A 72,089-nucleotide genomic window follows, 5' to 3' on the forward strand; every position below is an offset into this window, starting at 1 on the left:
CAGTGACTTTCCAAGGTACGGATGGAAAGTGTCATTTAACAATAAGCTGCCTACCGTTATCATGTTTGGTAACATTTGCCCATGTATTTATTTTAAGAGTTTCAATGAGTTGTAAAAATGTCTCAGAGAACTCTGCTGAGCTCCCTCAAATGAAGGTCAGCTAACCCAGGCTACTTAACGTTACTAGCTCGGTATTTGAAGTTGCTATATTATCAGTAGTAGCCTATTATCAGGTAAAAGAATATGCTTATTATTCATAATTTCTCAAATATTTATTAGCTAATCATTCAGTTGAATACACTATGCTACAGCCATTGAATCTGTCTTTGAGCGTTTAAGGGACTTTCATGGCTCACTCGGTCCACGACATTATGTTATCATATTTTCAATCTTCAAATACGGGGAAATGTTATTAATCAGTGACTGAAATTTCGCGCTACGCGATATTCACTTCCAGACTTGGAGAGCGCTCAACGCGATATTCACTTCCAGACTTGGAGAGCGCTCAACGCGATATTCACTTCCAGACTTGGAGAGCGCTCAACGCCTTGTAGACGCCCCTCTGAATAACTGGGCGTGGTTTTGGCTTAACTGCGTTGGGGAAAAGAAAGGCGCCCTACGCCTCATCTGTACAGTGTTAGCTTGGCAGCTTGCTAGCACAGAAGCAAAGATGAGCCAAGAAATGAAGCACGAGGCATCCCAACTGAATGGGTAACTTTTATGGTTTCACTTCCCAACTGAATGGGTAACTTTTATGGTTTCACTTTGAAGTTAGCAGCGAATTGTCAGTTGTTTGGGTGCATGCGTTTTACAGTAGTACTAGCTAGCTAGGCTAAGTAGTAATAGCTAGCTAGCTCCTTCAGTTCTCTGATAGCAACACACAACTTCAATAAATAAACATAGTTCGCGTTTGTTGTTAGCAGCATATTCAGAAAGGCATTAGCAATGTAGCTAGCTAGTAAGATAGATAGATAGCTAGCTAAGTTACAGTATATTGAAATAAGGTCATGTGCAAGCTAGGCACTTAGCTATAATGTATACCAACCCGACAGAACTAACTTCATTGGGATCAAGGCATTTAGTGAGAGTTGTGGGAATAACTAAGAGGGAAAAGTGTGTGCGAGACTGGGGAGGGTTGGCAGCTTCAACAGTCTGTGTGTACACCTTAGAAACCACTGTAGCTGTCCTCATTCTCAGGATAAAATAGAATCTATCCTCTTCAGACATGATTTTCACTTAGTTTCCGTGCACTGTGTCTCAGTTTTATATTTAGCATCAGGTAATCTCTTTCCTACTCCCCTTAGTTCCCGATCCCATCTTGGTGAAAGACATGGGGACGGGATGTTTAAGATGTAGAATATGGATCCTGCATAAGCCATGACACACACACACAGAGTTTCTCTTCAGCTGAAAATAGTACGATATGAATCCGTGGCCCTCAAAAAGGGATGATGTGTGTGTGTCGTCGTCCCCCCCCCCCCCCCCGTTCATCCTTATTTGAGGGTGTGCCCATGGAATGTCAGCAGTGTTGGCACAGGGCATAAGCTAACGAGCAGGAGGGCAATGAGGACAAACACACACATCCCACACACACTACTCCCAGTCCCAACCACACTGTCACTCTGACTCTGTGTCAAATGTCAAACACGAGGGGCACTCTAGCTCAACCAGTAACATGCCCTCATCTGTCTCACAGACACCTGGAGGGGTTCCAGTCGCCCAGCAGAGTGCCAGGGGCCCAGAAAGGTTAAGGGGACCTGGGCCGGCCCCTGGCCCTCTTCACCACCCCTTTTAGCTGGCTGAGGGCCCACTTTGGCTGTTTTGATCCCCCAAAATGAGCCGGTGCCTCCCAGGGCCTTTCTACAAGCTCGATAACAGTCTCTTTGCACTGTGATTTCACGCTGTTATGAAGGCTTGAGTTCCGGATGTGGTTGATTGAACTCTGGATGGCATTTTGAGACTGGTTGCATCAGGTTTAGCCTTCATCATAGATATTTTTCAGTGTATGGCCACCGCTGTTCTGTCTATTTTTACTAGTTCAGCCTTTGAAAGTATTCAACTCTCCACCCTGCTTACACTTGTATCACCTTCATTGATGTGAAGAATGCTTTGGCTGAAGGCCTATACCGTTTCCATATTAATCCTCAGCCTGAACTCTTTAGGCTGCCTTCAGAGTAACTGTTGCTTGCCATCGAGTTGACAGTTTGGTCATGTTCTTCTGACCAAGCTCTGCTTTTGCATTCTCATCATTGCTGTGAAGAATGCTGAGGCTGAAGGCTAGGCATATAGGCCGGCGTATTCCATATCAACTCTGAACTGGTTGCAACCATAAATGTCCTATTAAATTCCTAATTCTATGGTAGCAACCATAGGGTGCATGTATGGAGTTGACAGTTTGGTCGCGTACCTCTGACCTTTCCATCCCCACGCAACATGCACGTTGGCAAACTTGGCATTCCGAGGTGCCTTCCTGCCTTCCCTAATATCACTCACTATGTCGACCGTCCCTTTCGGACAGGCATTCTGCACTTTCACTAAACCAGGTAGCCTAATGCCTTAATTTCCCAAACTCTGTTCCCAGATAGAGCCTACGATGTAGGGCCGAGTATAGCCAGGAAAAGTCCTATTTTGACGTGCTGCTTGGAAGCGCGATGATAGCCTAGTCCTCCCGCTCATTAAACCAATAAGGAATGAGCATTTTGGGGAATAATAAACCCCAGAAGGGAGAACGCCCGGGAAGCATTATCCCATGGCATGTTATCTCTTCTCCCAGCAGCTGTACTGTTGAAAATCCTGTTTAGGAAGGCTGGCCACCGTTCTGTAGAGAGTAGGACCTCTGATATGACAATCTGGTGCCTGGGAAAGCCAGAAGAGCCCAGGGGAGCGAACACACTCATCTGCATCTCATTTAAAGGACCAATGTCCTGGAGGGAAGGGTGACTGAGACCACAGCAACAGCTAGCATTGGAGTAGCATAGGAGAACCATAGCATTACAATGAATTGAACTTGAGCGGCATGGGATTGGGCACTGCAATGTCTGACTGTTCTAGTCATTGTAATTCTATGTCAGCATTTGAACATATGGCAGCAGGAAGATTACAGGGTTCTGAAAGACCGTGTGAATACCACCAGGTGTCAGGTCTCAGGTGGGGCGATTATTAAGATTCGAGGTGATGCTTTAATGAATGATGAGAAGGAAGACCCATCTGCACAAATTGACAACAGAAGACATTTAAGCTACCAAAGCTTCCCCGGAGACCAATGCTTAATTAGATGTATCAAGGAAGAGTCAGATGCTCTCCCTAAAAAGCTGGACCAGATTGAAAGTCTGCATTGGAAGATGGAGGCCTACTCATTTACATTTACATTTAAGTCATTTAGCAGACGCTCTTATCCAGAGCGACTTACAAATTGGTGCATTCACCTTATGATATCCAGTGGAACAACCACTTTACAATAGTGCATCTAACTCTTTTAAGGGGGAGGGGGGGGGGGTTAGAAGGATTACTTTATCCTATCCTAGGTATTCCTTAAAGAGGTGGGGTTTCAGGTGTCTCCGGAAGGTGGTGATTGACTCCGCTGACCTGGCGTCGTGAGGGAGTTTGTTCCACCATTGGGGTGCCAGAGCAGCGAACAGTTTTGACTGGGCTGAGCGGGAACTGTACTTCCTCAGAGGTAGGGAGGCGAGCAGGCCAGAGGTGGATGAACGCAGTGCCCTTGTTTGGGTGTAGGGCCTGATCAGAGCCTGAAGGTACGGAGGTGCCGTTCCCCTCACAGCTCCGTAGGCAAGCACCATGGTCTTGTAGCGGATGCGAGCTTCAACTGGAAGCCAGTGGAGAGAGCGGAGGAGCGGGGTGACGTGAGAGAACTTGGGAAGGTTGAACACCAGACGGGCTGCGGCGTTCTGGATGAGTTGTAGGGGTTTAATGGCACAGGCAGGGAGCCCAGCCAACAGCGAGTTGCAGTAATCCAGACGGGAGATGACAAGTGCCTGGATTAGGACCTGCGCCGCTTCCTGTGTGAGGCAGGGTCGTACTCTGCGAATGTTGTAGAGCATGAACCTACAGGAACGGGTCACCGCCTTGATGTGAGTTGAGAACGACAGGGTGTTGTCCAGGATCACGCCAAGGTTCTTAGCGCTCTGGGAGGAGGACACAATGGAGTTGTCAACCGTGATGGCGAGATCATGGAACGGGCAGTCCTTCCCCGGGAGGAAGAGCAGCTCCGTCTTGCCGAGGTTCAGCTTGAGGTGGTGATCTGTCATCCACACTGATATGTCTGCCAGACATGCAGAGATGCGATTCGCCACCTGGTTATCAGAGGGGGGAAAGGAGAAGATTAATTGTGTGTCGTCTGCATAGCAATGATAGGAGAGGCCATGTGAGGATATGACAGAGCCAAGTGACTTGGTGTATAGCGAGAATAGGAGAGGGCCTAGAACAGAGCCCTGGGGGACACCAGTGGTGAGAGCACGTGGTGCGGAGACAGATTCTCGCCACGCCACCTGGTAGGAGCGACCTGTCAGGTAGGACGCAATCCAAGCGTGGGCCGCGCCGGAGATGCCCAACTCGGAGAGGGTGGAGAGGAGGATCTGATGGTTCACAGTATCAAAGGCAGCCGATAGGTCTAGAAGGATGAGAGCAGAGGAGAGAGAGTTAGCTTTAGCAGTGCGGAGCGCCTCCGTGACACAGAGAAGAGCAGTCTCAGTTGAATGACTAGTCTTGAAACCTGACTGATTTGGATCAAGAAGGTCATTCTGAGAGAGATAGCAGGAGAGCTGGCCAAGGACGGCACGTTCAAGAGTTTTGGAGAGAAAAGAAAGAAGGGATACTGGTCTGTAGTTGTTGACATCGGAGGGATCGAGTGTAGGTTTTTTCAGAAGGGGTGCAACTCTCGCTCTCTTGAAGACGGAAGGGACGTAGCCAGCGGTCAAGGATGAGTTGATGAGCGAGGTGAGGTAAGGGAGAAGGTCTCCGGAAATGGTCTGGAGAAGAGAGGAGGGGATAGGGTCAAGCGGGCAGGTTGTTGGGCGGCCGGCCGTCACAAGACGCGAGATTTCATCTGGAGAGAGAGGGGAGAAAGAGGTCAAAGCACAGGGTAGGGCAGTGTGAGCAGAACCAGCGGTGTGTCGTTTGACTTAGCAAACGAGGATCGGATGTCGTCGACCTTCTTTTCAAAATGGTTGACGAAGTCATCCGCAGAGAGGGAGGAGGGGGAGGAGGGGGAGGAGGATTCAGGAGGGAGGAGAAGGTGGCAAAGAGCTTCCTAGGGTTAGAGGCAGATGCTTGGAATTTAGAGTGGTAGAAAGTGGCTTTAGCAGCAGAGACAGAAGAGGAGAAAGTAGAGAGGAGGGAGTGAAAGGATGCCAGGTCCGCAGGGAGGCGAGTTTTCCTCCATTTCCGCTCGGCTGCCCGGAGCCCTGTTCTGTGAGCTCGCAGTGAGTCGTCGAGCCACGGAGCAGGAGGGGAGGACCGAGCCGGCCTGGAGGATAGGGGACATAGAGAGTCAAAGGATGCAGAAAGGGAGGAGAGGAGGGTTGAGGAGGCAGAATCAGGAGATAGGTTGGAGAAGGTTTGAGCAGAGGGAAGAGATGATAGGATGGAAGAGGAGAGAGTAGCGGGGGAGAGAGAGCGAAGGTTGGGACGGCGCGATACCATCCGAGTAGGGGCAGTGTGGGAAGTGTTAGATGAGAGCGAGAGGGAAAAGGATACAAGGTAGTGGTCGGAGACTTGGAGGGGAGTTGCAGTGAGATTAGTGGAAGAACAGCATCTTGTAAAGATGAGGTCAAGCGTATTGCCTGCCTTGTGAGTAGGGGGGGAAGGTGAGAGGGTGAGGTCAAAAGAGGAGAGGAGTGGAAAGAAGGAGGCAGAGAGGAATGAGTCAAAGGTAGACGTGGGGAGGTTAAAGTCACCCAGAACTGTGAGAGGTGAGCCATCCTCAGGAAAGGAACTTATCAGGGCGTCAAGCTCATTGATGAACTCTCCAAGGGAACCTGGAGGGCGATAAATGATAAGGATGTTAAGCTTGAAAGGGCTGGTAACTGTGACAGCATGGAATTCAAAGGAGGCGATAGACAGATGGGTCAGGGGAGAAAGAGAGAATGTCCACTTGGGAGAGATGAGGATCCCAGTGCCACCGCCCCGCTGACCAGAAGCTCTCGGGGTGTGCGAGAACACGTGGGCAGACGAGGCGAGAGCAGTAGGAGTAGCAGTGTTGTCAGTGGTAATCCATGTTTCCGTCAGTGCCAAGAAGTCGAGGGACTGGAGGGACGCATAGGCTGAGATGAACTCTGCCTTGTTGGCCGCAGATCGGCAGTTCCAGAGGCTGCCGGAGACCTGGAACTCCACGTGGGTCGTGCGCGCTGGAACCACCAGGTTAGAATGGCGGCGGCCACGCGGTGTGAAGCGTTTGTATGGTCTGTGCAGAGAGGAGAGAAGAGGGATAGACAGACACATAGTTGACAGGCTACAGAAGAGGCTACGCTAATGCAAAGGAGATTAGAATGACAAGTGGACTACACGTCTCGAATGTTCAGGAAGTTAAGCTTACGTTGCAAAAATAAAATAAAATCTTATTGACTGAAATCTTATTGACTAAAATGATATAGTACTGCTGGCGGTGAAGTAGGCTGGCTAGCAGTGGCTGCGTTGTTGACTTTGTTTGAACGTGTAGCTGGCTAGGTAACCTCGACAATTACTCAAAAACTACACAATTATCTTGGATACAAAGACAGCAAAGACAACTATGTAGCTAGCTAACACTACGCTAATCAAGTCGTTCCGTTGTAATGTAAGTTGTAGTGTGAGTTTCTACAGTGCTGCTATTCGGTAGAAGTTGGCTAACTAGCAGTGTTAGCTAGCAGTGTTGACTAGGTAGGAGACGGCAGCGCAGTGGCCGAATATAGCTGGCTAGATAACCGAATAATTACTCTAACCAACTCTAAGCTACACAATTATCTTAGATACAAAGATAGCAAAGACAACTATGTAGCCAGCTAACACTACACTAATCAAGTCGTTCCGTTGTAATGTAATCGTTTCTCCAGAGCTGCTATGCTGCTATTCGGTGGCTAGCTGGCTAGCTAGCAGTGTTGACTACGTTACGTTACGAAAATAGCTGGCTAGTTAACCGAATAATTACTCTAACCAACTCTAAGCTACACGATTATCTTAGATACAAAGATAGCAAAGAGAACTGTGTAGCCAGCTAACACTACACTAATCAAGTCGTTCCGTTGTAATGTAATCGTTTCTCCAGTGCTGCTATGCTGCTGTGCTGCTATTCGGTGGCTAGCTGGCTAGCTAGCAGTATTGACTACGTTGTTACGTTCGGACGAGAATAGCTGGCTAGCGAACCTCAATAACCTCAATAACTACACAATTATCTTTGATACAAAGACGGCTATGTAGCTAACTAAGATCAAACAAATCAAACCGTTGTACTGTAATGAAAATGAATGAAAATGGTAAAACTACCTGTGGAGCGAGGCGGAATTGCGACTGCACGCTCCAAACCGGAAACATGTACCAAAAAACGTGTACTCAACTGAAAATGTGTTTCGATTCATGTTTTATGATTCATTTCATTTATTATTCCTCTCATCTTGCTTTATTAAACATTTGAACAAATCAAATCGCTACATCAACTGTAAATGATTTTACAACAGCCTCTCTAACTAGATTCACTAGGCCTAATTAAATACAGATGCCACGTCATTTGATCAAGCCGCAATGAAAAGGCATACACAAGTAGTTTCTTTTGTCTTTTGAGCGACGACGGCCCCTCTGCCCTATGATGTACGCCACTTAATGCATCCGCACGCCTGGAAATGTCACTTTAAAGTTTTCCCCGTTTGACAGTCTTGCTCCGCATGCTGGCAACCATTAGCCAATTTGAAATTTAGGGACGAGATCTCCGTCTGAGCTGTAGAGGAGTTCAAAGTGTCCGACTCCGAACGCATCCCTCTTTCTCCCTCCGTCTCTTTCTCTGATCCCTTCTTCATTTCTTTCGAGTCCAGTCGTGTCTGCGGGGGGGTTATAGGCGAAAGACATCACCGATCTTGTCTTTGTAGACAGGCAGATGTGGTGCGTTGCTGGACAGCAATGGGTCTCGATTGGCCCTATTGCCCTAGGTTGGCGCTCTTTTCATTTCTTTGTCGTGTGCCAGCCAGGTGGGTAGGGTTTAATTGCCAGGTCGAAACGCACGGCCGAGAGATCACACTCCAAACTGTGGAGGAGCTCAAAGTATCCCTTCCTCTTCTGCCGTCGCTGTGTCTTTGGATCCACTTTAGAGAGTGCTTTGTAGACAGGCAGACATGGTATCTAGGCCTAGATCTATGCCACGATCCGCCCTAGGTTGGCGATGGGTAGTGTTTAATTGCTGGGTACTGCTGCTTCAGTTTCCAAGGTGCTCCAGCCTGACCCAGTGGGACTTTCTGCGACTGTACCCATAATAGCTCCCGGTTCCTGTGTCTGGATCCGTAATGGCGGGTGAGTGGCCTGGAGCACAGCAGTGAAGAGAGGATATAATTGTTTTCAAAACGCGAAGAAGGTACGCTGGGATAGTGAGGACTCTAGACAGGGGTGTTGTAATTATAAGGAGTGGGTGTCTGTTCTCCATGGGGTTAAGACCCAGGTTTGAAGCCCTTTGAATCGATGTGTGTGAAGTGTCTGTCTGAACTTGTCTGTGTGTGTTTGCGTTCACGCCGGCACACGTGTTCCTTTGTAAAGCAAGAGGATGGAGACCGAGACTACATCATGCTGCCCTCAAGTGATACACGTGACCGATGCCCCTGACTGCTCCTTTTTGACCAACGAGCCTTTTGAAGATTTAATTTGTTTTACTCCATCCCTCCCTAGCTTGTCACTTTCCTTCTATTGTCTTCTCTTATCCTGAAGACTCACCCGCTCTCCTTCCCTCATCCTTCCTCCTTTTGACTTCTCCTCCTTCTCTCTATTTCTCTTCCTCACCTTTCTTTCGCTCATTTTTCTGACCTCCATTTTCTTTTGTCTCCTTGTTTTTGTCTCCCCTTCTATCCCCCCGTTCTGACCTTTTCTCTGTTTTCTTTCTCTCTCTCTATCCATCTCTTTCTCCTTTCTTCCCCTCCATTAGGACCCCGGCCTCTGATTCTGCTCAGACGAAAAAGCGTGAGGACTACCTGGAGTGGCCTGAATATTTCATGGCTGTAGCCTTCCTGTCAGCTCAGAGAAGCAAGGATCCCAGCTCACAGGTAAACGCATACATACACACACACACAGCTCAAAGAAGCTTTCGAGATCCTAGGTAACAACATCACCACCTCCTACCCCACCTCGTCATTGATCCTGACCCCCCCAGCCCTCCAACCCGCTTTCTCTCCCTTTCTCCCTCTACCACGGCTGTGTAAGGCGTCCACACCCCTGCCTGTTATTAAATATTAATCCAGATGCCAGGCCCTTCGCCCTCAATAAAGCCCCCCTGCCTTTCTGATCAGGCCCTGGCACGGACGCCACTCTTTGACACTGGCGGGCAAGACGGCGGCGGGTATTTGATTGAGTTCCCAGAGTTCCCCGGCTGTGGGGCAAGCACCCGGTTTGGGCGGGGGGGGGGGTGTTTCAAGCGGTCGGGGGCATTAGCCCTTGTCTGCCTTAGTCAGGGATTGGATGACTGGTGTAGGCCTGTTAGCTCCAAGTTGGATGTCGGTTTTGATTTGTTTCGACACCTATACCCCCTGTCTGCACTGTGCTGTCTAGTTTGATGATCGACCTAGAGCTTGTTTTGAAATGGATTTCTGACCCACAGAAGTGGATGGAGGGAGAGTGAGGGATATTGGAGAAATGGAGGGGGAAAAATGGCTACAGGGCAGAGATTTTCATTACTTTTTTTTAATGGTTCCTAAAGTATTTGGTCAAAAATAGATGTCGTGTGGGAAATCTGGACTAATTTTTAATTATTCGATACACTTTCATACAGCTGTATGTGCATTTGTGCATGTTAGTGTGTGTGTGAGAACAAAAGTCTCTCGCCCTAGCCCCGCCCCCTGTCACTTGAGCGCGTTTGTTGTTGCTCGACCACGAAACACTTGCGTTCAGTAATATAAATCCACAAGCATTCTATAATTACACTATTAGTTTGTTTCTTACATCTGCAAACAGCTAGTCTGTCTTTTCTTAGCAAGTTGCCACTAAATAGTTATAGCTAGCTAATAAATGTATTGAGTCAGTGCAAACATAGCTAGCTATACAGCCTGATACCAGTGACGGTTTAGGCCTAAATCAGCATGTTGTTTGTGCAACATGCTTCTAAACCAAAGAGTATTAGGCGAAGCATGAGTATGTTAGCTACATGAAGTAGCGAAGAGAAAACAACATTTCATGTAGCCAAAAATATTAGTGTCCCGAAGGGAACACTGACCAACACTTTGGTTCCTACCCTGTCACAATAACTCCTCCCTGGCATTTTCATTTGTTGTCATGTCAAACTATGCCTACTATTCTATTCTAACTATAGAATTAAAATAATAATAATATTTCCATGATTCCAATAGTTCACCCAAGAGTTTTGATCAGCAATTGCAACATTTGGTTGAAAATCGCAATTGCAACATTTGCCAATATTGTGCGACCCTATGTGGCAGTGTGGATATGATCTCAAATTAGTGCAGGAAATGCAGAAATTGATAAATGCTGAACAGTTCTGAGTTGAAGTTGAATTGAACAGTATAAAACAATAAGAATGGGGAGAGAGACCCATTGAAATCACTTAGAATGTATGTGTTGCCATCCTAGGGTCACACACTACTCATAAAGCAAATTTTGAATTTACGTTATTCAAAAACATAAAATAACGTCAAAATAAAGCACAGTTGATGAAGTCACTGCAACCCTTAGAGTTGCAGTCTGTTTTGGAATGGGTGGCCAGTAATTAACTGGTCCTGAACATCTCTAAAACTAAGAGCATTGTATTTGGTACAAATCATCTCCTAAATTCTAGACCTGAATCTGGTAATGAATGGTGTGGCTGTTGAACAAGTTGAGGAGACTAAATTACTTGGTGTTACCTTAGATTGTAAACTGTCATGGTCAGAACATATAGATTCAATGGTTGTAAAGATGGGGAGAGGTTTGTCTGTGATAGAGATGCTCTGCTTTTTTGACACCACACTCCACAGGCTCTAGTTTTGTCAATCTTAATTATTGTCCAGTCACGTGGTCGAGTGCGGCAAGGAAAGACCTAGTTCATCTGCAGCTGGCCCAGAACAGGTCAGCACGCCTTGCTCTTCATTGTAATCAGAGGGCTGATATAAATACTATGCATGCCAGACTCTCTTGGCTAAGAGTTGAGGAGAGACTGACTGAATCACTTCCTCTTCTTTTTAGAAGAAACATTGTTGAAAATCCCAAATTGTTTGCAAAGTCAACTTACACACAGCTCTGACACACACACAGCTCTGACACACACACACACACACACACACACACACACACACACACACACACACACACCCCACCAAACATGCCACCAGGGGTCTTTCCACAGTCCCCAAATCCAGAACAAATTCAAGAAAGTGTACAGTATTATATAGAGCCATTATTGCATGGAACTCTGTTCCATCTCGTATTGCTCAAATTAAGAGCAAACCTGGTTTCAAAAACAGATAAAGCAACACCTCCTGTTAGTTTGTGTGTCTGTATTGATATGTAGGCTACGTGTGCCTTTACAATTTTTTTTTATGTAGTTCTGTCCTTGAACTGTTCTTGTCTATTAATGTTCTGTGTTATGTCGTGATTCATGTTGTATATGGACCCCAGGAAGAGTAGCTGCTGCTTTTGCAACAGCTAATGGGGATCCTAATGAAATACCTTCAAACACGAGAAAAATACCATGATATGCTGGCCATATCGCCCAGCCCTCGACGAGAGCTGGCTCTGCTCCTCTGTGATAAGCTCAACCCCCAGGGGAAGGAATGGGGACGGAGGGGGGAGAGACCAGTGGGGCACAGCAGGGGGTCTATGGATCCAATAATCCTCACTCCATCTCTCTCTATCCAGGTGCCCACTGACTCCACACCTGCTGCTGGGAGTAAGTGCCTTCAGAAAGTATTCACACCCCTTGACTTGTTCCACATGTTATTGTGTTAAAGCCTGAATTCAAACTGGATTTAATTGATTTTTTTTCTCTCATTTATCTACACACTATCCCATAATGACAAAGTGAAAAATTCAATTTATTTTTATCACAAACTCCCTAGTCCTTGCCGATGACAAGCATACCCATAACATGATGCAGCCACCACCATGCTTGAAAATATGAAGTGGTACTCAGAGATATTGAATTTGCCCCAAACATAACGCTTTGTATTTAGGACATAAAGTATATTTATTTGCCACAATGTTGTGGATCCATCTTCAGTTTTCTCCGATCACAGCCATTTAACTCTGTTTTAAAGTCCCCTTGGCTTTGTTCTGTGTGTGCGCGAGTAAGTGCACATGAGGTGCGTGTCTGCGACTGTCTAGAAAACCTCCCTGGTCTTTGTGGTTGAAATTCACTGATTTGACTGCGGGACCTTACAGATAATTGTATGTGTGGGGTACAGAGATGGGGTAGTCATTCAGAAATCATGTTAAACACTATTATTGCACACAGAGTGAGTCCATGCCACTTATTGTGACTTGTTAAGCAAAATTTTACTCCTGAACTTATTTAGGCTTGCCATAACAAAGGGTTTGAATACTTATTGACTCAAGACATTTCAGTTTTTCATTTATGTAAACATGTCTAAAAACAATTCTACGTTGACGTTATGGAGTATTTTGTGTGTGTTTGTAGGCCAGTTACCATGAATCTAAATGTAATAAATTTTAAATTCTGCCTGTAACACAACTAAATGTGGAAAAAGTCAAGAGACCGAGACCGAGAAAGGGAGGAAATTTCAACACAAGCCTTCTCTAATGACCTCTCATTTCTAAGCTAGTTCAGGATGTTGTCTTGTCTCCACCTCAGGAGAGAGAGAGGTGGGGATTAGAAGAACGACAGAAAGAAAAGTTTTTAAGCCAGCCAAGCCTTCCCTGATCAAAACAGTACGAGGATGAAACGGAGGGTTGGAGCTTTAGTCGTCTATCCTTTAGTTTCTCTTCCTTTTTCCCCTCTCGGAAGAAAGGGATATCTGGCGCCGTTTCATGTCTCTCAGCGACGGGTCCTCACGAGGCCTCCGTGTTTACAGACCGCCACGGGGGGGCCGAAGGACGAAGCTTCCTTCCGCCTTTCGCTTTTGCCACATTTCCCCCCGTTGATATCTGACCACCTTAGTTGACGCAGTCCACCCACAAGAAAGGATGGTAGCTTATCCCTCAGTGAGCTCTCTCTCTCTCTCAAGAAGCCACTTTCTTTGTCCCCCCCCCTTTTTAGTTCCCCCCTCTTCTGTCGATGTGGTCGTGTGTACGCTACAGCCTCTGTTTTAAGGCTCAGCTCTCTCTCTAGTCTCTACCCTCGTCAGATGTACCCTTCAAATAGCCCCCCTACATTAATTCAGCAATGCTCTCTAGACAGTCGCATGTGTGCACACAGCACAAAGCCAAGGGGACGCGAGTCGAGACTGAACTTAATTTGATCTGTGATCTGAACAGCAACACTACGTACCATCTTCAAGCTTCGTCTGACTTTGTCTTAGTCGGTCCTATGACACAGAGAAGGACCCTCTATCACTTCGCTCTCTCTCTGACTCGCTCTCTAGTCTTTTTGTCTCTCTGGCTGACTTTGTCTTTCACACATTTCTCTGACACCCTTCTATCATTCTAACATATGAGTGATGGGGCTGGGTGGAGGGTATTGGGGGGGTTGATGTATCGATGGACGGGGTGAGGCTAGGAGAGGGGGGCGAGCGGAGGAAGGTGGTGCGTGGGTCTTTTTAAAGTGATAAGGGGCCTGGCGGAGCGTTTCTAGCCCTGATCAAAGCACAGCGTCCTGGGGAGAGCCATGGCGGGGGGTGGGCTCTCTGGGTCGTTTGATGTGTTGGAGCTATGCCAGTTCATCTGGAGAAAACCAACTAACAGTACAGTGAAGGGCATGCGGAACGGTTCAGCCGCCGCACCCTCATTGGTTGGATGACCGATCGTTATTAGAGAAGAAGTGGTTCGAAAACTTCGATGTTTTTGTGAGTTAGATTAGAATCCCTCCTGATTGCCTGTTCCACTGTGTTAGTTACGGTGGAGTAGAGGTTTTGTGCTTGCATGCGATTCCTGATAAAGTTGATGTCTCTCTCATCTCTCTCGCTCGCTCCATCTCTAATTGGCCTAGCTCTCAGCTGGACATCCCCCTCTCCTCTCTTCCCCAACTCTCTAAACCACTGAACATTGACCTCCTCACTTTTCATTCCAAGTTGCTCTGCCTCTACTTGCATAAATGTTAAACTCTTAGGCCTACATGCTAGGCTAGATTGGGTAGGAAAATATTTTCTCACCCAAATACATAATGTTTTGCCGTTTGTTTTTGAGGGGGGCCAATGGTACTCCTAGTCACATCTTCTAGCCTAGATGCGACACAGTTGAGAAATAATATGTGCACTCTGTCTGAACGTTAAATGAACTCTGTCTCTGTGTGTGTGTGTGTGTGTTAGGTTGGAGCATGTATTGTTAACCGGGAGAATAAGATAGTGGGCATCGGCTACAACGGCATGCCCAACGGCTGTGATGATGACCTGCTGCCCTGGTCCTGCTCTGCCAACGACAGACTGGATACCAAATATCCCTACGGTAGGATCTCCTGAGCAACATCGCCATGGTACCACAGTCCATTACCAATTCTCCTTATGGTAGGATCTCCCTAGCAACATTGCTGTAGTACCACAGTCCACTATCAAGTCTCCTTATGGTAGGATCTACCTGGGGACATCACTATAGTACCACAGTCCATTACCAAGTATCCTTATGGTAGGATCTACCTAGGGACATCACTATAGTACCACAGTCCATTACCAAGTCTCCTTATGGTAGGATCTACCTAGGGACATCACTATAGTACCACAGTCCATTACCAAGTATCCTTATGGTAGAATCTACCTAGGAACATCACTATAGTACCACAGTCCATTACCAAGTATCCTTATGGTAGGATCTACCTAGGGACATCACTATAGTACCACAGTCCATTACCAAGTATCCTTATGGTAGGATCTACCTAGGAACATCGCTATGGTACCACTACCTACTATCCCTGCGGTAAGATTTACTTTAGTAATATCACCACAATGAGGAACCCTAGGTTAATGTGAAAACTCGACTATATACACTGAGTGTACAAAACATTAAGAACACCTTCCTAATATTGAGTTGCACCCCCACTTTTGCAGTCAGAACAGCCTCAATTTGTTGGGGCATGGACTCTACAAGTTTTCGAAAGCGTTCCATAGGGATGCTGGCCCATGTTGACTCCAATGCTTCCCACAATTGTATTAAGTTGTGTGTGGAAAAATCCAACAGCGTTGCAGTTCTTGACACAAACTGGTGCGCCTGGCACCTACGCCGTTCAAAGGTACTTCAATCTTTTTGTCTTGCCCATTCACCCTCTGAATGGCACACATACACAATCCATGTCTCAATTGTCTCAAGGCTTAAAAATCCTTCTTTAACCTGTCTCCTCCCCTTCATCTACACTGATTTGAAGTGGATTTAGCAAGTGACATCAATAAGGGATCATAGCTTTCACCTGATCAGTCTGTCATGGAAAGAGCAGGTGTTCTTAATGTTTTGTACACTCGGTGTATGCTGGTTCCATAACTTGATGTAAGTCGGAACTAGGTTTAAAACAGCATGAGCTTTCCTTGAAATACTAAGCATTCGATTGAGTGCCATATTAGCGGTGTTAGCATTTTTGGGTCTATTCCATTCGTTCCAATGCTCCAAACAAGCTCAATCAATCTTAACTAAAGCATTTGAAGGGAAATGAAGGGTTGAACCCAGGCCTGGGCAACATGCCGGCCACTTCAGCAGCTAGTGAACTGTGAACCCCAACTGACATGCTGCTAGGCCATAATCACACTAGCCACTTGAACAGCACTAGCCAGTCCAACATGTGAAGTGTGTGCGGTGATTGACTCCTGCCTTCTCACCCCCCGATGCCCCCTCTCTCTCGCACTCAAGACAGACGCTAGGCTCCATCTGTCTGGGCCTGCCGAGGCCGTCTTTTTCCTCACAGGACCACATGGTGTGCTTTTTCACACTCATCCTCACTCTCATTCTCTCTCTCACCTCGTAGTTGCCTCTCATTACAGTGCACAGCCTCTTTCAAACCAGACAAGCCCTTAACAATAAGCAGTAGCCAGTCATCTGTTGTTGCTTAAGGCAGTTGTTTTTTTAATGGGCGAAACAACAAGCGTCACACGCTCAGACAACACAGCTGAGGCCAACAAGGAAGAGAGCGACTACTCTGCAGCACAGATGGGGTTTTAATGGAACACCGGCGATGGAGGCCGGTGCTCTTAACCCCAACGAGCGGGAAAGGAGAGAGATGTTTTTGTGCAGTTGTCATGGAAACCAGGTAGTTTGAGGGTGAAATGAGAGCGGATGGCACATGCTGGAAAATAAATGTGTTTCTTCGAAAATGATAGAATAGCTGGATGGAAGATGGAATGCTCTCCTGTCTCCTTCAACTGCTTGCTCGTACTATCTGTTTCTACTTCTGAGAGCGAGCGAGAGAGAGCGTGTCCGAGTGAGAGCTTTTACAGTGAAATGATTCAGTAGCTATACCTCTGTTCTACAAGGACATCTTGATTCTTGTCTCAGCCCCTGGATGTCTGAACTAGAAGAAGTGACACGGTTTCACCTGAAGAGGGCGCTGGAGACTACAACTTCCAGTTAGTGTCCTTGTCCTCTCAAAGCTCACAGAGCGAATGCGCACACACACACACACACACACACACACACACACACACACACACACACACACACACACACACACACACACACACACACACACACACAACCTAGATGGAACGTACTACTAGTGTTTTCTCTCCCAACTTCTGATTTTAATGACGATATTAGCCTCTACTCTGGCAACCATGACTGGCATATTTAAAACGTTTTTAGTTGTTACTGTGAACCAAATTGTCAGTGAATATTTTTTTGTGTGTGTAAACCACATTACTAGTGCAGCAGCAGCTGTGCCTCTTGTACCAGACGCTATTCTAATCAGGTCCTGATCTATTGAGCGTTCTGGTTGGTGTGAAATGTAGAAAAGTTTGATGTGTAAGCCTTGAGAGCGCATGATAGGGTATTAGGACCAGTGGTGGCAGTTAGTTTGTGAAGTGAAACAAGTACATCCCTAGTACATAAGGACTTACTAATCATATGCAATTATAACCTGTTAGAGATACCTAGGGTGACCGGACGTTTCCGCTGACGTTCCCCGGTTTTGGTGGCCTGTCCCCTTAAAATGTCCTAGTTGGACATTTTTTATATGAACGTTTGATCGGTGATGCATTGTAACCATCTCATGAATAACCATGGCCAGAAAGTGTCTCCAACAGCATAGGCCACCAGACTTGGGTAGTTTTTGAATTACTAGATGGGCTAAGATTAAGACCTGGAGGGGTAATCCATTTTGTGTTTTACAATTAAATTATTTGAAAGAACTATAATGAAAATTTATAGTTAAATATAGTTCCAAGGCACTTTTCATTTTTAATAATTTTCGTGCAGCTATACATAAAATAAATAAAATTCCCGCTTTTTAATATCCTAAATCTGGTTACCTTACCAAGGGCCTTTCTTTCAGAGTCATACTTTTTACTGCACTCGCATACAGTATTGAATTGTTTATGTACAGTGTAGGCCACTTTGGGGGAACTCTGGGGGGGGGGGGGGGGTGGAGATAGACTATTCTGAATGCAATGGGGACAGGGCCCACTGGGAGAGAAGGGGGAGGGCACAGTTGGCAGACTGTGGGCAGCAGATGCCAGCGTGGGAGACTATCAACGGTTACCATGGCGAGGGTGTGAAGAGGCAAAGCACCAAGAGCATTTTGTCAATTTCTGGGGGACTGATCTTTTAAACTCTTCCTGACCCTACAAAGTGTGTGTCTCAGATAAATTACTTTCTATCTCTATAATATCACCATATGTTGCATTGTCCCACTTCGTTTAACTAGAGGGAATGTATGATCATACTATAATATACAGAGCAGGACAGTATATTCAACATGATTTAATACTGCGTCCACCCTTTTCTAAAAGCTCATTCAGAAAACCCTCATCCCTTTCTTCCTTAGTAAGCCCAGTAACTATTGTCTCTCTCTGTTCTGTAGATGAAGCATTCTTTAAGTACTGTTATTAAAGAGAATGAGAGGAGAGGTAATCAAACCGCTCCCTTGGCAGTGACTCTCTCTCACAGATACACACACACACACACACACACACACACACACACACACACACACACACACAGCAAAACTATCTAGGAATAATAGAAACTCGGTCCTCTGCCCGTAACTCTGTTCTGCTCCCGACCCGGTTCATTCCTAATGCCTAATTCGTACCCATTCTTTTCCCTACTAACACAAAGGAATAGCCATGTAATTGCTTGAGCCGATGTAGCAAAGTTAACGGCCCTCTATTTGTCTGCTGTGTCGGTCGGCTCTACAGCCTCTCTCCCACTGGCACACTCTAGGCTTTTGTTTTTGCTCTCCCTCTTTCTCTCTCCCTATGCCCTCTCTCCATCTCCCCCTCCCCTCTCTCTAGTCTCCTCAGGGTTGTGGCATCTCTGGCTAGGGGCCAGGCACTCTCTCTGGTGTCCCCTGGCAGCGGAGACATAATCTGTGTTCCAAGTGACACCCTATCCCCTACATATTGCACTACTTTTGACCAGGGCCTATAGGGAATTGGGTGCAATTTGAGATGCAGACAGAATCTAGTGGCGCTTTAGAAGTCACATGACTCGACAAGCCTGTGGGAATCAGGAAAGACGTGTGTCTTAAATCCGGGTGACTGGCTAATAGGCTGTAGTGCCGCAATACTTTGTGCTGCAGTGGTTATATTAGCGCATTTTGTTTTTGTGTGAGTGTATTGACTCTGGGAGAGAGTCCGAATACCCATAGTTGCGTCCTAAATAGTATGCAGAAAAAATGGAAGTATAATAGTATGCAACATTTTGAAAATCGAGTACTTTTATTGTCCGGATGTCATACTCATGTTGGCTTTGACAAAAGCTGATCAATTAGATAAGGGGATGCGCTCCCGAAATCACTGAATAGCGTGAAACGACGCAATGGGGCGTTTTCAGTAGGCGAAAATGTGTTTTATAGTATGTGAGTTTTCGAAAATCGAGATTGTTTAAATGCCAGGATGTTATACTCATCTCAGTTCTTTATCTAGTGGGATTAGATGCACACTTTCCCACAATGCATTGGAAGAGGTGGTCTGCGAGTGACAGGCCCTAGTTCTCTTCAAGTAGCCAAACAACAAAACTAGGCTACTTAATTGGGAAGATGCCGAATAGCGAAGTTTCTGCGGCGGTGTTCAAATGTAGTCGAAGTAGATTTTGTTATCCTTAAAATGATTGAGTATTGCATTATAGGCTACATCTTTGAAAACATATTTTTTTTATAAATAGTTGATTTCAGTTTTCTAATTTGAAAAGCTTTTATTTTTCTCTTGGCCTTCTAAACCATCTTTGGATTTCTGACGATGTCGGCACCGGGGACAAGCCTTAGCAGTCACTCTGATCTCATTCCCAATGACCAGTGCTTTAGTTTACTATGTTGCTGTCCAGCGGTTCTGAATTTGCCATACACCCGATTTGAACAGTTAAAGTTTTGGTGTGTCCTAGGCTATTTGATTTAATTTATTTATGTTACAGCACTTTGGTTTCACTAATAAATATGTTCAAGTGGAAAATATTTACCTACGGTTTAGGTTGAATGTGATTGTCTGCTTATAACCAGCCTGAGTAGGCCTATAACTCCATATTTATTCCATTCAGAGTTAAGAGAAATTAATCGAATTGGAAATGAGCTATTATCAGGCTGCTTAATGTGATGCACGTCTGTTGAATTTTGAAAAATCCACCGGCACTCGGCCCCGCCCCACCTACTCAACCAGTCAGGAGCCGCTACGCCTGTGGCCGTGGCATACTGCATACTTTTTTTACTAAACAGTACGTGCTAAATAGTATGCGACGATGAGTACATGCATTGTATGGAGTTTAAGCATGTAGTACGCTAGTATGGGTATTCGGACATGGTGTGTGTGATTTTTATATTTTTTAAGGTGCATGCAAATACAAGACTCCATGTCGGTTGGCAGGTGGCCAATCTTGACCTCTGACCTCTCAATAGCTTCTCTAATTGGCTACAGTGGTCAGAGAGCACCTAACTGACCATCTGCCAGAACACACACACACACACACACACACACACACACACACACACACACACACACACACACACACACACACACACACACACACACACACACACACACACACACACACACACACAGACTTTGCATGTGTACAGTTTCTTTTACCTAATAGCCAAAGGCCTACTACTACTGATATTACAATTGTAGCCTTATAGAAACTTCTACAGGGCTTTATAAGTTGACAATGTATAGTACTAACCCTTCAGTGCACTCCAGTCTATCCTCTCAATTCCAGACCCCTCCCTCTCTGGCTTCCTACAGAAACCCTATACACTATGCCATTGGGTCACTGGCAGCCCAACATCCACATGTAATTGGCTACAGGTGTTCCAGAATATTCCATTCCAACATTCCCAGACAGACTGTACATTAGACACATCAGTGTTTCATCACAGCTTTTTCTAATGGCCACGGGACCCGGAGAATGTATCTCCAGAGTTCAAGAGAGATGGTTCCACAAAAAATATGGCAAGTCAAACTAACTGCCCAGTTATTAATTTTTGAAGAAGTTCTTTTTGAATTCTTCGAGTTTCACCGGTAATTGAAAGCAGTTTGAGTTGAGACCTGAAGCTTTGTGTGTGTGTGTGTGTGTGTGTGTGTGTGTGTGTGTGTGTGTGTGTGTGTGTGTGTGTGTGTGTGTGTGTGTGTGTGTGTGTGTGTGTGTGTGTGTGTGTGTGTGTGTGTGTGTGTGTGTGTGTGTGTGTGTGTGTGTGTGTTGAGATACCTGAAGCTTTAAGGATGTCTCCAGTTAATATGCAGAGGTTAGGAGGGTTGCTTGGTTTGGAGGACAGAGAGGGAGAGCGAACTGCCGAAAGTAAATGAGTTGGCGAATCTCCAGACAGCCCTTTTTTACATTCAAAGGATGTAGGCCTATTTCTTCCTCCGGTCCACTTCAGAATAATTTCAAGGTTTTAGAGAAACACCCTAGTCTTTCCTGTCTAGTTTCTCCCTACCTCTCTCCAAGCTCTTTCATAAAGATAGGTTTATGTTTTTGCAGATGGGAGTATACTGGGCAACGTATTGTGCATAGCTGTGGCGCAGATATGCCCAAGTCTTCTCGTGCTGTTAGCAAAGCTAGGTGACGAATCACTTATTTCCCCTAATCTATTTCTCTCCCACTCTTTCTGGCCAATGGGTCTCTCTCTCTCCCCTCTTCCTCGCTCTTACGCTCTCTGCTCTGCATCCTCTTCTCGTCAGAAAGAATCTCATTATGTTTTTGTATCTTCAAACACAAGATTTCTTCTTCTCCTCATCCCATCCAGGGGTATCTTAAAAGCCCTCTTAGGGTTTCCACTATCCAGGTCCTTGTGTACATTTGCTGCCCAGGTCGTAGCATGATGCTAGACACAATGTGAAGTTTTTTTTTACACAGCAATTTCTTTGTGAAACTGGGTAAAGGGGGAAAAAGAAGAAAAAAACTCGTAAAAAATGTCTAATCATCTTCAAAGGGAAATAATTGGCCATAATAAAGGCTGTAATATGCAATTACAAGGAACAGCAGTCTTCTTAGCCAAGACCACACACACACACACACACACACTTAACATCCCTCTTGTTCAGAAAGTCTCATGGTTACTGGGGATAATTGCCCTCTACCTGGGAAGGCCATTCTGGTTTCAAGTAACTCTGCAGCTAATTGGGACCACAAAAGGCTTTTGTGAGGTCCACATTATTGGTCAATTTTAGGAGCAGTTTTAAAGGGGGGGGGGCTGGCTGTTGGATCACACTGCGGATCAGTGTTCATTTACGCTATTCACCAGTGATGGTAATGGTAACTACCACTGTTCTAATAGTAACTGGGACCAGTGACTGTAATGGTAACTACCACTGTTCTAATAGTAACTGAGACCAGTGACTGTAATGGTAACTACCACTGTTCTATTAGTAACTGAGACCAGTGACGGTAATGGTAACTACCACTGTTCTAATAGTAACTGAGACCAGTGACTGTAATGGTAACTACCACTGTTCTAATAGTAACTACCACTGTTCTAATAGTAACTGAGACCAGTGACTGTAATGGTAACTACCACTGTTCTAATAGTAACTGAGACCAGTGACTGTAATGGTAACTACCACTGTTCTAATAGTAACTGAGACCAGTGACTGGTAATGGTAACTACCACTGTTCTAATAGTAACTGAGACCAGTGACTGGTAATGGTAACTACCACTGTTCTAATAGTAACTGAGACCAGTGACTGGTAAGGGTAACTACCACTGTTCTAATAGTAACCGAGACCGGTGACTGGTAAGGGTAACTACCACTGTTCTAATAGTAACTGAGACCGGTGACTGGTAATGGTAACTACCACTGTTCTAATAGTAACTGAGACCAGTGACTGGTAATGGTAACTACCACTGTTCTAATAGTAACTGAGACCAGTGACTGGTAATGGTAACTACCACTGTTCTAATAGTAACTGAGACCAGTGACTGGTAATGGTAACTACCACTGTTCTAATAGTAACTGAGACCAGTGACTGGTAATGGTAACTACCACTGTTCTAATAGTAACTGAGACCAGTGACTGTAATGGTAACTACCACTGTTCTAATAGTAACTGAGACCAGTGACGGTAATGGTAACTACCACTGTTCTAATAGTAACTGAGACCAGTGACTGTAATGGTAACTACCACTGTTCTAATAGTAACTACCACTGTTCTAATAGTAACTGAGACCAGTGACTGTAATGGTAACTACCACTGTTCTAATAGTAACTGAGACCAGTGACTGTAATGGTAACTACCACTGTTCTAATAGTAACTACCACTGTTCTAATAGTAACCGAGACCGGTGACTGGTAATGGTAACTACCACTGTTCTAATAGTAACCGAGACCGGTGACTGGTAATGGTAACTACCACTGTTCTAATAGTAACCGAGACCGGTGACTGGTAATGGTAACTACCACTGTTCTAATAGTAACCGAGACCGGTGACTGGTAATGGTAACTACCACTGTTCTAATAGTAACCGAGACCGGTGACTGGTAATGGTAACTACCACTGTTCTAATAGTAACCGAGACCGGTGACTGGTAATGGTAACTACCACTGTTCTAATAGTAACCGAGACCGGTGACTGGTAAGGGTAACTACCACTGTTCTAATAGTAACCGAGACCGGTGACTGGTAAGGGTAACTACCACTGTTCTAATAGTAACCGAGACCGGTGACTGGTAAGGGTAACTACCACTGTTCTAATAGTAACTGAGACCAGTGACTGGTAATGGTAACTACCACTGTTCTAATAGTAACTGAGACCAGTGACTGGTAATGGTAACTACCACTGTTCTAATAGTAACTGAGACCAGTGACTGGTAATGGTAACTACCACTGTTCTAATAGTAACTGAGACCAGTGACTGGTAATGGTAACTACCACTGTTCTAATAGTAACTGAGACCAGTGACTGGTAATGGTAACTACCACTGTTCTAATAGTAACTGAGACCAGTGACTGGTAATGGTAACTACCACTGTTCTAATAGTAACTGAGACCAGTGACTGGTAATGGTAACTACCACTGTTCTAATAGTAACTGAGACCAGTGACTGGTAATGGTAACTACCACTGTTCTAATAGTAACTGAGACCAGTGACTGGTAATGGTAACTACCACTGTTCTAATAGTAACTGAGACCAGTGACTGGTAATGGTAACTACCACTGTTCAAATAGTAACTGAGACCAGTGACTGGTAATGGTAACTACCACTGTTCTAATAGTAACTGAGACCAGTGACTGGTAATGGTAACTACCACTGTTCTAATAGTAACCGAGACCAGTGACTGGTAATGGTAACTACCACTGTTCTAATAGTAACCGAGACCAGTGACTGGTAATGGTAACTACCACTGTTCTAATAGTAACCGAGACCAGTGACTGGTAATGGTAACTACCACTGTTCTAATAGTAACCGAGACCAGTGACTGGTAATGGTAACTACCACTGTTCTAATAGTAACCGAGACCAGTGACTGGTAATGGTAACTACCACTGTTCTAATAGTAACCGAGACCGGTGACTGGTAATGGTAACTACCACTGTTCTAATAGTAACCGAGACCGGTGACTGGTAATGGTAACTACCACTGTTCTAATAGTAACCGAGACCGGTGACTGGTAATGGTAACTACCACTGTTCTAATAGTAACTGAGACCGGTGACTGGTAATGGTAACTACCACTGTTCTAATAGTAACTGAGACCGGTGACTGGTAATGGTAACTACCACTGTTCTAATAGTAACTGAGACCGGTGACTGGTAATGGTAACTACCACTGTTCTAATAGTAACCGAGACCGGTGACTGGTAATGGTAACTACCACTGTTCTAATAGTAACCGAGACCGGTGACTGGTAATGGTAACTACCACTGTTCTAATAGTAACCGAGACCGGTGACTGGTAAGGGTAACTACCACTGTTCTAATAGTAACCGAGACCGGTGACTGGTAAGGGTAACTACCACTGTTCTAATAGTAACCGAGACCGGTGACTGGTAAGGGTAACTACCACTGTTCTAATAGTAACCGAGACCGGTGACTGGTAAGGGTAACTACCACTGTTCTAATAGTAACCGAGACCGGTGACTGGTAAGGGTAACTACCACTGTTCTAATAGTAACCGAGACCGGTGACTGGTAAGGGTAACTACCACTGTTCTAATAGTAACCGAGACCGGTGACTGGTAAGGGTAACTACCACTGTTCTAATAGTAACCGAGACCGGTGACTGGTAAGGGTAACTACCACTGTTCTAATAGTAACCGAGACCGGTGACTGGTAAGGGTAACTACCACTGTTCTAATAGTAACCGAGACCGGTGACTGGTAAGGGTAACTACCACTGTTCTAATAGTAACCGAGACCGGTGACTGGTAAGGGTAACTACCACTGTTCTAATAGTAACCGAGACCGGTGACTGGTAAGGGTAACTACCACTGTTCTAATAGTAACCGAGACCGGTGACTGGTAAGGGTAACTACCACTGTTCTAATAGTAACCGAGACCGGTGACTGGTAAGGGTAACTACCACTGTTCTAATAGTAACCGAGACCGGTGACTGGTAAGGGTAACTACCACTGTTCTAATAGTAACCGAGACCGGTGACTGGTAAGGGTAACTACCACTGTTCTAATAGTAACCGAGACCGGTGACTGGTAAGGGTAACTACCACTGTTCTAATAGTAACCGAGACCGGTGACTGGTAAGGGTAACTACCACTGTTCTAATAGTAACCGAGACCGGTGACTGGTAAGGGTAACTACCACTGTTCTAATAGTAACCGAGACCGGTGACTGGTAAGGGTAACTACCACTGTTCTAATAGTAACCGAGACCGGTGACTGGTAAGGGTAACTACCACTGTTCTAATAGTAACCGAGACCGGTGACTGGTAAGGGTAACTACCACTGTTCTAATAGTAACCGAGACCGGTGACTGGTAAGGGTAACTACCACTGTTCTAATAGTAACCGAGACCGGTGACTGGTAAGGGTAACTACCACTGTTCTAATAGTAACCGAGACCGGTGACTGGTAATGGTAACTACCACTGTTCTAATAGTAACCGAGACCGGTGACGGTAATGGTAACTACCACTGTTCTAATAGTAACCGAGACCGGTGACGGTAATGGTAACTACCACTGTTCTAATAGTAACCGAGACCGGTGGCGGTAATGGTAACTACCACTGTTCTAATAGTAACCGAGACCGGTGGCGGTAATGGTAACTACCACTGTTCTAATAGTAACCGAGACCGGTGACTGTAATGGTAACTACCACTGTTCTAATAGTAACTGAGACCAGTGACTGGTAATGGTAACTACCACTGTTCTAATAGTAACTGAGACCAGTGACTGGTAATGGTAACTACAACTGTTCTAATAGTAACTGAGACCAGTGACTGGTAATGGTAACTACCACTGTTCTAATAGTAACTGAGACCAGTGACTGGTAATGGTAACTACCACTGTTCTAATAGTAACTGAGACCAGTGACTGGTAATGGTAACTACCACTGTTCTAATAGTAACTGAGACCAGTGACTGGTAATGGTAATGTTAACTACCACTGTTCTAATAGTAACTGAGACCAGTGACTGGTAATGTTAACTACCACTGTTCTAATAGTAACTGAGACCAGTGACTGGTAATGGTAACTACCACTGTTCTAATAGTAACTGAGACCAGTGACTGGTAATGGTAACTACCACTGTTCTAATAGTAACTGAGACCAGTGACTGGTAATGGTAATGTTAACTACCACTGTTCTAATAGTAACTGAGACCAGTGACTGGTAATGTTAACTACCACTGTTCTAATAGTAACTGAGACCAGTGACTGGTAATGGTAACTACCACTGTTCTAATAGTAACTGAGACCAGTGACTGGTAATGGTAACTACCACTGTTCTAATAGTAACTGAGACCAGTGACTGGTAATGGTAACTACCACTGTTCTAATAGTAACTGAGACCAGTGACTGTAACATTAAACAGTGCTCAGGATAATATCTTATCGTGTTCCCCACCGAAGACATGCTGCCATGACAACTGTTTGTCACAAATTCTCCAAGTTAACCATCCCTTGGCTCTCTCTCTCTCTCTCATGAGTTCTGCCTGCTTGCTGTGAGCGCAGTGGACCAACGTGCATGTCGTGCCGTGCCGTGCTCTGATGTTGTGCCAAAGCCAATCTGCAGCAGTAGCGGGTGGTTGGCTGGCTGGCATGGGGCTAGTGGGGGTGGGGGGGTATGGTAATCATACTACAGTTTGGGGGTTGGCCGGTGTGCTCTGTAATTGGCCACCGTCGCTGATAGGGGGCAATTCATTTCCCGTAATTAACGTTAGGAAGCAGTCATTTTATGGCTGCCAGGGTGGAGGGGAGAGGAGGCATCTGTTCACTCTCAGTGCATCACTTTCCACTGGACAATGGGAATTAAGGCCTGTATTGAGTCTCAAAGTGGAATTGCTGAACTAGGATCAGCTTAGCCTTTTTAGATCAATGAATGAGATTATATGGACAGGGGGGGACCTGATCCTAGACCAGTGAATTTTTTATGTGGCTTTTGGAACTAGGAAACCTGTATCATCTGCATATTAATGTCTCTTTTGATTCACTGCCACCCCTGGTGTGTTGACCAGATTTTCACACTCTTCCTCCCCTTCTCCCCTTCTCTCTTCCTCCCCCCTCCAGTGTGCCATGCGGAGCTGAATGCTATCATGAATAAGAACTCAGCGGACGTGAAGGGCTGTTCCATGTACGTGGCTCTGTTCCCCTGCAACGAGTGTGCCAAGCTCATCATCCAAGCAGGTGGGAACCCCCCCCCACACACACACACACACGCAGATGAGACCCCTCCCTCTCTCCTTCACCCATCCCTCTGTTCTGTCATTTTTGTTCTCCATTTCCAAACAGGCGAGCCTTCTCCCAACTGTTGCCCTCCCTCACAACCGCCTTTGCTTTTCTCCACCCTATACCTTTCTTTTTCATCTCTCTCTGTGACACCTTTTCTCCGCGCCTTTTCATCCTTTCAGGGTCACACACCTTCTCTCGTTCCATACCGTTGGTGTTGTCGTGTTTCTTCTCTCCGCATTCCTTTTTTATTTTCTACCTTCGTTCATGCTCTTCCCGTGTTGCACTCCTGCTCCTCTCTTTCTATACCTCTTCTCTCAGGGACACACACACACGCTACTCCCTCTCTCGTCCTTGACTCAGCTATTCACAGCGAGACATCTCTCCTCCTCTTCCACTAAACGCATCACCTCTTTCCATTTTTTCTCCCTCTATACATCCCGGTTGACAACCACAATGCATAGCAGTTTAGCTTACCTCACATTGTGTTTAGCCTAAGTGCCATACAGTGTTCATTCTGTGCAGTATCAGTTATGCAGGTATTAGACTAACGCTTACGTGATTAGCTTTGATGGATGGGCAGACCACACAGCAACCTACTACAAGCACGCAGGTAGGAGATATCTGCTCGTCTTCCCTTCTAACTTAGCTTCCTGCTGCACTGGCGTTTGTTTGCCAAATGGCAGTAACATATATATATATATATATTTATTTTTTTGTTAAAACTAATTCAACTGCGGCGATTGCTCTCGGGACAATCTCAACAGCTTCTCAGCAGAGTGTTTTGGGTGCGTTTTGATCATCACCGACGTCGCTCGCGCGTGTGCCGTGGTACATACAGTCTGTGTCAAGGTGATTCTGTTAGACAGAATGCTCGGCGAGGGAGCGACGTCACACGGGGGATTGGGGACCCCCCCCAACAGAGGACAAGGGTTCAAGGGGGTGGTGCAACCCGTACCCCTACCGCTCTTATTGCTCCCCCCCACCTACGATAGAAAACAGGACTATTATACTCCGCAACCTCCGCCTTTTTCAAACATAGCAACACGAACGGCAAGCACAGCTTTTCCCCCCCTCTTTCTATCCTTCTCTTTCTCCTTCGCTCCCTCTCTACCGCTTTCTGCCCTCGCTCGAAAAACTTTCCTTTCCCCGTTATCTTCCCACAACCCCCTGCTGTTGCTCCTTAGGCAAGAGGCCCTCCTGGAGCTGCATACCGAAGTGAGGCACACACACACACTCAACTCCTACACACACACACACGGAGCTATATATACTGACATGTATGCAGCCATGCATACACACCGACACACTCCTACACACACTATTTCACTCTGATCACAAGCGGGGCTTGCCAGGCCCTCTTCTCTCCCCGGCACAGTGGGGTGTAAGCTCCATCTCCAGGCTCCTACTTCGTTAAGGAGGGAGTTTATACACACACAGATACACACACACTTCTCGTTCACTTGCACCTGCAAGAGGAGAGAAGGAAACTGAACAGCAACAAGCCAACCTAATTTGTGATGCAGTTTCAACCTGGCTCGTCAAACGCTTAGCAACAAGTGCCATGTTTCACAAAGGTGGCGTGTGATGACTGTTCACTCCTCCCCGCCACTAGAAAAAGCTTTTTTCCTCTCTGAATCTCTTACTAATTCTCTCTTTTTCTTTCCCTTTTTCTCCCCCGACGCTCTCTCTCCTATCTATCCGTCTCACTGTCATAACAGCATGAGGAGAATCAGAGGGTTTAACAATAGATGTGTTTAGATGTGTTTGCTATTTGCCGTGAAACGTGTCAGTGAATCCGATAGGCCTACGGAAGGCAGTTGGGCTCAATTCCACAACGCTCCTTAGCGCTGCACCTGTTCGTCTGGTTTTAATCTCTCACTCTAGAAATGGGCTTATTTCCATTCAGCCTTGATTACAACGTCTCCATTTGTGGGGTCAAAGAGTGCGTTTGAACCTCTGAAACCTAGGGAATAAGTTAAAGTATGGTCTGACAGAGTGGGCCGCTCTCTCTTTCTCTCTCTCTGTGTGTGTGTGTGGGCCGCTCTCTATCGCTGTGTGTGTGTGGGCCGCTCTGTCCGGTCGTTTGTGTGTTTTAATAAATGCGCCTCATGTACCGACGAACAGAACGGCTCAGCTCTCTAAGAACGCTTGCAAGGCCTTGAACGATAGCCTCTCGGCCCCTCAACGTGTGTGTGTGTGTGTGTGTGTGCGCCTTGAACGATAGCCTCTCGGCCCCTCAACGTGTGTGTGTGTGCGCGCGCCTTGAACGAAACCCTCTTGGCCTCTCAATACACAGGCTCTTCAGATGAGAGATGGAGGGAAAAAGAGGTGTACTCTTCTGGCTTTAGGGGGCACTGTGGTCTTATCATTCTCACCGCTCCCCCTTCGTTTCCTCTCGGTCTCCAGCAGGCCACCCATTCAATCAACGTTTGAACAAATCTCTGTTGGCTTTTATTTTTGGACTGGAGTTGAAATGAGTTGCGCTGCTTCTCAGTAACCATGTGGAGCCACCCAGAACTCTCTCTCTCTCCCTCCAATATCTTTCCACCTTTTTATCGTTCGCTTTTCTTTTCTATTTCAATCATTCTGTTTTTCTCCCATTTTCACTGGCACTCTTTTATTCACCCAATTACTTACTTTGACTCTCTCCTCCTGTCCTCCTCTCTCTCCTCCTTTCCCCCTCTCTCGCTCTCCTTCACCCCCCCTGTTACCAGACGGTTAATAGTACGTAACTGTCTTGTTATTTACACTATAAATCCTCAAATCAGCCTCCTATTATATTCTCAGCCGGTCTCAGTTCTAATGTGAAAAAGCTGCTGCTGTGGTCCGGCCTGATTCCCACGCTGGCAGTGCTGTGGTCCGGCATGATTCCCACGCTGGCAGTGCTGTGGTCCGGCATGACTCCCTCGCTGGCAGTGCTGTGGTCCGGCCTGATTCCCACGCTGGCAGTGCTGTGGTCCGGCCTGACTCCCTCGCTGGCAGTGCTGTGGTCCGGCCTGACTCCCTCGCTGGCAGTGCTGTGGTCCGGCCTGACTCCCTCGCTGGCAGTGCTGTGGTCCGGCCTGACTGCCACGCTGGCAGTGCTGTGGTCCGGCCTGACTGCCACGCTGGCAGTGCTGTGGTCCGCCCTGACTCCCTCGCTGGCAGTGCTGTGGTCCGCCCTGACTCCCTCGCTGGCAGTGCTGTGGTCCGGCCTGACTCCCTCGCTGGCAGTGCTGTGGTCCGGCCTGACTCCCTCGCTGGCAGTGCTGTGGTCCGGCCTGACTCCCTCGCTGGCAGTGCTGTGGTCCGGCCTGACTCCCTCGCTGGCAGTGCTGTGGTCCGGCCTGACTCCCTCGCTGGCAGTGCTGTGGTCCGGCCTGACTCCCTCGCTGGCAGTGCTGTGGTCCGGCCTGACTCCCTCGCTGGCAGTGCTGTGGTCCGGCCTGACTCCCTCGCTGGGAGTGCTGTGGTCCGGCCTGACTCCCTCGCTGGCAGTGCTGTGGTCCGGCCTGACTGCCACGCTGGCAGTGCTGTGGTCCGGCCTGACTGCCTCGCTGGCAGTGCTGTGGTCCGGCCTGACTGCCTCGCTGGCAGTGCTGTGGTCCGGCCTGACTGCCTCGCTGGCAGTGCTGTGGTCCGACCTGACTCCCTCCCTGGCAGTGCTGTGGTCCGACCTGACTGCCTCGCTGGCAGTGCTGTGGTCCGACCTGACTCCCTCGCTGGCAGTGCTGTGGTCCGGCCTGACTCCCTCGCTGGCAGTGCTGTGGTCCGACCTGACTCCCTCGCTGGCAGTGCTTTAATACTGAGAGCTGTGTTGGTGTAGCGCGCCAAACTATCTCTCTCCTCAATCCTCAACTCAGTCATGCGTTGGTGCATTTATCTTTAACGCCTCCGTATGGATTTTGAATTGAGGAATCATTATCCGTCTTAAGATCGTTGTACATATAATGAAGAATATTTGTGTTGACAAGCGGTGTCCTGTCCTAACACCTAGCAGGTTATCCGTCCTCTGAGTCTACATAGCTAATTCACTGGTTGCCCCTCTTCACCCCTCTCCTCCCAGCGGCCTCGCTACCATTGTATTCCCATTAGCTAATCTGGAGGCCTTTTGTTGCTTTCCTAATCCCATTGGAATGCTCCTCCATAGTGTCTCCCTCTCCTGTTTATGACTGGCCCATTACAAGGCCTGCTATTGTAAGTCACTTGAAATATAAAATCAAATAACATTTTATTTGCCAAATACAACTGTTGTAGACTTAACTGTGACATGCTTGCTTACAACTCCTCACAACAATGCAGAGTTGAAAGTAAAATGGTAAGGAAGAATAAAATAAACTGCATATAGCTCCATTCTTGTGTAAGTCGGAAGTTTACATGCACCTTAGCCAAATACATTTAAACTCAGTTTTTCACAATTCCTGACATTTAATCCTAGTAAAAATTCCCTGTCTTAGGTCAGTTAGGTTCACCACTTTATTTTAAGAATGTGAAATGTCAGAATAATAGTAGAGAATTGTTTCTTTCTTTACATTCCCAGTGGGTCAGACGTTTACATACACTCAATTAGTATTTGGTAGCATTGTCTTTAAATTGTTTATCTTGGGTCAAATATTTCAGGTAGCCTTCCATAAGCTTCCCACAATAAGTTGGGTGAATTTTGGCCCATTCCTCCTGACAGAGCTGGTGTAACTGGGTCAGGCTTGTAGGCCTCCTTGCTCGCACACACACTTTCAGTTCTGCCCAAAAATGTTCTATAGGATTGAGGCCAGGGCTTTATGATGGCCACTCCAATACCTTGACTTTGTTGTCCTTAAGCTGTTTTGCCACAACTTTGGAAGTATGCTTGGGGTCATTGTCCATTTGGAAGACCTATTTGTGACCAAGCTTTAACTTGATGACTGTCTTGAGATGTTGCTTCAATATATCCACATTTTCCTGCCTCATGATGTCATCTATTTTGTGAAGTGCACCAGTCCCTCCTGCAGCAAAGCACCCTCACAACATGATGCTGCCACCCCCGTGCTTCACGGTTGGGATGGTGTTCTTCAGCTTGAAAGCCTCACCCTTTTTTCCAACAAAACATAAAGATGGTCATTATGGCCAAACAGTTCTATTTTTGTTTCATCAGACCAGAGGACATTTCTCCAAAAAGTACGATCTTTGTCCCCATGTGCAGTTGCAAACCGTAGTCTGGCTTTTTTATGACGTTATGGAGCAGTGGCTTCTTCCTTGCTGACTCGTTTTACTGTGGATATAGATACTTTTGTACCTGTTTCCTCCAGCATCTTCACAAGGTCCTTTGCTGTTGTTCTGGGATTGATTGGCACTTTTTCGCACCAAAGTACGTTCATCTCTAGGAGACAGAACACGTCTCCTTCCTGAGCGGTATGGCTGCGTGGTCCCATGGTGTTTATACTTGCGTATTATTGTTTGTACAGATGAACGTGGTACCTTCAGGTGTTTGGAAATTGCTCCCAAGGATGAACCAGACTTGTGGAGGTCTACAATTCTTTTTCTGAGGTCTTGGCTGATTATTATTTTTTTCTTTCTATTATGTCAAGCAAAGTGACACTGAGTTTGAAGGTAGGCCTTGAAATACATCCACAGGTACACCTCCAATAGGCTAATTGATATAATTTGGGTCAATCAGAAGCTTCTAAAGCAATTACATTTTCTGTAATTTTCCAAGCTGTTTAAAGGCACAGTCAACTTAGTGTATGTAAACTTCTGACCCACTGGAATTGTGATACAGTGAATTATAAGTGAAATAATCTGTCTTTAAACAATTGTTGGGAAAATTACTTGTGTCATGCACAAAGTAGTTGTCCTAACCGACTTGGCAAAACTAGTTTGTTAACAAGAAATCTGTGGAGTGGTTGAAAAACGAGTTTTAATGACTCCAACCTAAGTGTATATAAACTTCCGACTTCAACTGCACAGGGAGTACCAGTACCAGATCAATGTGGAGAAGTAGGAGGTATTTGAGGTAGACACTATATATACACACACACACACACACACACAAAAGTATGTTGACACCCCTTCAAAATTACTGGATTTGGCTGTTGATGACAGGTGTATAAAATCGAGAACACAGCCATGCAATCTCCACAGCCAAACATTGGCAGTAGAATGGCTTTACTGAAGAGCTCAGTGACTTTCAACGTGGCAAGTCAGTTTGTCAAATTTCTGCCCTGCTAGAGCTGCCCCGGTCAACTGTAAGTGCTGTTATTGTGAAGTGGAATCTAGGAGCAACAACAGCTCAGCCGCAAACTGGTAGGCCGCACAAGCTCACAGAACGGGACTGGTGAGTGCTGAAGCTCGTAGAGCGTAAATATCATCTATCCTCAGTTGCAACACTCACTACAGAGTTCCAAACTGCCTCTGGAAGCAACCTCAGCACAATAACTGTTTTGTCGAGAGCTTAATGAAATAGGTTTCCATGGCCGAGCAGCCGCACACAAGCCTAAGATCACCATGTGTTGGCTGGAGTGGTGTAAAGCTCGACACTGTTGGACTCTGGAGCAATGGAAACTCGTTCTCTGTAGTGATGAATCTCGCTTCACCGTCAGTCTGACGGACCAATCTGGGTTTGGGGGATAAAAGGAGAACGCTACCTGCCCAAATGCAGTGCCAACTCAAAAGTTTGGTGGAGGAGGAATAATGGTCTGGGGCTGTTTTTCATGGTTCAGGCTCCTTAGTTCTAGTGAAGGCATATCTTAACGCTACAGCATACATTCTGTGCTTCCAACTTTGTGGCAACATTTTGAGGAAGGCCCTTTCCTGTTTCAACAATGTCCCCGTGAACAACGTGAGGTCCATACAGAAATGGTTTGTCGAGATCGGTGTGGATGAACTTGACTGGCCTACACAGAGCCCTGACCTCAACCCCATCAACCACCTTTGGGATGAATTGGAACGCCGACTGTGAGCCACACTTAATTGCCCAACATCAGTACCCGAACTCACTAATGCTCGTTTCTGAATGGAAACAAGTCCCTGCTTCAATGTTCCAACATCTAGTGGAAAGCCTTCCCAGAAGAGTGGAGGCTGTTATAGCAGCAAACGGGGACCAACACCATATTTATGCCCATGATTTTGGAATTAAATGTTTGACGAGCAGATGTCCACATATTTTTGGTAATGTAGTGTATATACATTAAGGCAGGGTGACGTGACTAGGCATCAGGATAAATAATAATACAATTAAGAACAGAGTAGCAGTAGCTTTCCACTAGATGTTTATGTATTTTGACAATTTTTATGTAGTAATGTGTGCGGGAGTGTCGATGTACACTGTTCTCTCCATGACAAAGACTGACCAGGTGAAAGCTACAATCACTTATTGATATCACTATGGGGTGGTTGAAAGGTAGGAGTCAGGTTAAAGAATGATTTTTAAGCCTTGAGACAATTGAGATGGGCCTTTCGGGGGGGTTAATGAGCAAGACAAAAGATTTAAGTGCCTTTTGAACAGGGTAAAGTAGTAGGTACCAGGCGCACCGTTTGAGTGTGCCAAGAACTGCAATGCTGTTGGGTTTTTCACTCAACAGTTTCCTGTGTGTATCAAGAAGGGTCCACCATCCAAAGGACATCCAGCCATCTTGACAACTGTGGGAGGCATTGGAGTCAACATGGGCCAGCATCCCTGTGGAAAGCTTTCGACACCTTGTAGAGTCCATGCCCAGAAGAATTTAGGCGTGCAACGCAATATTATGGGTGCAACGCAATATTATGGTGTTCCTAATGTTTTGTACACTCAGTGTGTAGTCTAGTGAGTGTGCGTAGGGCCAGTGGAAGATAGTTCAGGTACCATTTAATTCACTATTTAGCAGTGTTATGGCTTGTGGGTAGAAGATTTGTTGGAGCCTGTACTGTTTGCCGGACGGTAGCAGAGTGAACAGTCTATGGCTTGGGTGGCTGGAGTCTTGGCAATTTTTAGGGCCTTCCTCTGACACCGCCTGATATAGAAGTCCTGAATGTACTGGGCTGTCCGCACCACCCTCTGTAGCACTTTGCTGTCAAGGGCGGTGCATTTGCCATACCAAGCGGTGATGCTGCTCATCAAGATGTTCTCGATGGTGCAGCTGTAGAACTTTGAGGAGCCGAGGGCCCATGAAAAATCTTTCCAGCCTCCTGAGGTGGAAGAGGCGCTGCCGTGCCCTCTTCACGGGTGCGTGTGGACCATGTTAAGTCCATAGTGATGTGGACGCCAAGGAACTTGAAGCTTTCGACCCACTCCACAACAGCCCTGACGATGTGGATTGGGGCGTGCACTCCCGTGTCTCTCCTATTGTCTCAATCAGCTCCTTGGTCTTACTGACGTTGATGGAGAGGTTGTTGTTGTCCTGGCACCACACTGCTAAGTCTCTGACCTCCTCCTTGTAGGCTGACTCATTTCCGTCCGTGATCAGGCCTACCACTGTTGTGTCGTCCGCAAACTCAATGGTATCGGAGTCGTGCACTGCCACGCAGTCGTGGGTGAACAGGGAGTACTAAGCAAACACCCCTGAGGGGCCCCTGTGTTGAGGGTCAACGGGGCGGAGGTGTTGTTGCCAACCCTCACCACAGGGCCCGTCAGGAAGTCCAGGATCCAGTTGCAGAGGGAGGGGTTCAGTCCCAGGGTCCTTAGCTTGGAGGGGACTATGGTGTTGAATAAACATCATTCTCAAAGTTATTTCTCTTGTCCAGAAATTGCATCATCTGTTGGGGCAGTATGCTAATTTTAGTGGGTTTAGGGTGTCTGGGATGATGGTGTTGATGTGGGTCATGACTACAGGGCGATTTAGGCAGGCTACCTTGGAGCTCTTGGGAACAGGGATAATGGTGGTCATCTTGAAACATGTTGGGATTACAGACTGCGACAAGGAGAGAAAATGTGTGAAGACACTTTCCAGCTGCTCTGCGCATGCTTTGTGACCACGGCCTGGTATTCCGTCTGACTCGGCGACCTTGTGAACGTTTTGCTCACGTCGTCCACAAAGAGCGAGCTCGCACAGTAATCCGGAAAAACATGGGCTTTCACGCAAGGCACAGTGTTATATTCCTCGACGGGAGCATGAAAGGCATGTAGCTCATTTGGGAGATCTCCATTGCTGGGGAACTCATGGCTGGGTTTCCCTTTGTAATCCGTTATCATCTGTAAACCCTGCCACAAACGACGAGCATCGGAGACGGTGTAATAGGATTCCACCTTCCTATATAGAGCTTTTGCATGTTTAATGTCTTGTCGGAGGTAATAGCGTGCTTTCTTTCCATGTCCTGTTCCTTGTAAGCGGTAGCTCTAACCTTTAGCCCAACTCTATTTTCTGTAATACATGGTTTTTGGTTTGTATACGTTCTTATAGTCACCGTGGGGATTACATTGTCTATGCACTTATTGATGAACCCTGTGACTTTTGTGGTAAACTCCTCAATGCTATCAGATCAATCCCAGAACATATCCTAGTCTGTACTAGCAAGCAGTCTTGTAGCCTCGCGTCTGCTTTATCCAACCACTTCCGTATTGAGTGCGTCACTGTACTTCCTCTTTGTAATCGGGAAGCAGGAGAACGGAGTCATGGTCAGGTTTTCCGAAAGGTGGACGAGGGAGGTCCTTGTGTACGTTTCTGTGGGTAGTTTTAGCTCCCCTAGTGGCGCAGGAGACGTGTTGGTGGAACAGTTTCAAGTCTCCCAACGTTAAAGTCTCTGCCCACCAGAAATGCTTCCTCTGGGTGAGCAGTTTCTTGTTCGTTTATGGTACAGTTTGAGTGCCAGAGTGGTGTTGGCTTGTGAAGGGATGTAGACAGCTGTGATAATTACAAATTAGAACTCTCTTGGTAGGTAAAAGGGCCTGCAGCTTACCATGACCTATTATATACCAGGTGATCAAAAGCGATTTCCTTCACACTTGAAGCAGCAGAACCAGTTACTTTTGAAAAAATACTCCACCTCCTTTCAACTTGTCGCCACTGCCGTCCGATCCTGCCGCTGCATGGAGAATCCACAGTGTATTACGTGCATAGCGTCATCATCCAGCCACGTTTCAGTAAGACATATAATGTTGCAGCTTTTCAAGTCTCTCTGATAGGAGACTCTCGAACGAAGCTCATGTTATTCTCACGTGATTTGCCAATCGAACGGAAGGGAGCGCCGTTCGGTGTTCACTTCGCCTCAATTTTACCAGGACTCCACCTCGTCTCCCACGTCTACGCCTGCAGCGTTTTGGTAGCCCATGGAACAAAGGAATGGGGTTCGGTATGAACAGTGGAACAGCTGAGGTCGGAGTTGAAGTCAAAATCTAGGTTAGTAGCTGTCGATCTGATGTCCAGAAGTGCTTCGACGGTGACAATAATATGTGATAATATAATATGTGACAATAATATGAGCTTTCTGTACAAAAAAAGTAAAGATGATCAAGGTAGAAGTCACTATATAGTAAAGTTGGGTTGGAACTCTTAAGGTGATGCCCATCCTTCCACTTAGCCATAACGAGAGGCTGCTTTCTTCCTCACCTCAGATTTCCCTTGCCTTCTCTCTCTCTCTCTCTCTCTCTCCTCTTTCTCATTTGGTCTCTCGACTGCCACGTATTAGGCCCCCCTTTCTCAGTTTTTTCTTTTACTTTCCTTGCCTGATATTCCTCTCTCTCCTTCACTCCCTCTTTTCTTTCTGTAGCTGGCCAAAAGGATGTGTAAAACATGGATTCGTGGGAGCCTCCTCAGTCTATTGGGCTTGGACTGACTCCCCAGCGCCTGCCTGCCATCCTTCTCTACCATCTTGTCACTTTGGGCTGACGCTGGCAAGGGGCCGAACATGTCTGTCACAGGCACACGCTCTCAGGCATTCACCCGCCCACACAAACTCTCTGTGTCTGTCACCAACTTCCACTCTCGCAGAGAGTGGGCTAATTTTGAAATGTTCCAAAGTTTTAGTCTGGTCCCAAATGGCTAGCTACCCTACCCTCCTCCCTCTTTTCTGAATTACTTAAGCTGCTCTCCCATCCACTTAAGTCACTGTTGTGGAATGTTCCAGAATGTTGCGTTTTTTACAACTCAAACTGTCTCTCTGGTTCCAACTAGAGTTTTCTATCCCATTCATGACTGGTTACTAGTATTCCGGTGTGACTGGTTAGTTACATAACAACAATATCAAATAACATTTGATTTGTCACATGCGCCGAATATGACGGGTCTAGACTTTACAATGAAATGCTTGTTTACGAGCCCTTCCCAACAATGCAGAGTTAAAATAAGAGTGTTTAAAGCTGTCATCAAGGCAAAGGGTGGCTACTTTGAAGAATCTCTATTATAAAATATATTTAGATTTGTTTAACACTTTTTTTGGTTACTACATGATCCATATGTGTTATTTCATAGTTTTGATGTCTTCACTATTCTACATTGTAGGAAATAGTAACAATAAAGAAAAGGTGTCCAAACTTTTGACTGATACTGTGTGTGTATGCATGTACGGGGTAACTTATAAATGTCCTTGTCCATTAAAATAACATCAAATTAATCAGGAATACAGTGTAGACATTGTTAATGTTGCTGGCCTACTAGGCAGAGTTCCTCTGTCCAGTGACTGTTTTCTTTTTATTGGCAAGTCTGAGATATGGCTTTTTCTTTGCAACTCTGCCTAGAAGGCCAGCATCCCAGAGTCGCCTCTTCACTGCTGATGTTTAGACTGGTGTTTTGCAGGTACTATTTAATGAAGCTGCCAGTTGAGGACTTGCGAGGCGTCTGTTTCTCAAACTAGACACTCTTAATGTCCTCTTGCTCAGTTGTGCACCAGGGCCTCCCACTCTTTCTAGTCTGGTTAGAGCCAGTTTGCGCTGTTCTGTGAAGGGAGTAGTACACAGCGTTGTACGAGATCTTCAGTTTCTTGGCAATTTCTCGCATGGAATAGCTTTCATTTCTCAGAACAAGAATAGACTGACGAGTTTCAGAAGAAAGTTCTTTGTTTCTGACCATTTTGAGCCTGTAATCGAACCCATAAATGCTGATGCTCCAGATACTCAACTAGTCTAAAGAAGGCCAGTTTTATTGCTTATTTAATCAGGACAACAGTTTTCAGCTGTGCTAACATGATTGCAAAAGGGTTTTCTAATGATTAATTAGCCTTTTAAAATTATACACTTGGATTAGCTAACACAATGTGCCATTGGAACACAGGAGTGATGGTTGCTGATAATGGGCCTTTGTACGCCTATGTAGATATTCCATAAAAAATCTGCCGTTTCCAGCTACAATAGTCATTAACAATGTCTGCACTGTATTTCATGTTATTTTAATATACAAAAAATTATATTTTCTTTCTAAAACAAGGACATTTCTAAGTGACCCCAAACTTTTGAATGGTAATGTGTGTGTGTGTGTGTGTGATATATATATTCACACACACACACACACATATATATACCTATATACACACATACATAGATAAACTCAGCAAAAAATGAACGTCAACTGCGTTTAATTTCAGCAAACTTAACGTGTAAATATTTGTATGAACATAGTCACATGTCTGTTGTTGAATCTGGTTAACCGAAATTGAATAATGTGTCTGAGGAAAGGGGGGTGGGGGGGAGGTCAAAAGTAAGTCAGTATCTGGTGTGGCCGCCAGCTGCATTAAGTACTGCAGTGCATCATCTCCTCATGGACTGCACCAGATTTGCCAGTTCTTGCTGTGAGATGTTACCCCACTCTTTCACCAAGGCACCTGCAAGTTCCTGGAAATTTCTGGGGGGGAATGGCCCTAGCCCTCACCCTCCGATACAACAGGTCCCAGACGTGTTCAATGGGATTGAGATCCGGGCTCTTCACTGGCCATGGCAGAACACTGACATTCCTGTCTTGCAGCAAATCACGCACAGAAGGAGCAGTATGGTTGGTGGCATCGTCATGCTGGAGGGTCATGTCAGGATGAGCCTGCAGGAAGGGTTTCACATGAGGGAGGAGGATGTCTTCCCTGTAATGCACAGTGTTGAGATTGCCTGCAATGACAACAAGCTCAGTCCAATGATGCTGTGACACACTGCCCCAGAACATGACGGACGCTCCACCTCCAAATCGATCCCGCTCCAGAGTACAGGCCTCGGTGTAATGCTCATTCCTTCGACGATAAACGCAAATTCGACCATCACCCCTGGTGAGACAAAACCGTGACTCATCAGTGAAGAGCACTTTTTTCCAGTCCTGTCTGGTCCAGCGATGGTGGGTCCAGATGACGTTGTTGCCGGTGATGTCTGGTGATGACTTGCCTTACAACAGGCCTACAAGCCCTCAGTCCAGCCTCTCTCAGCCTATTGCGCACAGTCTGAGCACTGCTGGAGGGATTGTGCGTTCCTGGTATAACTCGGGCAGTTGTTGTTGCCATCCTGTACCTGTCCAGCAAGTGTGATGTTCGGATGTACCGATCCTGTGCAAGTGTTGTTACATGTGGTCTGCCACTGCAAGGACGATCAGCTGTCCGTCCTATCTCCCTGTAGCTCTGTCTTAGGCGTCTCACAGTACGGACATTGCAATGAGGCAGTCCTCATGCCTCTTTGCAGCATGCCTAAGGCACGTTCACGCAGATGAGCAGGGACCCTGGGCATATTTCTTTTGGTGTTTTTCAGAGTCAGTAGAAAGGCCTCTTTAGTGTCCTAAGTTTTCATAACTGTGAACTTAATTGCCTACCGTCTGTAAGCTGTTAGTGTCTTAACGACCGTTCCACAGGTGCATGTTCATTAAATGTTTATGGTTCATTGAACAAGCATGGGAAACAGTTTTTAAACCATTTACAATGAAGATTTGTGAAGTTATTTAGATTTTTCCGAATTATCTTTGAACGACAGTCCTGAAATGGACATTTATTTTTTGGCTGAGTTTACATGCATACATTTTTGAGCTGCAATATATTCGTCTTTGTGAGTCTGCATAGAGTCAGTGCAAGATGGGGTCGATGCAGATACTCAGAGTAACCATTCAATTAACTCTTTAGCATTCTTATGGCTTGGGGGTAGAAGCTGTCTCGGAGCCTGTTGGTCCGAGATTCGATGATCCGGTGACATTTGCCGGATGGTAGCAGAGTGAACAGTTTATGGCTTTAGTCTTTGGCAATTTTTGGCCTTCCTTTGACACCGCCTGATCTAGAGATCATGGATGGCAGGGAGCTCGGCCTCAGTGATGTACTGGGCAGTCCGCACAACCCTCTGTAGCGCTTTTGCGGTCTGTTATCAGTTCAAAATGTATTGTTTCTCAGTCTTCAATCTATAAAATTTATTTTCTTTATTGCTAGTCTGTTGTCTTGGCAACGGGTAGAGATGGATGAAAGGCTATTTATGTTTTTACAGACATGATAAATTATACATTGTGCCGTGCAGGCCTTCTACAGTAACATTGGTTTTGCATTTCACCTTCAGTATACTTCACAAAAATATATCTACCAGACAGAGAAAACAATTGTGCTTTATTTAAAGATATTTTCCTTTACGTTTTATATTTAAAATATGGCTCTGTTTTCCTCTGTTGCTTCACTATAGATCAGTGGAAAGAGATGATTTTCAATAGTACATTTGTTCAATTCTGCACCTCCCTTTTCTAACATGACTACGACTGGCGCCTCAAGGTGTCAGACTCAGAACCCCATCTAGGAACATCTAATCCCTGTTGTATTTATTTTTGTCCATATTTGGACAGTACACGGGGACAGGGAGACCGATAGTAGAAGCATAGGCAGAAGGTGGCTGAGACTGGGCTGGCCACTGCTGCTTGACCAGATTCCGACACTCACAACTCACAACCTCATCTCTATGGTCGTAAAGCAAACCTCCATTGCACCCCCACCCCCCCCCCCCCCATCTTGGCTCTGAAGGATGTGTTTTAGAAGGACTAGTTTAATTTCATACCATTTGCTTTTTAAATTATGTGTATCGGCTACCGTACGCTAGACTAAAGCTCTTGTCCTTGGCGACTTGTAAAGCTCCCCGTTTGGTGCAGAAGGTTATCTGAAACTGTGTCTGTCTCAAGCAGTGCGGATGTTGAGTCTTCTCTCTCTTGGGAGCAGCGCTTTCAAACAGAAACACACACCACTTTTCCATGCTGCGGCCTGTTCACTCCAGGCTGTGGGTTGGGTTGATCTTGGATCCTCTAGAGGCTTTGCCTTCTTATTAGAGCTGTGAGGCAGTGAAGCCCCACTTCATAACCACTGCACCCCCAAACGACCATATCTCGGCCCACAGAACACACACACAGCCCGCGCCTTCCTTACACACATCAAAACGAAATTCCCAGTTGCCCAATTACATAGTAAGGTCATCACACACACATTTCTCTGCCAAAATAAACCAGTGTAATTTCAAGCCATCTCCCTGATTTTTTCCCCCCCCTCTGTGCTACTTAAGAGTCATGGTGGTCTTGACAGCATGAGCAACACCTACTGTGGCCCCCACCCTCACCATCTCCACCACCAATCATTATTCCCCTTCCATCACACCCCAGCGGAGTCAGCCAAGCGCGAATGCCAAATCCTGCAGAGCCCTCACTAGGCAATATTGACAGTCCATTGTGTGTGCATTTTTATTCATGGTTTGTTTATTGGCTATACATTTGGAACACTGGCATTATCCCCGTTCAGACTACTACCATATGCAAACTCACACCCGGACATCACTTCAATAAGTAAGCAAGTTTGATTAAATGTTTTATTTATTTGTTGTGGTTATTTATTTTTGCAGGAAAGTTTTTTTTTTTCTTACATTGTTTTCTTTGCGGTGTACAAGTTCTTCCCAAGAATGTCATAGGTGTTTATTTGTATTTTTTAGGATGTATATTCACACTCATTGCATCTCTGTGCTTTTCAAAGCTAATACACCTAGGAATAATAATAACCTTATATGCAAATCCAAATATCAGAGAATATTCTCAGCGGGTGATTTATGAATAAAGGAACTCGCCCCACGTACCGTCTCTGCGGCCTTCTACGGCTGCAAACAATCCGACCATAAAGGTCTTTGTTACTTCCACTTGGGAGAAGCGACGCTTTGTGCGTTTCATCTATTTATCTGATCCATTGTTAGGCCAGGCAGCATCGCTGCACACATTCAGATAGGCTTTGTTGTTTTTCGTACATATTTATTCGCTGCTAATGTTTCTTTTGAATAGTGGTCTGTGTGGTTGTTGTGAAGTAAGCTTAGCTCTTGTAGTTGCTCAGACCAGTGTTTAAATCTGCACTACACACCTGATTCCACTAGGAAAAGGTTTGACGATGAGTGGAATCAGGTGTGTAGTGTTAGGGCAAACACATATGCACCCTGGATTACCAGGACCAGAATTAAGAACCTCTGCTTTGCTGTGATTAGTTAGATTTCAGTAGGTTAACATCAGCGATCGGAGTAGTAACTGTACAACAACTGGTGTGATACAAAGTGAAGAGAATATGATGAGCATAACAGTCCAATCCATACCAGTTGAGTGGATATTATCGCCACTGTTTGTCTACTGGAAGGGGTAAACCACTATGCTAGAGGCTAGCCTGTCTTTCACTCCCTGTATAGATAGTGCTGCTAACAGTAACACCACCAGCCAGCCCTATAGTCAGTCGCTCTTTATCTACTGTGGTGAATAGAATTCACTCTGCGTGGTCTCCCCTCAGCAGATCACAGGATAAATACCGGTTCTTTCACAGTTTCCCGCAGATGAAACTGTCCGATAATACAGGGTAGGTGAGACTGGGAAGCCATGCTGGGTAACTCTGAGCCGGATTGAGCCAGCGGCTCCGAAAGCTCTGATGATGCGGGGAAGATATCAGGCGGGCCCAGCACAGAGCCATGGGGGACAACCAATCCTATCTCTGCAGTTTAGGGGGGTTTCAGTGGGGTGATGGCAGATAAGGCGGCACCCGCTGTATGTGACCTTTTTGCCAGAGTGATATTGTGTGTGTGTGTATATTGTGTTTGTGTAGGGAGCCGAGGACCTCCCAAGCATGATGGTACGGTAGATATACTAATCGAGCCAGGCCCTGTTGTATACCGCTTAGTCTCTCTCACACACACACACACACACACACACACACCTCCATTAAGCGGGAAGGGGGTGCTTTTAAAGATGACAGCTGGGGTTGGTAGATTTCCTGCGTCGTCTTTAGTTCTCGGTATTGGACTCGGCCTGCTGTTGAGGGTTTATCGACCGCCCCCATACAGTACACACACTCAAAATTGCACCCCTCCTCCCTCTCTACTCTGCAGGGTTTACTGAGGCCTCCCTCCCTCCCTTAGTCACCACTCACCATCATCCCGAGCCTGTCCGATAGATAATTGACTCTCTCCCTCCCTCTTTCCCCTCGCTGTCTCTTACCTACAGGTATAAAGGACGTGATTTATTTGTCAGACAAGTACCACGACATCCCTGAAATGACTGCCTCCAGACGGCTGCTTAACTTGGCAGGGATCCAATACAAGTGAGTCTCCTGAGCCGCCGTGTGTGTGTATTGCTCCTGGATTGAGGGGATGGAGGGAAGAGGAGTGTGGATGACTTAATTGACATCTGCCAGCCAGAGAGGGCTGACCGTTCTGTGAGAAGAGGGTCCAAACAAACAGGGTTGGAGCTTAGATGGCGCTCCCCTCGGAGTTACATGTGTGTCTTTTTGAACCTGTATACATGCGTGTCAGAGGGTTGGGGCATGGTGTGTGATGGGGGGGGGTTAGTGCCTGGATATGGAGGTTGTTTCAGGGGTGTAAACCCTACCCACTAATGACCTGTCCTGGGACTACTTGTTAATCCGAAATGACACAAGGACAAGGTTCCAGTTTAACAAAGTTTACTCTACTATATGAACACACTACAAGGTAGCCATTACACTCCAGGCTAGGTCCAACAACGAACTCACTTCCTGCGCATGCGCACTCTTGACTGAGTGATAGCCCCGTAATAACAGAAATATAGGGATACTTAAAACATGAACTTAACAATCTCCCCCTTTTCTTTAAAGACAAAAAAAACATCAACAACATAATTAAATGTCCAAGTATTATTCAAGATCCCCATTACAAATGGGTTGTGTGACAGTTTTTATTTGTATTACTCAAGCTGCCACTTTCCATTACTGAGAGCCTGTAGGAGCGAGAGCCTGTAGGAGCACAAGAACGGATGCTCCCTTTTTAGTCAGACAGTCAGCAAGCTGTTCCTTTGTGGTCGACCACAGAATCCGCTGGATTCTCTGTGCTTGAATAAGTTCCTTGATGCTGCTAATCTCAAAGTCTTTTCTCTGTGACAGACTTGGTTGACTTCACAGCATCAACTAATGAGTAGTTGTCAGTGACACAAACTGACAGGTAGGAAGTGCCATTTTGTCCCACCAGTGATAACCTAGCGAAGCATCACTGAAGACAACCAGTTTTCAAAGAGTCATCTTTTCCAACATGCTGAAACATTAAAGTCACTTGTTGTGATTTCAGTTTACGAACAACTTTGTTTGCCTCATGAATGGTTTGTACAGTGGCGTGTTTTGTGTTAGATGCCAAGTTGCAACCATCAAACCAGGTCTACTCTGTCTCGCAGCCCATAAAATTTGTCCTATCTTTGACCTCAATTGACCAGCTTCAATTCCACATAGAGGGGAATTCCTTTGTACGGCTCTTGAAGAATCCATGTGGATGGGTTGAAGATTCTTGATATAGCTCTCCTGTTGCATCAGTATTTTTCCATCAACTGTAATAAACTCTATGCCAACATAACAAAAATGATCATGCTCCTCACGGCCAACCTAGAAAACAGCTTTGAGGTGTGGAATCACAGTTGAAGCAAAGGTCTGTGAGCCACCCCAGATAAAGTCATCAACATGACAGGCAAGTACTCCAGTCACATTGCAGTCTTGATCAAGCCAATAGAAGACTGCAGGATCCACTTGTGACATTTTTCCACCTGTATTCAGCATTGTTGCCTTGACTTTGTTGTACCAGTAGAGTGATCCATCTGCCAGTCCATACACACACTTTTTTAGTTTCCACAGTGTTCCTTCACTTTTAGCTTCGGGCGGAGGTCGGATGTGAATGTCCCTTGACAGCTCTGTTCCCTGCAAAAATCCAGATTTGATGTCTATGGAATTAAGTTTCCATTTTTTCCTGGCAGATCACTGACATCAGCAATCTGAATGACTCTGATGTCGGTGTGTCTTTTGGGAGTTCTTTAGCAGCCAGCCCCTCAACCTCTAGCCACTAGACGTGCTTTGGGCACTATTCCAGTTAAGGATTCTTTAAGGGTACACACCCACCTTGTTGATACGCACTTTTGGCCAATGTCTTTGACTTCCTCAAACACTCCATTTTTCCTCCAATTACTGAGCTCATCTAGCTTAGCTGAGTCAAATGACACGTCCTTTGTTTCAAGTACATCATCATTTTGAATGTCATTCTGTTTTTCTCGATTTTCCATTGATTCAATTCTGATATTATCTACAAGTGACAGGTCAGCTGACCCTGTTGTACCAGAAAGTGTAGCTGGTTCAGAGTACTGCAAGTTGTACCAGTTCTTGTGTTTTACTTTTCCTGCTCGTCCAATGACGGTTGCTGTATGTGGAATACCACTTTCTCTGTCCATGTATTTAACAGTTTGTCCTGTTTTCAGATTGGAACAACCATGTTCTCTTAACACATATGGCTGTTGTTGAATGTTTTCCTCATTTGAACGCTCAATAGTATTACCTGTGGCATGGTTAAAGGTCTCTGCTCCATTTCCTGTGTCAGTTTCAGTGTCCATATCATTGGATGTGACATCTGGTAGGTTTGTGTCTGTTACTGTGTCCTTTTTGTCATTTTCATTAGGAGACTGATTCTCAGCTACAGCCCCTCTATCTTTTTGATCATTTACTTTCCGCAATCTTGAGTGATGCACCCTGACAATCATGCCTTCGTGCCTCACAAATATCACCACACCATCTTGACCAATGACTACTCCCGGTCCTTTCCACTCTTGACAGTCAACTCGTTTGTAGTACACTTTGTTTCCAGTTTCGTACTTCTCATCATCATTATTCCCTGAACTGCTGAGTAACTTCTGAAGTCTGTCAACTGTATCATGTCCAAACTGTTTGTAAAGCTTTAACAATACTTTGTGTTTTTCTTTAGTGCTCATGTTCTCTGTGACTGTCAGAATCTCCATGTGCTCTGTGTCTGTCAGAATCTCATTTTTGCATGGACTCTGTGAGATGTCTTTGTCTAAAATGTTTACACAATAGTGGCCTGAGGTAGTAAGTTCAAGAGTCACTGGTTGTTTAAACATCACTGCCTTGTCATTTTTTATGTCTAGTACAGCCTCTGCCTTCTTGAGGGAAGCTTTGCTTAATAGTAAGGGGATATCTGTAGGGACCACCTCTGTTTCAATGTGACACTTAGTCTGACCAATTTTTGCTGGTATCTTAACTCTCTTGATAGAATGGACAATTCTCCCATCTCCAAATTTGAAAGCTCTTTTGCTTGGTGTGTCAATCATATTTTGTACTTCTTTCATATTTAGTTCACTGACATAGCTATCAAGCCATTTTGCGCCACACACTGTCCGTGTACATGCAGTATCAATCACAGCAGATCCTAAGGATTCAACTATAAAAATCTCAGTATCAGATTCATTTGAAAACAGTGTAATGTTACACTGCTCTATCTCTGTGTTTACAATTTCCTCTGTTAGTTTAACTTGTTCATTTTTATGAGGACAGTCTTTAACCCAATGGTAAGTGCTTTGACAAATTGCACATTTTGATCTCCTTCCATATGTGTCCAGTGGTATAGTGCCGGGAAATGGCGCCCTCTTCTGGTTGTCTTGAGAACGTGACTTGTTGGCGCCTTTTCTGTGCTGCTCGGTGTAATATGCTGCGTCACTCACTTGCATTCCATCTGTTATTGGCGCGACAGACGTCTTCTCACCAAATATTCTTTTTAGTGCCGACTTCATAGATGCAAAAGTCAGCACAGTACAAGCAGTCAAAGCCAACTGTTTCTCCCTACCATCTAGACAGGCAGTATCTAGCAACTTGAAAGCTAACACTGCATCTGGGAGAACCATGTCGTACTTGCGCATTCTATTGTACCTCTGTTCGAAATCAATGATGTAGTCCGCCATTGCAACCGAAATATCTCTCGTAACACTGTCAAAGTTTGAATATGCCTCGTAGGCACGGTCTTTCTCTTCTTTAAGAAATACAGAATCCAGTGCTGTGATCAAAGTTCCCATACCGTCATCCTTGTTCAAATCCTCAACGGATATTTCCAGTGCTGTATCTCTCGCTCTTCCCTCGAGCGATAATACCACCGCAAGTGCTTGCTTTTTCGCGTCCAGATTAGTAACGCGTGTCCAGATTCCCAGTTCATTTTTCCAACTTTCGTACGACCTCTTCTCGTCGAAGCGAGGTGGCACGTTGTAGTTAGAAGACATTCTCTGCTACCAATGTTAATCCGAAATGACACAAGGACAAGGTTCCAGTTTAACAAAGTTTACTCTACTATATGAACACACTACAAGGTAGCCATTACACTCCAGGCTAGGTCCAACAACGAACTCACTTCCTGCGCATGCGCACTCTTGACTGAGTGATAGCCCCGTAATAACAGAAATATAGGGATACTTAAAACATGAACTTAACACTACTGGGGGGGTCAGCAGTGCCAGACTGCACCAGACCCCATACAGCCTACAACTAACTACCTGCTGCCAATCTGCTCTCACAAACAACACAGGATTGAGTGGTGGGGTCATAGAGGTGGGGGGGAAGAGGGGTGGTGAGATGTGAGTGGGTGGAAAGAGGTGTGATGAAAGGAGCAGATAGATATTTTGATAATGTCGTTTCATGTCTCTACATATTCTGCACTGAACAAAAATATAAACGCAACATGTTGTGTTGGTCTCATGTTTCATGAGCTGAAATAAAAGATCCCAGAAATGTTCCACACTCACAAAAGCTTATTTCTCTCAAATGTTATGCACAGATGTGTTTACATCCCTGTTAGTGAGCATTTCTCTTTTGCCAAGATTATCCATCCACCTGACAGGTGTGGCATATCAAGACGCTTATTAACCAGCGTGATCATTACACAGGTGCACCTTATGCTGGGGACAATAAAAGGACACTCTAAAATGGGCAGTTTTGTCACAGAACACAATGCCACAGATATCTCAAGTTTTGAGGGAGTGTTCAATTGGCGTGCTGACTGCAAGAAAGTCCTCCAGAGCATAAAATCTCTACCATAAGCCGTGTCTTTTTAGAGAATTTGGCAGTAAGTCCAACCGGCCTCACAACCGCAGACCACTTGTAACCACGCCAGCCCAGGACCTCCACATCCGACCAACCACCCAGACTGTGGGTTTGAACAACTGAAGAATTTCTGCTCAAACTGTCACGAGAATTTTCAATCCCAATGATGATAACAATCACTACAGCTTTGACCAATTCCCCCTAGGTTGTAAAGCTAGGGTTAATAAGAATTAGGCAAAGTCCCAGATTTCTGCAAAAGGTTGGTTCTTTATTCACGAGAACATTCTAAAGTCAACCAAAATTTGAACAGTCTTTATAACCCCCGCTACACGCGCCCGCACACACACACACACACACACACAGCTTTATCACTTTTCTACTAGCCTTGGCAGTTTCTCGCCGTACTCTCCTCTCCTCCCTAGATTGGAAGGGCCCTCCTGTTGTCAGCCTTTTTAGAGTTATCATGTGTAGTCTACCAGCCTCTGTTTTCTCAACCATACATTTTGCCCTCTTAACTTGTCCCACACATGTATTATTGGAATATAGTCTTATAATTCTAATACGTTTCAGGGTGGAATTCTTTAGTCATTACTTTAAACATATAAATTCCCTTATCAGGAAGCTAATCTGCGTGCTCATCATCCTCACCAGGGTCTTGACCTGACCGCAGTGCTCACCTTCGATGGACACTGGACAAGTGTGCTCTTCACGGATGAATCCCGATTTCAACTGTACCCGGCAGATGGCAGACAGTGTATATGGCGTTGTGTGGGGGTGAGCAGTTTGCTGATGTCAACGTTGTGAACCTAGTGCCCCATGGTGGCGGTGGGGTTATGGTATGGACATGCATAAACTACAGAAAACAAACACAATTGCGTTTTATCAATGCCAATTTGAATGCACAGAGATACCGTGACGAGATCCTGAGGCTCGTTGTCATGCCATTCATCCGTCACCATCACCTCATGTTTCAGCATGATAATGCACAGCCCCATGTTGCAAGGATCTGTACACAATTCCTGGAAGCTAAAAATGTCCCAGTTCTTCAATGGCCTGCATACTCACACATCACCCATTGAGCATGTTTGAGATGCTCTGGATCGATGTGTTGCAGTTCCCGCCAATATCCAGGAACTTCGCACAGCCATGAAGAGTGGGACAACATTCCACAGGCCACAATCAACAGCCTGATCAACTCTGTATGAAGGAGATGTCACGCTGCATGAGGCAAATGTGGGTTACACCAGATACTGACTGGTTTTCTGATCCACGCCTCTACCTTTTTTCTAAGGTATCTGTATTCCCAGTCATGTGAAATCCATAGATTATTGACGGTCCCCACAAGACAACTCTCGTTTGGCTTCAGTCATGGCTGCAGCATTTCTTAATAATGACCAAGCCAAAAAACTAGACCAAATGATGAAGTTCAGCTCCTCTTTTAAGAATTCTATTTTCACAATGCGATGCGGCACATTGACAACTCACATTTGAAAAAGAGCCTTCTATAGGCTTTCTTATTACCGAATGTAAGCCTATACCTTTACATTCAATATTATTTAGATAATTAAATAGTTTAATTGAAATTTAAACAATTCCCAGAATCAAATAGCATTCATTTATTTAGTAGGCTATTGGCTACTCAAACTTTTACCAGCTGCACAGGTTTAAAATTGATATGGCTGTGTATGGTCGAAATGAACGAAAGCCTGAATTAATATAATCTACTGAATTATCATGAACAAATACCTGCTTGCACTTTTCCATCTACTGGGTTGTTGTCGTCCTTGTCCACAATTACTCCAAAATCCTTCCAAACAGGCGATTTCAATCGAGCAGGACCAGTTTCCACAAACGTGCTTCTACACCTGCATTGCTTGCTGTTTGGGGTTTTAGGCTGGGTTTCTGTACAGCACTTTGAGATATCAGCTGATGTACGAAGGGCTTTATAAATACATTTGATTTGTATTTCACCATCGTAACCTTTTTGGTTTTATTTCTCCTGTTACGTTACCCATTTTCACGTGAGCTAGTAGTCAGGGAAAATAAACTTTGCAACATATTGTCACGTGGCAGAAGGAAACATAAGCTCTGCACGTTGACAAATTTAGGAATGTTTCAGGACCACACATTCTACTATTGGACAGTTTCCTGCTCTAATCTCTCGCTATGTGGCTGGTAGCCTAGGCCCAGGCAATGTCTGCCTCACCGCTCACATAGCCTAATTGATTTTGCAACACAGTTTAACAAGTTCCTGGGGTTTTTTATTTTTATTTTTTATCTTGATTGAAAACATTTCCGACCCGCAATATAATTGTTCTGATCCGTGTGTTGAATGTTTTCATTCCACCCGCTAGCAGATTTATTTTTATTTTTGCGGCTCAACCGCAGGGAATCGTGGGTATCCGACCCGTTGCAGGACTTTAACAAACTATAGACCCCGAACAACACATTCATACTCTATAGATGAACACTGGGGAAAATAAAGCATATCTTTCACCAACATGTCCTTATTTGCAGGTACATGAACAAGCAGAACGTTCTTTAGTTGATTCCCATTGAAATGTCTTTCGCTACTACACATGCTTGGAAATCTCCCGCTGAGCCACATTACACACACAGGGTTACAGCTTAGGTATTTAAATACAGTCTTAATACTTCATCCTCGTCAAATCAAATAAGACTTTTACTGTTGGAGACAGGAAGCCAGAAAATACAAAATATATAGGTTTGCGTTCCAAATGGCACCCTGTTCCTTATATAGTGCCCTACTTTATGGCACTACCCATAGGGCTCTGGTCAAACGTAGTGCACTCTACAGGGAATACGGTGCCATTTGGGATGTACCCATACACTTCCAATGATTAAAAAAAATAATATATATATATATATATACACTGCTCAAAAAAATAAAGGGAACACTTAAACAACACAATGTAACTCCAAGTCAATCACACTTCTGTGAAATCAAACTGTCTACTTAGGAAGCAACACTGATTGACAATACATTTCACATGCTGTTGTACAAATGGAATAGACAACAGGTGGAAATTATAGGCAATTAGCAAGACACTCCCAATAAAGGAGTGGTTCTGCAGGTGGTGACCACAGACCACTTCTCAGTTCCTATGCTTCCTGGCTGATGTTTTGGTCACTTTTGAATGCTGGCGGTGCTTTCACTCTAGTGGTAGCATGAGACGGGGTCTACAACCCACACAAGTGGCTCAGATAGTGCAGCTCATCCAGGATGGCACATCAATGCGAGCTGTGGCAAGAAGGTTTGCTGTGTCTGTCAGCGTAGTGTCCAGAGCATGGAGGCGCTACCAGGAGACAGGCCAGTACATCAGGAGACGTGGAGGAGGCCGTAGGAGGGCAACAACCCAGCAGCAGGACCGCTACCTCCGCCTTTGTGCAAGGAGGAGCACTGCCAGAGCCCTGCAAAATGACCTTCAGCAGGCCACAAATGTGCATGTGTCTGCTCAAACGGTCAGAAACAGACTCCATGAGGGCCCGACGTCCACAGGTGGGGGTTGTGCTTACAGCCCAACACCGTGCAGGACGTTTGGCATTTGCCAGAGAACACCAAGATTGGCAAATTCGCCACTGGCGCCCTGTGCTCTTCACAGATGAAAGCAGGTTCACACGCACATGTGACAGACGTGACAGAGTCTGGAGACGCCGTGGAGAATGTTCTGCTGCCTGCAACATCCTCCAGCATGACCAGTTTGGCGGTGGGTCAGTCATGGTGTGGGGTGGCATTTCTTTGGGGGGCTGCACAGCCCTCCATGTGCTCGCCAGAGGTAGCCTGACTGCCATTAGGTACCGAGATGAGATCCTCAGACCCCTTGTGAGACCATATGCTGGTGCGGTTGGCCCTGGATTCCTCCTAATACTAGACCTCATGTGGCTGGAGTGTGTCAGCAGTTCCTGCAAGAGGAAGGCATTGATGCTATGGACTGGCCCGCCCGTTCCCCAGACCTGAATCCAATTGAGCACATCTGGGACATCATGTCTCGCTCCATCCACCAATGCCACGTTGCACCACAGACTGTCCAGGAGTTGGCGGATGCTTTAGTCCAGGTCTGGGAGGAGATCCCTCAGGAGACCATCCGCCACCTCATCAGGAGCATGCCCAGGCGTTGTAGGGAGGTCATACAGGCACGTGGAGGCCACACACACACTACTGAGCCTCATTTTGACTTGTTTTAAGGACATTACATCAAAGTTGGATCAGCCTGTAGTGTGGTTTTCCACTTTAATTTTGAGTGTGACTCCAAATCCAGACCTCCATGGGTTGATCAATTTGATTTCAATTGATAATTTGTGTGATTTTGTTGTCAGCACATTCAACTATGTAAAGAAAAAAGTATTTAATAAGAATATTTCATTCATTCAGATCTAGGATGTGTTATTTTAGTGTTCCCTTTATTTTTTTTAGCAGTGTATATAGAAATCTTTGAAGATGTGTTCATATGGGGTAGAGGTTACCTCCGCTAGCTGGTTTTATTGAGGATGTCCTCTACATGCGTGCACACACACCTATTCAGGTTGTCCTCTAGCTCAGGGTTTCCAAAACTCGGTCCTGGTGCCCCCATCAAGCTTTGATTATTTTAAATCAGCTGTGTAGTGTTAGGGCAAAAAACTAAATGTGCACTCAGGGGGGTCCCCAGGACCGAGTTTGGGAAACAAGGCCAAATCCCTGAGCTAGCTGATCATGTACTTCCTCCTACACGTTTGCAATTACTATTTTATTCCTCTCCTTTCCGCCATCCCTCTCTTTATTTTCCGTCTTTATCCGTTGGCTTTTTGGACCGAAAGCGTGTATTACATTTGACTAACTGGATCGCATACTCAATAGAAGTTTAAAGGAACATTTTTGACCTTGAGGAAAATACACGAATGAATGAATCAGTGTTGACGCAGTATAACCAGTTGAATTGCTCTCGTTGAAGGCTGAAGCGTTAATCTTTTAACCCTGCTTAAAAAAAAAAATTCTAATGGTGAGCAAGTGTTACTCCTTTTCAATTATGAGTACTTTTTTTTTTCTTTGGTAGAACCTCGACTCACGTTGGTTGAGCATCCTCCCCTTTCCAAAAATAGGAATTACAGAAAAATACAATTTGTTTTGTCAAATTTACTGTAGTTTGTCAAATGTTATGTGGACTGAAATGGAGCCTTTGAAAATTCAGCGGCGAGTGGATAATCTGCCTTTACCATCTCCTACTGGCTAACGCGCAATCTCTGGAAAATAAACTGGATGAGCTCTGTTCTAAACTATCCTACCAATGGGACATTAACTATAATATCTTATGTTTCACTGAGTCATGGCTGAACAAGGACATGGATAATATACAGTTGGCTGGGTTTTCCGTGCATCGGCAAGACAGAACAGCAACCTCCGGTAAGACGGGTGGTGGTCTATTTGTCAACAGCTGGTGCGCAATCTCTAATATTAAAGAAGTCTCAAGGTTTTGTTCGCCTGAGGTAGAGTACCTCATGATAAGCTGTAGACAACTCTTGGTAAATAGTGTTATCACAAACTGATACAGGGACTAAGACCGCACTCAACGAGATGTATAAGGCCATAAGCAAACGAGAATGCTCACCCAGAAACAGTGTCCCCGGCTTCTAGGAGCTTTAATGCAGGAAATCTTAAATACGTTTGACCTAATTTCTACCAGGATGTGCAACCAGAGGGCAAAAAATAAAAATAAATAAATAAATAAAACTCTAGACCTTTTCTCCACACAGACGCATACAAAGCTCTCCCTCCATTTGGAAAGTCTGACCATAATTCTATCCTACTGGTTTTTGCTTACAAGAAAGAACTCAAGCGGAAAGTACCAGTGACTCGCTTATTACGGAAGTGGTCTGATGATGTGGATGCTAAGCTGCAAGACTTTCCCACTATGCACTCCGACAAACCATCAAACAGACAAAGCATCATTACAGGACTAAGATTGAATCCTACGACACCGGCTCTGATGCTCGTCGGATGTGGTGGAGCTTGCAAACTATTACGGATTACAAAGGGAAACCCAATCGCAAGCTGCCCAGTAACGCAATCCTACCGGACGAGCTAAATGCCTTCTATGCTTGCTTCAAGGCAAGCAACACTGCACCAGCTGTTCCGGACGACTGTGTGATCACGCTCTCCGTAGCCGATGTAAGACCTTTAAACATGTCAACATTCACAAGGCCGCAGGGCCAGACAGATTACCAGTACTCGTACTCAGAGCATGCGCTGACCAACTGGCAAGTGTCTTCACTGACATTTCAAACCTCTCCCTGACCGAGTCTGTAATACCTACATGTTTCAAGCAGACCACCATAGTCCCTGTGCCCAAGAATGCCAAGGTAGCCTGCCTAAATGACTACTGCCCTGTAGCACTCACGTATGTAGCCATGAAGTGCTTTGAAAGGCTAGTCATTGCTCACATTAACACCATCATCCCAGAAACCCTAGACCCACTACAATTTGCATACCGCCCCAACAGATCCACAGATGATGCAATCTCCATTGCACTATAAACTGCCCTTTCCCACCTGGACAAAAGGAACACCTACGTGAGAATGCTGTTCGTTGACTACAGCTCAGCGTTCAACACCATAGTGCCTTCAAAGCTCATCACTAAACACCTCCCTCTGCAACTGGATCCTGGACTTCCTGACGGGCCATATGATTCCATATGTGTTTCATAGTTTTGATGGCTTCACTACAATGTAGAAAATAGTAAAAATAAAGAAAAACCCTTGAATGAGTAGGTGTGTCCGAACTTTTGACTGGTACTTTACATATTACCTTAATCACCTGTACCCCAACACATTGACACGGTACCGTTACCCCCTGTATATAGCCTCATTATTTTGTAACTTTTTTTCCCGCAAGTATTTTCTTACTTAACCAACAAAATGCATATTTTTTTTAATGCAACTGCTGTGTCAGATTTTTACAAATATTTACGGAAAAAGCACACCATGCATTAATCTGAGTACGGCGCTCAGACACAAAAACAAGCCATACAGGTCCCCGCCATGTTGTGGAGTCAACAGAAGTCAGAAATAGCATTATAAATATTCACTTACCTTTGATGATCTTCATCAGAATGCACTCCCAGGAATCCCAGTTCCACAATAAATGTTTGTTTTGTTCGATAAAGTCCATAATGTATATCCAAATACCTCCTTTTTGTTCGCATTTAGTTAAAAAATCCAAAATCATGACGCGCAGGCCAGACGAAAAGTCGAAAAATTCCATTACAGTTTGTAGAAACATGTCAAACGATGTATAGAATCAATCTTTAGGTTGTTAACATAAATCTTCAATAATGTTTTAACCGGAGAATTTAGAAAAGAAAAGGAACGCAGCTAACTCACAGGGGCACGCCTGAGTGAGCTCGTGGCACTCTGCCAGACCCCTGACTCAATCAGCTCTCATTCCCTCATCCTTCACAGTAGAAGCATCAAACAGGGTTCTGAAGACTGTTGACATCTAGTGGAAGCCTTAGGAAGTGTATATGACCCCATAGACACTGTATATTGGATAGGCAAACCTACAAACCTCAGATTTCCCACTTCCTGGTTGGATTTTCTCTCAGGTTTTTGCCTGCCATATGAGTTCTGTTATACTCAGACATCATTCAGAGTGTTTTCTATCCAAATCTACTAATAATATGCATATCTTAGCTTCTGGGCCTGAGTAGCAGGCAGTTTACTCTGGGAACCTTATTCATCCAAGCTACTCAATACTGCCCCCAGCCATAAGAAGTTAAGGGCTTGTAAGTATGCATTTCACGTCTACACCTGTTGTATTTGGCACGTGACAAATAACATTTTGATTTGAGTGAGAACATCTTTGGCCTTGGGATTTAAAAGCAGGTGGCAAGCAGCATTCATTCAGTGTGTGTGCGCGCCCGTGAACAGGCTAAGGGCGTGTATGTGCAGGACGGTGGGTCTGTCTTCAGAAAGAAAGGTGTCCTGGAACGCTATTAGTGGTGGCGTTTTACAAGGCAGCAAGGCTTTTAGTGTGTTGTGCAGTGGTGAACTGTGACACGCTACAGTGCCTCTCCTCTTCTGCTTGGGCACGTACGCCACGACAAGGTGTTAAGAAACGACTTTATAAAAAGCCTCCAGAAAGGCTAGTGGCCTGCCATTTCACTGCGGTAATGGTAGCTGTTGTGCTACAAAACTTTTTACGTCCCAAGTGGTACCCTAGGCACTGGTCAAAAGTAATGCACTATATAGGGTGCCATTTGGGATGTAGCCTGTGATGCGCTTGAGCCACAAAGGGTGGAGTGCTACAGGCCTCTCTTTCCAGGGCCCCGGGACAGATCCAGGGGTCCTGCTAATAGACCTGATCGAACTATACAGCTTCAGGTCTGTACGGGGAGTCCAGGCATGGGGACTGAGAAAGCGGGACAGCGAGAGATAGGTAAAGAGACATAAGAGAGTGATGAGGACAGGAGGAGTCTACTCTCTGCTGGTATTGGGGACCTCGGCAGTGGGTTGCGGCGATAAGGGGGCAGAATGCGTCCCTGGTCCCTGTCATTACCTCCTCAAGGGGGCGGCCGCTCCACCCTACACCCTCCTCACCCCAGGTGGCTTGTGGGTAATTGGATCCCCCAGAGCTCCTTCCTGGGCGCAGGAGAAAAATAAAATCTGGAAGCTGAGTTTCTTCTCCCATCCCTTCATCTTTGTCTCTGCTGCCTCTCCCCCTCTCCTGTCTCTGACTCAAAACAGTCCCTGTGCTGAAAAAGTTCCGGAAAAGTTCATAGCTTCACAAAGAGTGACTTGCTTTTTCTCCTTTTTTTCATCGCTCTCTCCCTCTGTGTGTCTCTGTTTGTTCACAGGCAGTTCAAGCCCAAGCGAGACAAGATTGTCATCGATTTTAATTCTATTAACCACTCTGGGATGTTCAACGGAACAGGCTGAATACACTCACCTTGAGAAGGAAAGAAAGAGTGGGTGCTTTGATGTCTACTCCTCTCCTAACAACCCACCACGACTAGAGGAACTAGTAGGATATCTACTGTAAAAGTTAAATCTTATAGAAAAATGTCATTGTAAATATTTTGTTTGTCTTTCACAGTGCGAAATGTTTTAGTTATTTTTTCCTTTACATGGGGTTACTTTTACTGTGGTCTCTTTCGATTCTTTTTTTCACAGTCAGGATACTCTTTCCAATCGTTACTGTTTTTGTCTAACCTTTAGAATGACTGTCACAAATGGTGGGAGTACTGAAACACTAAACACATTGTGTGCTGCACATGCAATGTCAACCAAATAAACTATGAGCAATGTTTTAAAATCATGCAAGTGTACGGTGTTTATGCAAAAATATAGAAACTGCTATAGCGTTGTCTCTCATTCTTTCTGGTTATTACTTTGAATAGAGGTGTGATCAGGTGGTAGAAGTACTGTACATTGACAAAAGCTCTAATTCCTCAAAAGACACACAGTATTTTGGGTAATATCCAAGCATAGATCTACTGGACATGAAGTGGTGCGTGCGTGTGTAATACTGTGAATATGCAGGTCAATTCTATACCCCACACTAAACTATGCTGTTCAATTTCCCTGGACCCCGTGTTCTGCTTGCGTTGCCAAGAAACAGGTTTGCAAATCGAGCTGGTGGTTGGACCCGGACAGAAAAAAGGGAGAGAAATGGAATAGATATTTGGAGAAGGATAACTCCATAACAGCCCCTTCTGCAGCAAAGCACCCCCACAACATGATGCACCCCCACAACATGATGCTGCCACCCCCGTGTTTTACGGTTGGGATGGTGTTCTTCTGCTTGCAAGCCTTCCCCTTTTTCCTCCAAACATAACGATGGTCATTATGGCTAAACAGTTCTATTTTTGTTTCACCAGAAAAGAGGACATTTCACCAAAAAGTACGTTCTTTCTCCCCACGGCTTTGGAGCAGTGGCTTCTTCCTTGCTGAGTGGCCTTTCAGGTTATGTCGATATAGGACTCGTTTTACTGTGGATATAGATACTTTTGTACCCGTTTCCTTCAGCATCTTCACAAGGTCCTTTGCTGTTGTTCTGGGATTGATTTGCACTTTTCGCACCAAAGTACATTCATCTCTAGGAGACAGAACGCTTCTCCTTCCTGAGCGGTATGACGGCTGCGTGGTCCCATAGTGTTTATTCTTGCGTACTGTAATGAAACAGCAGGGAGCAGGTCTTGAACCCTCGACCTTCTAGCCCGAAGTCCAGCGCGCTATCGCCTGTGCCGCAAAAGCATGCTCAAGCGGCAGAGTCGATATCCGTGCGTATAAACCCAGGGTCGTTACAGTACTATTGTTTGTACACTGAGTGTACAAAATATTAGGTACATTTGCTCTTTCCATGACAAAGACTGACCAGTTGAATCCAGGTGAAAGCTATGATGCGTTATTGACGTCACCTGTTAACCCCACTTCAAAATCAGTGTAGATGAAGGAGAGGAGACATGTTAAAGGAGGATTTTTAAACCTTGAGACAATTGAGACATGGATTGTGTATGTGTGTCATTCAGAGGGTGAATGGGCAAGACAAAAGATTTATGTGCCTTTGAACGGGGTATGGAAGTAGGTACCAGGCGCACTGGTTTGAGTGTGTCAAGAACTGCAACGCTGCTGGGTTTTCCACGCTCAACAGTTTCCCGTGTGTATCAAGAATGGTCCACCAGCCAAAGGATATCCAGCCAACTTGACACAACTGTGGGAAGCATTGGAGTCAACATGTGCCAGCATCCCTTTGGAACGCTTTCGACACCTTGTAGAGTCCACGCCCCAACGAATTGAGGCTGTTCTGAGGGCATAAGGGGGTGCAACTGAATATTAGGAAGGTGTTCCTAATGTTTTGTACACTCTTTTTTCACGTTATATTTGTTAAACATTTTTTGCGTAGGTTTTTTTCTTATGGGTCCGTCTGTCTGTCTGTCGCTTTGCCTCACCTGTCAGCATCTCTTCCTTTCTGTCTTTGTCTCTATCCACCCCCTCTTTTTCCTTTCTTTCTCCTCTTAAGTAGCGAACACAACAGCTGCACCTGTGTTGAATAATGATCATGTCTCTTTCCCTGTCTTTAGTGTCCAAGTGACGACGTCTCATTAACGTCTTTGTAGCGCTGTGACCAAGGTCTTAGACGACAGACCTGCTGTTTATGTAGGTGAAATGACGCGTGAGACGAAGTGGTGTGTGTGTGTGTAGCTAGCCACTGCAAAGTTGCTCTTCTCTACCTACAGTGGGGAGAACAAGTATTTGATACACTGCCGATTTTGCAGGTTTTCCTACTTACAAAGCATGTAGAGGTCTGTAATTTTTATCATAGGTACACTTCAACTGTGAGAGACGGAATCTAAAACAAAAATCCAGAAAATCACATTGTATGATTTTTAAATAATTAATTTGCATTTTATTGCATGACATAAGTATTTGATCACCTACCAACCAGAAAGAATTCCGGCTCTCACAGACCTGTTAGTTTTTCTTTAAGAAGCCCTCCTGTTCTCCACTCATTACCTGTATTAACTGCACCTGTTTGAACTCGTTACCTGTATAAAAGACACCTGTCCACACACTCAATCAAACAGATTCCAACCTCTCCACAATGGCCAAGACCAGAGAGCTGTGTAAGGACATCAGGGATAAAATTGTAGACCTGCACAAGGCTGGGATGGGCTACAGGACAATAGGCAAGCAGCTTGGTGAGAAGGAAACAACTGTTGGCGCAATTATTAGAAAATGGAAGAAGTTCAAGATGACGGTCAATCACCCTCGGTCTGGGGCTCCATGCAAGATTTCACCTCGTGGGGCATCAATGATCATGAGGAAGGTGAGGGATCAGCCCAGAACTACACGGCAGGACCTGGTCAATGACCTGAAGAGAGCTGGGACCACAGTCTCAAAGAAAACCATTAGTAACACACTACGCCGTCATGGATTAAAATCCTGCAGCGCACGCAAGGTCCCCCTGCTTAAGCCAGTGCATGTCCAGGCCTGTCTGAAGTTTGCCAATGACCATCTGGATGATCCAGAGGAGACATGGGAGAAGGTCATGTGGTCTGATGAGACAAAAATAGAGCTTTTTGGTCTAACTCCACTCGCCGTGTTTGGAGGAAGAATAAGTATGAGTACAACCCCAAGAACACCATCCCAACCGTGAAGCATGGAGGTGGAAACATCATTCTTTGGGGATGCTTTTCTGCAAAGGGGACAGGACGACTGCACCGTATTGAGGGGAGGATGGATGGGGCCATGTATCGCGAGATCTTGGCCAACAACCTCCTTCCCTCAGTAAGAGCATTGAAGATGGGTCGTGGCTGGGTCTTCCAGCATGACAACGACACGAAACACACAGCCATGGCAACTAAGGAGTGGCTCCGTAAGAAGCATCTCAAGGTCCTGGAGTGGCCTAGCCAGTCTCCAGACCAGAACCCAATAGAAAATCTTTGGAGGGAGCTGAAAGTCCGTATTGCCCAGCGACAGCCCCGAAACCTGAAGGATCTGGAGAAGATCTGTAGGGAGGAGTGGGCCAAAATCCCTGCTGCAGTGTGTGCAAACCTAGTCAAGAACTACAGGAAACGTATGAGCTCTGTAATTGCAAACAAAGGTTTCTGTACCAAATATTAAGTTCTGCTTTTCTGATGTATCAAATACTTATGTCATGCAATAAAATGCAAATTAATTACTTAAAAATCATACAATGTGATTTTCTGGATTTTTGTTTTAGATTCCGTCTCTCATAGTTGAAGTGTACCTATGATAAAAATTACAGACCTCTACATGCTTTGTAAGTAGGAAAACCTGCAAAATCGGCAGTGTATCAAATACTTGTTCTCCCCACTGTATATGCACCTGAAGATTTTTCTCACTTTGCAGAAGTTCATCATCTATGAAGTCCCTTATACAGGAGAGGAGAAGCTGAGTGGAAATAAAATAACTCAAGATGAATAAAGGCCTACATGTCAACTCATTTTAATATGGTTGTACCACTGTCTGTTTTCCCTCCACATAAACAGATGGGTACATAATCTGAGGTTAGGTTCAATTTGAATTATATCTGGAGAGTAACATTTCTGTTAATCAGACCAAACAATATCACAGTACTGTCATATTCTCCTGTTGAATCCATAGACTTGTAATGATCAATCAATATAATGGCTAAATCAGATGAAGCTGTCACGCATGAGCCAGTAGAAGGGAACAATGTGTCTTTACATGGCAGCCATTGTGGGGTTCACTCCGGTGATTGGGTCAGATTGGGCCTAGATGGCGACTGATGTAGAGGATTTACAGGGGCATATAGGGTGGCCAGTCTATAGACATACAATGTAATACCATTCATCTAGTGCTCCATGTAACTCTGGATCCACAACCCCATCTCCATTTAAAATCAGGAGTAACCAACCCGTCGATCGCGGTCGACAAGTCGATCTTGGAAGCATCAAACTAACGAAACGATGGATGCACAACGGAAAAAGCCAAATAACTTATAATTTTCATGTAGAATGGAAACACGATTTTCTGTTCACGATAGTTAAGGACAAAAGGTTTTTCCACCAGGCTGTAGTGCTCGCTAAAAGGGGTAACGTGGAGGGCACCACAACACCATCCATCCCAAGTTCAAAGAAACCTACCCGCTAAAGAGCACGCTTCGTTCAAAGAAAGTCGATGAGCTCAAGTCTATATTGAAAGCACAGCAGTCGCTTTTTACCAAACCGACAGCTAACAGTAAGGCTGCAACAGAGGCATCCTTCCGTGTCAGCCATCTCTTGGCTAAACATAAGAACCCGTTCACTGACGGAGAGCTATACCTGGAGGCAATGGCCGTTGCCCCCGAGACATTATTCAAAGAATTCAAAAACAAAGAGGACATTAAAAATGCCATCGGAAATGTTCCACTTGGACCAGCCACTGTGACAAGAAGGGTAGAGTGGTTATAGGAGGACGTGAATCAACAAGTGCTCAAGGATATCACTTTATGAGTGCTTTTCGCCGCAATTTGACAAATCCCAGGATATGACTGACACTGCACAGCTGATGGTGTTTGTTCGCATGGCTTTTAAGGTTTCAACTACTAAGGAGTCTTACCATTAAAAGGGAGGACGAGAGGTGAGGACATTTGCAACGAGTTTAAACGTTACGTGCATGATAACAGCATTCCCATTCATAAGCTGGTAGCGATCACTACAGACGGACACCGGCAATGCGTGGGGTGCATTCGGGCAGTCGTGATCCCGATTACCGAGTTTTTGAACTATCGCTGTGTGATCCATCAGCAAGCACTAGCTAGTAAAGTAGTGGACTTGTCTCATGTCATGACACTTGTCATTATGATTGTTAATTCGATTCGCGCAAAAGGACTTCAGCACCGCTTGTTTAAATCTTTATTCGATGAGCTTGATTCCGCATACGGGGACTTGATTCTCCACGCTTGTGTAAGGTGGTTGAGTCGCGGGAAAGTACTGCAGCGATTTGTTGACTTGTTGCCCGCGATCAAATCATTTCGGGAGTCTCGAAACATCAAGACATTGGAAACAAAGGGTGTTTTTCTCCCGCAAGAATTCTGTGCCCACCTGGAGAAACTGGCATCTGAATTCAACAGGCGTTTTCAGGAGTTAAATGACATAGGGGAGGTTGTTGCATTTATCTCAAACCCTTTCATCCCCATTGGGATTCAGGAGGTGGCTGCCAAATTCCAGCAAGTATTTGCTTCACCAATCGGAGTTGACATGGAGATAATTGAATTGCAAAATGACATCGAGTTGAAAGCAAGATCAAGAGACAGCGACTTTTGGGGTCCTGTAAACACTGAAAAGTTTCCCCTCCTTTCATCCTGCGCACTGAGGGCGAAGGCCTACTTTGTATCAGCATATCTCTGTGAGATGGCCTTTTCACAGATGAAAATAATCAAGTCAAAGAACAGGTCTTGTCCAACTAATAGACATCTCACAGACAGTTTGACGCAGAAAGGCTGATACTGTGAGCCAGACTACAGAGCACTTGCTGATAGTGTGAAATCACAGCCATCACATTGCGTGTGGGAGGGGATCTCATCCACGGCCATCAGAGTGAGTGAGTATTGCCAGTTTGAAATGTGTTGTAGGCTAAATTGTTTACAACAGGATATGATCTGTGTTGTATGTTGTTCAAGAAGGGAAAGTGAAACAGTACTGTACACGATTGGCTTAGGCCTGTAATTGACTGATTTGTTGAGGGAATGAATGGTAGTAGGGCTGTGATTTGTGTGAAAATATTTTGGAACAATTGAATGACGTGACTGTTGTCATAACATTTTGAATGCTAGTTGCACTTACTTGAGTTTTGTCATTTTGAAGTGTCTTGAAATATGATGTTTAAAAAGGGAAAGTGAAACTGTACATGATTGGCTTCGGCCTGTAATTGACTGATTATTGAGGTTATATATGAATGATTAATGAGTAATAGGCCTGTGGAAATATTGAAAAATGTAATATGACTGTTATAAAATGTTGAATGATAGTTGCACTTACTTCTGATTATACTATTTGTATAATTAAATGAATACTTTGCTTGTGACTGACAGGTAACAAAAATAAAGAATGTCAAAGTGGAACTACATAGTGGCCTTGTTTCTTTCGTCATTTTTTGCACGTGGTAGATCTTGGTTTACATTTGGACTTGGGATGTGATCTTAGGCTTGAAAAGGTTGGCAACCACCGATCTAAATGGTGTTTATCTAGCTGGGCTTCAGTGGAGCCCAGTGTGCACAGTCCTGGCTTTGTCCATTCTACCAGGCGTGACGTGGAGGATTTTAAGGTTACAGAACGTTCAGATACAGATGCGATTGTCTGTCAGTCCTGTCAGCTCTATTCAGTCTATTTCTATCTGCCACGTTAAGAACGTTTCACATCACTCACTACACCCATGATGCCACCTCCATTCAACTACAGTATTGTCCCTTCACAAGACCAATTTAGCTTGGTTGCCCAGAGTGTCACTGAGGTCCACAGGGAAGTAGTGTAGGTAAAATGACTGGATTATGCCCCTTGAGACATTCCTGATATATCGTATGATCCGATACGATGAGAGCTATGACTGGTCAAAGGTCATATATTGAGTTGTAGTAAAGAATAGTGACCCCCCCCCCCCAAAAAAGTACTTTTCATTATTATTAATAAAGGTTTTAATTATTTTAAAACTACTATAACATGGCCATTGATGGTTCACTGACAACAATATTGTTGTTGTCACAACGGTTTGTTGTTAATGTAAAAGCCTATAACAGAAAGGCATTACAGAGCCATTATTTTCCAATCTGTGTGCATGCCAGTCTGGGACGATGGAATCCGATGTCAAAAGGAAAGATATGACATCATGCAGGGGCTTGTCAACAATGTGTGAAGTTGTCACCGTGGCGATAGGGACAGAAACAGGAAATGCAGTGTAGAATGAGCTTCCTGCTTGTCATAGATGCTCTGGTATAAATGAGCTATACACACACATTCTAAGAGACTGGTAGATATGTAACAGAAGCCGTTGATGGAAAAACATGCAAGCAAGCACGCACACACAATCAACAAAAGCTACCTCAACAGGCCTTTGATTGCATTCGCTGACTACAGATCACCACCGAAGCCTCTGATTGGAAAGAACAGATCATCCACAAATGACTACAAGACGTGATACATCACGACAAATCACAGCTGGGCCCGTTAGGGGATGTGAAGTGGATTTCTGGGAAATAGCATATTACTGATCCCGATGCACCATACACCATCTGCTTTTCCCTCGTGGGAAACAAGCAAAATAGTTCACATCTGGAAATGCTATCTTTGATTACGAACAACGGAAATAATGGATCGGGTGGAGATAGACAAAGATTATTATTCTTTTTTTACCTGAGGCGTCTTTTTTAATATTCACTCCACTGTATGTCAACACACAAAAGCGCAAAGGCTGATAGTTTGCGAGACGATTTGCGCACCTTGAAATTGATTTACAGTGTACACTACAGCAGATGGAGTGTACTGAACATGGCTAGAAACAAAAGACATCTTCAGCTGAATGTGTCAAATATGTTTTAGTAGTTTTACTTTTCATTTCAAAGATAGTTTTATGACAGCTTAATGAAAACGGACTATATTTAAACATCACATGTATTCTGTTTAGCCGATTTGAATATAGAACAAAGAGATGAGTTTCAACTTATGTTTAGTCATTGACCTTTTCCCATGGTCTTATCTTTATTCCATTTCAAACAGGTAAAACCTCATCTAATCTCAAACTGCAATGTAAACCTTTTTCATCTGTCAAACATTCACACTCGCCTTATCTATTTATGTATCTATTCATCTATTTACCTATCTATTCACCCATCTATTATCTATTTACCCATCTATTAATCTATTTACCCATCTATTATCTATTTACCCATCTATTTACCCAGCTATTATCTATTTACCCAGCTATTATCTATTTACCCATCTATTCACCCATCTATCATCTATTCACCCATCTATTATCTATTTACCCATCTATTATCTATTTACCCATCTATTATCTATTTACCCATCTATTCACCCATCTATTATCTATTTACCCATCTATTAATCTATTTACCAAGCTATTATCTATTTACCCATCTATCATCTATTTACCCATCTATCATCTATTCACCCATCTATTATCTATTTACCCATCTATTCACCCATCTATTATCTATTTACCCATCTATTAATCTATTTACCAAGCTATTATCTATTTACTCATCTATTCACCCATCTATTAATCTATTTATTAATCTATTTACCCATCTATTATCTATTTACCCATCTATTCACCCATCTATTTCACCAAGCTATTATCTATTTACCCATCTATTCACCCATCTATTAATATATTTACCCATCTATTTACCCAGCTATTATCTATTTACCCATCTATTCACCCATCTATTATCTATTTACCCATCTATTATATATTTACTCATCTATTCACCCATCTATTATCTATTTACCCAGCTATTATCTATTTACCCATCTATTATCTATTTACCAAGCTATTATTATCTATTTACCAAGCTATTATTATCTATTTACCCATCTATTATTATCTATTTACCCATCTATTATCTATTTACCCATCTATTATCTATTTACCCATCTATGATATATTTACCCATCTATTATATATTTACTCATCTATTTACCCATCTATTATCTATTTACCCATCTATTATATATTTACTCATCTATTCACCCATCTTATCTATTTACCCAGCTATTATCTATTTACCCATCTATTATCTATTTACCCAGCTGTTATCTATTTACCAAGCTATTATTACTATTTACCCATCTATTATCTATTTACCCATCTATTATCTATTTACCCAGCTATTATCTATTTACCCAGCTATTATCTATTTACCCATCTATTATCTATTTACCAAGCTATTATTATCTATTTACCCATCTATTATCTATTTACCCATCTATTATCTATTTACCCAGCTATTTTCTATTTATTCATCTATTCACCCATCTATTATCTATTTACCCATCTATTATCTATTTACCCAGCTATTTTCTATTTATTAATCTATTCACCCATCTATTTACCCATCTATTATCTATTTACCCATCTATTCACCCATCTATTATCTATTTACCCATCTATTATATATTTACCCAGCTATTATCTATTTACCCATCTATTTATCGATCTATTATCTATTTACCCAGCTATTATCTATTTATTCATCTATTCACCCATCTATTTACCCATCTATTATCTATTTACCCATCTATTCACCCATTCATCTATTATCTATTAACCCATATATTTACCCATCTATTATCTATTTACCCATCTATTATCTATTTACCCATCTATTTATCGATCTATAATCTATTTACCCAGCTATTATCTATTCATCTATTCACCCATCTATTATCTATTTACCCATTTATTATCTATTTACCCATCTATCATCTATTTACCCATCTGTTATCTATTTACCCATCTATTTATCGATCTATAATCTATTTACCCAGCTATTATCTATTCATCTATTCACCCATCTATTATCTATTTACCCATTTATTATCTATTTACCCATCTATCATCTATTTACCCATCTATCATCTATTTACCCATTTATTATCTATTTACCCATTTATTATCTATTTACCCATCTATCATCTATTTACCCATCTATTATCTATTTACCCATCTATCATCTATTTACCCATCTATTTACCCATCTATTATCTATTTACCCATCTATCATCTATTTACCCATCTATCATCTATTTACCCATCTATTATCTATTTACCCATCTATCATCTATTTACCCATCTATTATCTATTTACCCATCTATTATCTATTTACCCATCTATCATCTATTTACCCATCTATCATCTATTTACCCATCTATCATCTATTTACCCATCTATTATCTATTTACCCATCTATTCACCCATCTATTATCTATTTACCCATCTATTAATCTATTTACCAAGCTATTATCTATTTACTCATCTATTCACCCATCTATTAATCTATTTATTAATCTATTTACCCATCTATTATCTATTCACCCATCTATTTCACCAAGCTATTATCTATTTACCCATCTATTCACCCATCTATTAATATATTTACCCATCTATTTACCCAGCTATTATCTATTTACCCATCTATTCACCCATCTATTATCTATTTACCCATCTATTATATATTTACTCATCTATTCACCCATCTATTATCTATTTACCCAGCTATTATCTATTTACCCATCTATTATCTATTTACCAAGCTATTATTATCTATTTACCAAGCTATTATTATCTATTTACCCATCTATTATTATCTATTTACCCATCTATTATCTATTTACCCATCTATCATCTATTTACCCATCTATCATCTATTTACCCATCTATTATCTATTTACTCATCTATTTACCCATCTATTATCTATTTACCCATCTATTATCTATTTACCCATCTATCATCTATTATCTATTTACCCATCTATCATCTATTTTACCCATCTATCATCTATTTTACCCATCTATCATCTATTTACCCATCTATTTATCCATCTATTATCTATTTACCCATCTATCATCTATTTACCCATCTATCATCTATTTACCCATCTATCATCTATTTACCCATCTATCATCTATTTACCCATCTATCATCTATTTACCCATCTATCATCTATTTACCCAATCTATTTACCCATCTATTTTACCCATCTATCATCTATTTACCCATCTATTTACCCATCTATTATCTAGAAATTCAGAAATGGCCAGGTAAAGCACTGATGGTGCTCAAAAGGTCTAACCCTAAAAAAGGGTTCCAAAAGGGTTCGTTGGCTGTCCCTATAGGAGAACCCTTTTTGGTTCCAGGTAGAACTCTTGTGTTCCATTTAGAACCCTCTGGGGAAAGGGTTCTACATGGAACCCAATAGGGTCCTACCTGGAACCAAAAAGGGTTATCATACGGGGACAGCCGAAGAACCCTTAGGTTCTAGACAGCACTTTTTTTTCTCCAAAGAGTGTAGGGAAAGGGGAGGAAAAGATGATCCAGGGAATCTGTAGCAGACACACACGCACAAACGCAAAGACCCATCCACCGCCCTCCAAAACGACAACACGCTCCAGCAGCGTCGCTCTACATTCCGACTAGGACGGATGGGCAATTTGTGACACCTTCCATAGATTTCTCCTCTGCTGAAAGACAGGACAGGAGAGTGTGGCCAAATAATAATCATTACACACTTGTCTCTTCCCATTAAGTCGGTGTGTTAGACTAATAACCGCTGCGGAAGTAACTCTACTGCTTCGTAGGTTGACATTTTTTGGGATGAATCGTGTTCTGGAAGCAGCTCTGCCCTGAAGGAAAACGCATGTGATTGGTTAAAGTCAACCTGCTACTGCTTCTCTCTGACAGGGAGGGTCACGCCGGTCGCTTAGCTAGCTGACAAATCCTGGGTGGTTGTGGAAGTGGTATGTGAATGCACGCCAATCAGACAGAGGGACATGAAGGTCCTTCACGGTTCTGTAGATGTCAATCAGGCATCTTGGGGAGCAACACAGAGTGCTGAAGCACGCTGGAAGACATCTTAGTTTGTGTTCATGGTCAGAGAACAGATGTATGCATGGTTGGTGTCGGTGGGACATCACAGTCGCTGTTGTAGAGAATATCCCCCTTCCTGCGTTACAAACCTATTCCCACCGGTAGTAGACAGCCGACTCCATCTAATACTCAGGAAATGAATAGAGATGAATGAGAGACATGAGATCCGTCCTTCTGTGGGGTCCTAATGATATCTCACAGGCTAAATCTATCAAAGTAACACTTTGCTCTCTCTACCTGAGCAGATGTGTAATTGACTATTCACAGAGCGGTCCTGTCACGGTGCCTGTGTAAAAATTGGGTCTCAACGCTCCCAAATGGGAATAATATTGTTTCCCCGTCAAGATTCCCGGGATAACATCTTATCTCAAGAAAACAATGTTATGGGGAGGTTCAATGACCTCTTGCACGCACAACGCACGTGCACACACACACACGCACACACACAGGAAGAGTTGCCTTCCTTTAATAGTCAGTGTTCAATTTAACAAATGTTAATTTCCTTCTCGCTGCATCAACATGTCATTAATTATTGGAAATCTAGTGGATGGGAAGAGAGTGTTGTTTCAGCTAATAGGAAAGACAATTTGATAGAGTTACAGAAAAAGAGAGCGAATGAAAGCGAGAGGAAGGAAAATAAGTAAAAAGAAACAGACGGAGAGAGAGAGAAAGAGAGAAGGGCTATCTATGTATCCCTTCTGTATTAACAGGTTGTAGGAATCAGGATGTGTCACAGTGGGCCAGCAGAGCCCCCAGGTCTGGGCTTTTGGATTTCCTGCTCTGCTAAACGCATGCACACGCACACACACCGCTCTGGGTTGTCCTGGGAGCTTCTCTAATTGCTGTGGGAGCTGGTCAGAAACAGTGATGTGTGTGTGTGTGTGTGTGTGTCGTTTCGCTAATGAAAGACTGAGCTGGCCATGGGCTAAATGAGTAACTCCTAAATACTCTCTCATATACACACACACATCTGCTAAAGAGTGCACACAAACACTCACACACTCCTGACTCTTTCTGACGGCTCTCTGTGTGTGTGTGTGTGT

General features: G+C 44.5%; 1 protein-coding gene across 3 annotated transcripts; it reads left to right on the forward strand.

Moving 5' to 3' along the window:
- Positions 1 to 443: 443 nt before the first annotated feature.
- LOC139566937 (deoxycytidylate deaminase-like) lies at positions 444 to 59,231 on the forward strand. Of its 3 annotated transcripts, XM_071388315.1 has the most exons (6): positions 447 to 711; positions 9,113 to 9,230; positions 14,595 to 14,730; positions 27,578 to 27,694; positions 45,043 to 45,139; positions 58,771 to 59,231. In XM_071388315.1, the coding sequence occupies exons 1-6, from the start codon at positions 671 to 673 to the stop codon at positions 58,850 to 58,852; spliced, it is 591 nt and encodes a 196-aa protein (XP_071244416.1). In that variant the 5' UTR covers positions 447 to 670; the 3' UTR covers positions 58,853 to 59,231. The 3 variants fall into 3 exon arrangements, with proteins under 3 accessions (XP_071244417.1, XP_071244416.1, XP_071244415.1); XM_071388316.1 differs by lacking the exon at positions 45,043 to 45,139 and having other exon boundaries at positions 444 to 711; XM_071388314.1 differs by lacking the exon at positions 45,043 to 45,139 and having other exon boundaries at positions 677 to 745.
- The last annotated feature ends 12,858 nt before the right edge of the window (positions 59,232 to 72,089 follow it).

This window comes from Salvelinus alpinus, chromosome 39 (genome assembly GCF_045679555.1).
Source record: "Salvelinus alpinus chromosome 39, SLU_Salpinus.1, whole genome shotgun sequence".
NCBI lineage: Eukaryota > Metazoa > Chordata > Actinopteri > Salmoniformes > Salmonidae > Salvelinus > Salvelinus alpinus.

Excerpts from the sequence above, each read along its gene's own strand:
- LOC139566937 (XM_071388316.1), top strand. The coding sequence starts at position 671 with ATGAGCCAAGAAATGAAGCACGAGGCATCCCAACTGAATGG. Across the intron at positions 9,231-14,594 it reads GCAAGGATCCCAGCTCACAG|GTTGGAGCATGTATTGTTAA; the intron begins GTAAACGCATAC and ends TGTGTGTGTTAG. Across the intron at positions 14,731-27,577 it reads GGATACCAAATATCCCTACG|TGTGCCATGCGGAGCTGAAT; the intron begins GTAGGATCTCCT and ends TCCCCCCTCCAG.